The following is a 71,722-nucleotide window of genomic DNA, read 5'->3' on the forward strand; positions in this document are numbered from 1 at the left end:
CATCTGTAGGGGATGAGGATTATGATGAGGACGAGGTGGCACAAATCGAGCACTTCAACTCCCAAGCCACAACCATACTCCTCGCCTCTCTAAGTAGGGAGGAGTACAACAAGGTGCAAGGATTGAAGAGCGCCAAGGAAGTTTCGGACGTGCTCAAGACCGCGTGAGGGTGATGAACTCACCAAGATCACCAAGCGGGAAACGATCAAGGGGGAGCTCGGTCGCTTCCGTCTTCGCCAAGGGGAGGAGCCACAAGACATGTACAACTGGCTCAAAACCTTGGTGAATCAAGTGCGCAACCTCGGGAGCAAGAAATGGGATGACCACGAAGTGGTTAAGGTTATTCTAAGATCACTTATTTTCCTTAACCCTACTCAAGTACAATTAATTCGTGGCAATCCTAGATATACACTAATGACTCCCGAGGAAGTAATCGGGAATTTTGTGAGCTTTGAGTTTATGATCAAAGGCTCAAGGAAGATCAACGAGCTTGACGGCCCCTCCACGTCCGTAGCACAACCGGTCGCATTTAAGGCGACGGAGGAGAAGGAGGAGTCTACACCGAGTAGAACACCCATCGACGCCTCCAAGCTCGACAACGAGGAAATGGCGCTTGTCATCAAAAGCTTCCGCCAAATCCTCAAGCAAAGGAGGGGGAAAGATTACAAGCCCCGCTCCAAGAAGGTTTGCTACAAGTGTGGTAAGCCCGGTCACTTTATAGCAAAATGTCCTATTTCTAGTGACAGTGACAGGGACGACGACAAGAAGGGGAGAAGAAAGGAGAATAAGAAGTACTACAAGAAGAAGGGCGGCGATGCCCATGTTTGTCGCGAGTGGGACTCCGACGAAAGCTCTAGCGACTCCTCTGACGACGAGGACGCCGCCAACATCGCCGTCACCAAGGGACTTCTCTTCCCCAACGTCAGCCACAAGTGCCTCATGGCAAAGGACGACAAAAAGAAGAAGGTTAAATCCAAATCCTCCACTAGATATGAGTCTTCTAGCGATGATATTGCTAGTGATGAGGAAGATAATTTGCGTACTCTTTTTGCTAACCTCAACATGCAACAAAAAGAGAAATTAAATGAATTGATTAGTGCTATCCATGAAAAGGATGATCTCTTGGACTCTCAAGAGGACTTTCTTATTAAAGAAAACAAGAAGCATGTTAAGGTTAAAAATGCTTATGCTCTAGAAGTTGAAAAGTGCGAAAAATTATCTAGTGAGCTAAGCACTTGCCATGAGACCATTGACAACCTTAGAAATGAAAATGTTAAATTGTTAGCTAAGGTTGATTCAAATGTTTGTAATGTTTCAATTCCAAATGATAATGTTGAGTTGCTTGCTAAAATAGAAGAATTGAACATTTCTCTTGCTAGCCTTAGAGATGAAAATGAAAAATTGCTTGCTAAGGCTAAAGATTTTGATGTTTGCAATGCTACCATTTCCGACCTTAGAAGTAAAAATGATATATTGCATGCTAAGGTTGTAGAATTAAAATCTTGCAAACCATCTACATCTACCGTTGAGCATACTACTATTTGCATTAGATGTAGAGATGTTAACATTGATGCTATTCATGATCACATGGCTTTAATTAAACAACAAAATGATCATATAGCAAAATTAGATGCTAAAATTGCCGAGCATGACTTAGAAAACGAAAAGTTTAAATTTGCTAGAAGCATGCTTTATAGAGAGAGACGCCGTGGCATTAAGGATGGCATTGGCTTCCAAAAGGGGGACAATGTCAAACTTAATGCCCCTCCTAAGAAATTGTCTAATTTTGTCAAGGGCAAGGCTCCCATGCCTCAAGATAACGAGGGTTACATTTTGTACCCTATCGGTTATCCTGAGAGCAAAATTAGGAGAATTCATTCTAGGAAGTCTCACTCTGGCCCTAACCATGCTTTTATGTATAAGGGTGAGACATCTAGTTCTAGGCAACCAACCCGTGCTAAGTTGCCTAAGAAGAAAACTCCTAGTGCATCAAATGATTATAACATTTCATTTAAAACTTTTGATGCATCCTATGTTTTAACTAACAAATCCGGCAAGGTAGTTGCCAAGTATGTTGGGGGCAAACACAAGGGATCAAAGACTTGTGTTTGGGTACCCAAAGTTCTTGTATCTAATGCCAAAGGACCCAAAACCATTTGGGTACCTAAAGTCAAGAACTAAACATGTTTTGTAGGTTTATGCATCCGGGGGCTCAAGTTGGATCATCGACAGCGGGTGCACAAACCACATGACAGGGGAGAAGAAAATGTTCTCCTCCTATGAGAAAAACCAAGATCCCCAACGAGCCATCACATTCGGGGATGGAAACCAAGGTTTGGTCAAAGGATTGGGTAAAATTGCTATATCTCCTGACCATTCCTTTTCAAATGTTTTTCTTGTAGATTCTTTAGGTTACAATTTGCTTTCTGTTTCTCAATTATGTCAAATGGGCTACAACTGTCTATTTACTGATGTAGGTGTCACTGTCTTTAGAAGTGATGATTCAGTAGCATTTAAGGGAGTGTTAGAGGGTCAGCTATACTTGGTAGATTTTGATAGAGCTGAACTCGACACTTGCTTAATTGCTAAGACTAACATGGGCTGGCTCTGGCACCGCCGACTAGCACATGTTGGGATGAAGAATCTTCATAAGCTTCTAAAGGGAGAGCACATTTTAGGATTAACAAATGTTCATTTTGAGAAAGACAGGATTTGTAGCGCATGCCAAGCGGGGAAGCAAGTTGGTGCTCACCATCCACACAAGAACATCATGACGACCGACAGGCCACTGGAGCTCCTACATATGGATCTATTCGGCCCGATCACTTACATAAGCATCGGCGGGAGTAAGTACTGTCTAGTTATTGTGGATGATTATTCTCGCTTCACTTGGGTATTCTTTTTGTAGGAAAAATCTCATACCAAAGAGACATTAAAGGGATTCTTGAGACGGGCTCAAAATGAGTTCGGCTTAAGGATAAAAAAGATTAGAAGCGACAACGGGACGGAGTTCAAGAACTCTCAAATTGAAGGCTTCCTTGAGGAGGAGGGTATCAAGCATGAGTTCTCTTCTCCCTACACGCCACAACAAAATGGTGTAGTAGAGAGGAAGAATAGAACTCTATTGGACATGGCAAGAACCATGCTTGATGAGTACAAGACTTCGGATCGGTTTTGGGCCGAGGCGGTCAACACCGCCTGCTACGCCATCAACCGGTTGTATCTACACCGAATCCTCAAGAAGACATCTTATGAACTCCTAACCGGTAAAAAGCCAAATATTTCTTATTTTAGAGTCTTTGGTAGCAAATGCTTTATACTTGTTAAAAGAGGTAGAAAATCTAAATTTGCTTCTAAGACTGTAGAAGGCTTTTTACTAGGATATGATTCAAACACAAGGGCATATAGAGTCTTTAACAAGTCCTCTGGACAAGTTGAAGTTTCTTGTGACGTTGTGTTTGATGAGACTAACGGCTCTCAAGTAGAGCAAGTTGATCTTGATGAGATAGGTGATGAAGAGGCTCCATGCATCGCGCTAAGGAACATGTCCATTGGGGATGTGTGTCCTAAGGAATCCGAAGAGCCTCCAAATGCACAAGATCAACCATCCTCCTCCACGCAAGCATCTCCACCAACTCAAAATGAGGATGAGGCTCAAGTTGATGAAGGAGAAGATCAAGCAAATGAGCCACCTCAAGATGATGACAATGATCAAGGGGGAGATGCAAATGATCAAGATAAGGAGGATGATGAACCAAGACCGCCACACCCAAGAGTCCACCAAGCAATCCAACGAGATCACCCCGTCGACACTATTCTTGGCGACATTCATAAGGGGGTAACTACTAGATCTCGTGTTGCACATTTTTGTGAGCATTACTCTTTTGTTTCCTCTATTGAGCCACATAGGGTGGAGGAAGCACTTCAAGATTCGGATTGGGTGGTGGCGATGCAGGAGGAGCTCAACAACTTCACTAGGAACGAGGTATGGCATTTGGTTCCACGTCCTAATCAAAATGTTGTAGGAACCAAATGGGTTTTCCGCAACAAGCAAGACGAGCATGGTGTGGTGACAAGGAACAAAGCACGACTTGTGGCCAAAGGATACTCCCAAGTCGAAGGTTTGGATTTCGGTGAAACCTATGCACCCGTAGCTAGGTTTGAGTCAATTCGTATATTATTGGCCTATGCTACTTACCATGACTTCAAGCTTTATCAAATGGACGTGAAGAGCGCCTTCCTCAATGGACCAATCAAGGAAGAAGTCTATGTTGAGCAACCTCCCGGCTTTGAAGATAGTGAGTACCCTAACCATGTTTATAAACTCTCTAAGGCGCTTTATGGGCTCAAACAAGCCCCAAGAGCATGGTATGAATGCCTTAGAGATTTTCTTATCACTAATGGCTTCAAAGTCGGAAAGGCCGATCCTACACTCTTTACCAAAACACTTGAAAATGATTTGTTCGTATGCCAAATTTATGTTGATGATATTATATTTGGGTCTACTAACGAATCTACATGTGAAGAGTTTAGTAGGATCATGACACAAAAATTCGAGATGTCTATGATGGGGGAGTTGAAGTATTTCTTAGGATTTCAAGTGAAACAACTCCAAGAGGGCACCTTCCTAAGCCAAACAAAGTATACTCAGGATATCCTAAGCAAGTTTGGGATGAAGGATGCCAAACCCATCAAGACACCCATGGGAACCAATGGGCATCTCGACCTCGACACGGAAGGAAAGTCCGTGGATCAAAAGTCACAGGTATATTGAAAGGGAATTGGAGTCTTCGGCGAAGACAAAGGCTTCCACTTCGTAACTCATCCTTCGTCGTCGCTCCGCGCAACTCTCCATCTTTAGGGGAGAGAGCATCTCTCCTACTTTGGTATAATCTTCACTCACATTTTATTTTACCAAAGGGGAGAAAGTTACTTCGAGGGCTCTAATGACTCCGTTTTTGGCGATTCATGCCAAAGGGGGAGAGAGTATTAGCCCAAAGCAAAAGGACCGCACCACCACCTAATTTTAAAAATGATTTTTCAATTGGAAATTTCAAATTGGTATCTTATTATGTTCAAAAGGGGGAGAAAGTAGTATTTCAAAATTGATATATCAAAACCCTCTTGAACACTAAGAGGAGGATTTCATTTAGGGGGAGTTTTGTTTAGTCAAAAGAAAAGCATTTGAAACGGGGGCAGAAAATTTCAAATCGTGACAATGCTTCGAAATTTTTTAACCATTTACCTTTGACTATTTGCAAAAGAACTTTGAAAAGGATTTACAAAAGAATTTGCAAAAACAAAACATGTGGTGCAAGCGTGGTCCAAAATGTCAAAAATTGAAGAAACAATCCATGCATATCTTATAAGTATTTATATTGGCTCAATTCAAAGCAACCTTTGCACTTACATTATGCAAGCTAGTTCAATTATGCACTTCCATATTTGCTTTGGTTTGTGTTGGCATCAATCACCAAAAAGGGGGAGATTGAAAGGGAATTAGGCTTACACCTATTTCCTAATTGATTTTGGTGGTTGAATTGCCAACACAAATAATTGGACTAACTAGTTTGCTCTAGTGTATAAGTTATACAGGTGTCAAAAGGTTCACACTTAGCCAATAAAAAGACTAAGAATTGGGTTCAACAAAGAGAGCAAGGGATAACCGAAGTGTGCCCTGGTCTGGCGCACCGGACAGTGTCCGGTGCACCAGGGGACTTCACGCTGAACTCTTCACCTTCGGGAAAATCCAGAGGCGCTCCACTATAATTCACCAGACTGTCCGGTGTACACCGGACAGTGTCCGGTGCTCCAGGAATGAAGCGTCTCTGGAACTCACCAGCTTCGGGAATTTGCTCCGCTATAATTCACCGGACGTGTCCGGTGTACACCGGACTGTCCGGTGAGCCAGCGGAGCAACGACTACTTCGCGCCAACGATCACCTGCAGAAGCATTAAATGCGCGCCAGAGCACGCAGAAGTCAGGCACGCGTGAAGTGGCGCACCGGACACTCTACAGTGCATGTCCGGTGTGCCACCGGACATCCAGGCGGGCCCAGCAGTCAGAGCTCCAACGGTCGGAACCCAATGGCCTGGTGACGTGGCTGGCGCACCGGACACTGTCCGGTGTGCACCGGACTGTCCGGTGCACCATGCGACAGACAGCCTCCACCAAACGGCTAGTTTGGTGGTTGGGGTTATAAATACCCCCAACCACCCCACATTCAAGACATCCAAGTTTTCCTACTTCAACTACTTACAAGAGCTCTAGCATTCAATTTTAGACACACCCAAGTGATCAAATCCTCTCCAAATTCCACACAACGCCTTAGTAATTAGTGAGAGAGATTTGCTTGTGTTCTTTCGAGCTCTTACGCTTGGATTTCTATCTTCTTTGATTCTTTCTTGCGATCAACTCAATTGTAACCAAGGCAAGAGGCACCAATTGTGTGGTGGCCCTTGCGGGGAATTTTTGTTCCCGTTTGATTGAGAAGAAGAAGCTCACTCGGTCCGAGGGACCGTTTGAGAGAGGGAAAGGGTTGAAAGAGACCCGGTCTGTGTGACCACCTCAACGGGGAGTAGGTTTGCAAGAACCGAACCTCGGTGAAACAAATCCACGTGTCACACTCCTTATTCGCTTGCGATTTGTTGTGCACCCTCTTTCTCGGACTTGATTGTATTTCTAATGCTAACCCGGCTTGTAGTTGTGATTAACTTTATAAATTTCAGTTTCGACCTATTCACCCCCCCTCTAGGCGACTTTCAGCTCTAATTATGATGATCATGATTATATACTCTGATATTTCCTCTAAGAGGACATGTCCTCTGGGATAATAACTTGGGATTTATGATACAACTTGTCTTATATTAATGACTAAAACTTGATGAAGTAAAATCAACATGTTTTTTCTAACTCCGCATAAAGCTAGTCCACTTCATTAAAACGAGGCACCTGCATAGTACGTTGATGTGTACTCACCCTTGCTTTCACAAAAAACACCAGGTATTCCCCACTACAACCAATGCTCAAGAGAAGACGATGGCAATGAGGCGGATTTCTAGGAGTTTTAGGACTTCGAGGAGTTCTAGAGTTAGATTAGCATAATTCCCCAGCCAGTTGCCTGTGGAAGGTCTTTATCATAGCGACGTTTCGTTTTAGCGCTTTGATATTTGTGAAGTCAATGACTATGTCGATGTCTTCGACATCTATTTGTAATAAGTTTAATACTATTTATGCTATTATTCAAGCACTACACTATGATGTTTCATTTATGTGATCGTTGTGTATGTGCATTCTGGTCCTGGCACATACAAAGTTCACATTCGGTTTGCCTTCTGAAACCGGGTGTGACATAAGTGTTATCTCAGTCATGCTGACTGTAGGACTACTGGCCTAAAGTAGCATGGGTCGTTTTAAGGACTTATTGACTATTACTTCACCTCAACCTTGATGTTGCTTAAAAAATTAGCCGTCTCGACTAATTCTATGTTATGCTTCTATGTATATCACCTTGCTAAAATATTTTATTGTTTATGCTCTACATATTCCATTAGAACTGCTCTCACCCTTGTGCTTGTTACATCTTTGTAGATGTCCCCTAGCCATAACCTTCCTGCCTTTTGGGATTCTTAACCTCTTCCATCATTGAATTTCCATCCTTGAGAAATTTATATACCCTTGGTCTAGATATGCATGTATCCTTGGATTCTCTTGTACTCTTATACCCTCTTTCATATATTTACCTCTGGATCTCTACTGCCTATTTAAACATCTCAGTTTACATGTCCTTGACCACCCTTGCCTTTCTATAATCCATATGTGATTATTTTATTTCATACATCCTTGATGCTTCTTGGTTCTTTATATTCCCGAGGATAACAGATTGTTACTTCACTTGTTTTGTCAGAGGCCTTACCTATCTTACCCTTGACTATTTCATCTACTTCGCCACTTTATGAGTCTTGTCTTAACTCCATCCTTGTGCTAAGCTTTTGTTTGTTATTATCTTTACCTTTGTCATCTCTGGATCTTACCTGGATACTTATCTTATGACTTCTCTTTAAAATCTCCCCTCTCCTATCTTAGTTTGAGAGAGGTGTTTTACTCATCCCCCTTCGATATATTATCTTCTTTACCGTGTGCAAGTCTTGTTTTAACTCCATTCTTTGTTGTACTCATACCCATGATTCGTATGCACCTTTACCTCTTCTCTCACACCCTTGTTTATTATCACCTTTAACCATTGTAACATTGTTTATCTTTACACTAATGCTTATTTTGAACCTACCCTTTGAAGCCTCCACTTTTCCATCCCAGTTCAAGAACGGTACTTTACCTCTCTCGCCATTGATTGTTCCCCCTTCTTTGTTGCCTTGCAACTTTTATCTTAACTCCATCCTTTGTTGTGTGTTTGTCTGTTATCACCTTTAACCCTTGTCATCTCTCAATCTTTACCTTGATGTTTATCTTATACCTGCATTTTAAAGCCTCCTCTCTCCCATTTCAGTTCGAGAGTGTTTTTACCTATCCCATCCTTGGTTGTTTCCCCTCCTTTGTCGCTTTGCAAGTCTTGCTTCAGCTCCATCATTTGTCGTGCTCAACTACTAATGCTCCTGTCTCATATGTCTTGTTCTTCCCATCGTCTTTCGATGGCTTTAGAGAGTAGTTTTTCCCTTTTCAAGAAATACCACCATTTAGTTAAAAGGAACATGTAGCAACAAGATGCTTGTTGTTGTGTGCTTGTGTTGTTTGTCTTTGCGTTATGGCTGATTTGCTTCTTTGTGATGAGTGTTGATGTGTTTTTGGCCTTTGGCCCACAACGACATCACTTTGATCGGTGAGTGTCATAAAGTTAGTTAGTTAGTTGGGTTCTCTCCCTTCTCTCTCTCATCCCTCTATTCTTACCTTTTCCCTCTATTCATTCTTTTTGCAATCGATTAGTTGGCAACCTCTAGAACGGATCTTGTAGTTAGTGTCTCAAGTCGTGATGAACCCAACACAACCTTTAGCTCCTTTTAATAAATCAAAACCCAAGTCAGCAAAATCTTCATCAAGCGCATGGTAACAATAGTCCTGTTAAGGGGTTAGCTATGGACCCCAATGATGACAATGCAATCAACTTCAATAGACAAGATCAAAGTGATGTAGCGGAAGCGTGGTGGGCCCTAACCCACAGGTCCCATGGTCCTCAAGAACTCAACTCAGCATCCCCAATTACCTTGGCACAAGCAGGCCGTGTTGAGCCTTGCGGCTCGCACTCCTCCTGATGGGGACCGAGCTGGAAGTCGCCGAGACCTCTAGCAATGTTGGGTAGGTCACTTGTCGAAGGGGCCTATCGGGGAATGACCCCTAGTCCCTGGGACCCACCAGTTAGAGAGTGCGCTTACAAAAGGAGCCCCTGATCGCTGGGGCCCTTTAGTCTGTTGGGAGAGCCAGATACGTCAACCCTGAAAGGACTCGCCCCCGGTCGAACCCCGCGACACCGAGCCAGGGTTGGGTGTGGTGGAACCTGACAAGGGAGGTCGGGCGTGTCAGAAGGGAACCACACGAGTGGATCCCACGCTCGGCCCAGATTGACTCGTCATAAGTAGCTGACCACACTTAACCACGCATGGCACCGAGCCAAAGCGTGGTGAAACAGTGAAACTCGCCCAGAGGGGGTGAATAGGCGAAACCTAAAAATTATAAACTTTAAACACGCACTTCACCTGGGGTTAGGGTAAGAAATAAATATCACAAAGAAACAAAATGAGGTATTATCACTGTTAAGTTGAGTATTTGCACCTGGATCTCTAATTCTTGTGTTGCATATTTTTAAGTTGTGAGGGGAATTAATGTTAGTGTGATGCATTCCCCTGCTTCGTACCATGTTGTCCCATGACAACATCATATGTTCTTGTTTAAAATGTGGTTTTGGTGGTTGATGTCAAAGGGGGAGAATTTGTGCATTAAAGATTACCTCGACCTGAGAGGGAAGCTTATCTTATGGGTGAAGGCATTTTGTGTGCTAAAGGGCTCAAAGCTCAACCTTGTGATGAAGATGAGCGCACCTTGGTTAAGGTGGGGTTTCATTGAGTTCCTTTTAATCTTGAGGGGGAGAATGCATTAGGTGTTAATAATTCTTATCATGTTCTTTTTGTTGTTGATTATATGGTGATAATGCGATATTACTATTTTTGTCGCTATTCGATACTTAATCTTTCATTTGATAGGATCTTGGTGTAGCATCGCCTTTAGCTGTTATTGTATGTGTTGTAGATCAATTGGTATCTATAGTGTTTTTTGCTCACCTTGTTGAAAGATATTCGTGTGTTGATATGGTGCTTTAATTGGTACCTTTATGGTGTATAGTGATAGGTAGATGCCATGGTGTTATATCTTATTGTTGATGTATATATGGTGCCTAACTCTAATTGTGTGCGTTTGTGTGATATACGCATCACAGTTTGATTCCTGACACAATACACCCACAAATTCCAAGACATAATAATGCTTCGCACTTAGCCTAAGTATGTGTAAATTTGAAATTTAAGGCCAAAGTTGAGAATATTCATGTAAACACATATTTAGGGGGAGCATTCTATAGCTTAGAATTCAAAATTGTGCTTTAATTTTATATCTTGTGTAAGCTTTAATTGTGTTGCCATCAATCACTAAAAAGTGGAGGTTAAAAGCTCCATTGTGGGTTTTGGTGGTTTGGATGACATCCTAATTAAAGGTATGATATGTGTGGCTAAGTTTGAACAGGTGCTTAATGCAAAGTTTAAAGGGTTCAACACAAGTGATCAAGTGTGATGGTCCAAAGGATGAGATGAAATTGGTAGTGAACATCACAGACTAAGTGAAAGATGGACATTGCTTATGTGGAACTCATTGTGCATAACTTAGAGACAACTGGTCAATCCAAGGATGGAGGCAATAAGAGCTTCGATGTACCAAGTGCACAGGAGAAGGTCAAGGAGGCTGAGGTACACAAAGCCAGGGGTGAAGAAGAAGACTTGTAAATTCAGGGTTGATCGAGATGATAAGAGCTATGGTGCATTGAGGATCACGACTTAAGGACATGATTTACAACCAATGAGGTAACACCTATGGTTATGTGGTGTAAGTCATAAGGCTCAACATCAATCTCAACTCAAGAAGTGAACAAGGTAAATAGAAGGAGTAGTGTCAAAACCAGAACTTGGAAGTAACCCAAAAAGAGCTAAGTTCACTTTGACCTTTAGTTTCAGTTGTTCCTGTGTTTGGATATGTACTATGTGATCTTTGCAGGGTGTTGGAGATGATAGATAACAATCTAGATCAAGTCAAGTCGACTTGATGGTTTGGAGTCCAACATTAACCTCAAATAGGCCAAAATGGGTAAAACAGTGAAAAAGGTTAGATATGCAAGGTTTGAGTGTTCAAATATGTTGCACACAACTTTTATTACACATTTGGAACTTTGGTTTGTTCTCTAACTCAGTTTTGTAGAGAAAGTGCCATTCCAGACTCTGTTTGAGGAGAAACAAAAAACTGAGGGACTATGAGAAAGAGGCAACTTTCTAGGACTTAGTCAATTGGATTATGCTCTAATCATATGTTTCTAAGTCATAAGGAAGTCTTCTAAAGAGTTGAGATTGTTTGGAGAAGAAATGGAGAAAATAACTAAAGTTGGTCTGGGCTGGGGTGCACCGGACCGGGTCCGTGTGACCCAGTCTGTGGATTTTTTCTTTAAAATTCACCAGACCATGAACAATACATGATCATGTGTGCACCGGAGCACCTCTCCAATGGTCTTCGAGAGCCAACGGCTAGCTGACGTCACTAGATGGTCCGGTTGCGCATCGTACCGGTCCGGTGCCACTCAGCTAAGGAAAGGCGACAATCAGAAGATCTACTGATCGTTACTGTGGACGGTCCGGTGCGCCACCGGATGATCCAGTGCACCCACAGATAGGGAGGTTTTCCAGCTTCCATTCGGAGGAGGCAACGTCTTCTAGGCCCCTTGGGGCTATAAAAGGGCCCCATATGCGTCTTCCTTCAGATGTCCAAGGCTCCCAAGTGCAGCAATAATTTGTAGACACATTGCAAATCTATTCCGTCTCCCTCTATTGTGTATTTCTCTCTAGTTTGTGTGTTGGCGCATTTATAAGCCAAGAGAGAGTAGAGGAGTGTTGCTGCAAGTTAGAGTGAGCAAGATCTTGAGCAAGTGAGCAGTGTTACTCCGCTGGAGTGCTATGAAGACTTGTAAACAGTTGCGGCTCTGCTATAACCAATCTCGACATAGAGGAAGCCTGAATCTGCCACCTAGTGGTAGATCTGAGCAAACAGAGGAAGGAGTTGAAATAGACTTCAAGCCAGGTTGGCTAATTTCAACACGGACTAGGAACACATTTCAGGCTTGGTTGAACCACATGATAAATCCATGTGTATCGTGTGCTCTGTGTTGTGTTGTTCTTTGTCTCTCTCTCTTTGATTGCTTTACTCTTTGCACTTCTAAACTTATCTTTGGCAGAAGTTATTTTTGAAGTGCAGGCTATCTTGAGACAAGGACTCTGATTCCGTTGTGGTCCAGTCTTTGAGTACAATAATATTTCTAAGTTTTCAGTGATATTTTTATTCGCCTATTCACCCCCCCTCTAGGCGACATTCAGATATTGTTCCCGGGCAAAGGGAACTTTTATATAGAACTTGTGGAGGTATTTCAATAGGAGAGCCTGATTGTGCAATTCAATATTAGTGATCCCTAGGCCACCTTTGATTTTAGGAGAAACAACCTTATCCCATGAAATCGTCAGCCTGCAATTTGAATCAACATCACTTCCTTTCCACAAACAGCCTCTTATTGCGCGGTCAATAGAGTTAACAATTGTAGCATATAGTTTGAACATACTAATTATATTATGTTATATTATATTGATGGGATGTCTAGATCGTGTTTTTCTTATGTTTCTTCACAAGGGCAAGCGATTGAGTTTGTATAGTGAGTGGCGAATTGATCAAAGCATGTGAAAATAGGTGTTAAAACTTGATTTGAGTGGAGAAAGAGAGATACTGACAACTATCTTGGTATTGTTTCAAGATGGAGTGATTTAGGTGTGGTACTAGAGATGACAATGGGTACCTGTTACCCAAAACCCGATGAATTTTAACTCTATTAGGTACTGGTATGGGTCAATTTGCTTACCCATGGGTTCATTTATGGGAAGAAAGTGGTGCTCGTCAGGTTTGCAGGTACGAGTACATTCTTATGCTACCCAAACCCGCAAACCCGTGGGTAAAGTATACCTAACTCAGTTGTAGTGTGTGCCTCTTAAATCCTAATATGTTAGTATATGATTAGACAATAAACTTGTGATTGTGATATTCTAGTGAACTATGGAGTTTGAAATTCAAGTTACTTGCATTGTGGTCATACATAATCTGTTTTCTATTGTATATTCCAAGTTTAATCTAATAAATAATTAGAATTCTATGTGTCTAGTCATAAAGAATCTATTGAATTGTCGGGCACAGGTATGGGCATGATTTTGACTGGATTGCGGGTATGGGGTTTTGTTGGGCGTGAGTTTTACTCATGGGTACGGGTATGTGATGGCAATACCCGTCAGGTATGTACGTGAAAGTCTCCTAGAGGGGGGTGGATAGGCGGAAACTGAATTTTACAACTTTAAACACACTACAAGCCAGGGTTAGCGTTAGAATAAAATCCGAGCTGGGAGAGAGGGGAAAACAAATCAACCAAGAAAATAAAGCGGATGACACGGTGATTTGTTTTACCGAGGTTTGGTTCTAAAGAACCTAGTCCCCGTTGAGGTGGTCACAAAGACCAAGTCTCTTTCAACCCTTTCCATCTCTCAAACGGTCACTTAGACCGAGTGAGGCTTCTTCTTTAATCTCACGGGTCACTTAGACCCTGCAAGGATCACCACACAATTGGTGTCTCTTGCCTCGCTTATAAAGCACTTGAGAGTAAGAAGTGAGAAAGAAAAGAAAGCCAAGCCAAGCAAACAAGAGCAACAAGAAACACAAGTGATCCTCTCAAAAGTCGTAATGCGCTAGAATTTAATTGGGGACTTTGATCGGATCAGTGGCTTTGATTTGTGTCTTGGAGTGTTGCACTTTGCTCCTGTATTGAATGAGGAGTAGTGAATGCTTGAATGGTTGGAGTGGAGGTGGTTGGAGGGTATTTATAGCCCCCAACCACCAAAATAACCGTTGGGGGTGGCTGCTGTCGATGGGTGCACCGGACAGTCTGGTGCGCCATAGGACACTGTCCGGTGCGCCAGCCATGTCACCCAACCGTTAGGGTTCTGACGCAGTCGACCGCTGGAACGCTGACTTCTGGTGGCACCGGACAGGCACTATTCATTGTCCGGTGCGCCTCTAACCTCTGCTCTGACTTCTGCCACGAACTGTAGCGCTGTCAGGGGCACTGTGCAGTCGACCGTTGCGCCGAAGAGCCGTTGCTCCACTGTCACACCGGACAGTCCGGTGAATTATGCAGAGCGACGCCTAAGAAACCCGAAGGTGAAGAGTTTGGACTTGTACGGTCCTGGTGCATCGGACACTGTCCAGCGGCACACCGGACAGTCCGGTGCGCCAGACCAGGGTACTCTTCGGTTTCTTTTGCTCCTTTCTTTTGAACCCTAACTTTGATCTTTTATTAGTTTGTGTTGAACCTTTATGCACCTGTAGAATATAATATAGAGCAAACTAGTTAGTCCAATTATTTGTGTTGAGCATTCAACCACCAAAATCATTTATAGGAAAAGATTAAACCCTATTTCCCTTTCATTACGGTACTTGTTGCCATCTCTAAGTGGTACATCTTGGACCCCTATTCTTAGTAGGGGTGTTGCTTAGATCCACCTCTTTAAAGTGGTATAGATTAAAGTCTCCCGGTTGAGAACAAATATTCCAAGTTGTAATGCCATCGTGCTTTAGTGTAGATGATGTTCTCATTGACGGCGATTTGCCTGTTGCAACTTCATCATTATTAAGGATTCGGTAGCTCAGTCTTCAAAGGTGTTTATAATGCTAGAGTTTATGTATGTGTGTACATAGGGACGAGGGTGTTTATATTAAGTTTTAATGCTTTATCATGTATTTTTTTTAAAAAAACTAATAGTTCCAAGAACAACCAGCCTGTTTGGTTTGTGGCACGGGTGGGCACCGGAATCACCCGAACCTAAAGAGATGTTTGGTTTGAGTCGCCTAATGAGGTTACGCCGCATTGACTCATCCCGCACAATAATAATGCAAAGCCAATATACGAGCTAACTCATTCTGCAAGAAAACGTCGGACGAACCTATCCATCTTGTCGTGAAACCAGGCCATGCCGCATAGAGGCAACACGTGAAACCAAATATGTTCTACATATCTGTTTTTTCAAGCCAACATTGACTGACAGATCAAGTGATATACTATAATAAAATACATTATTTTCATTAAAAGAAGAAGAAAAAAGAAGATGATACTCCTCCGTTCTTTTTTATTTATCGCCGATTAGTTTAAAAATGAACTAGCCTGCGAACAAAACGAACGGTGAATCTGCTCGTTTAATTTTTACCCTTAGTGACCACATGTATGGACATGCTATAACACGTTTCCTTAAATTGAAAATAATATTCATGAGATATGATGGTTGACTTCTCTTTCGAGTTTTATAATGATGCAAACCAGAATAGCTAGAACATAGCAAGTTCAACCCACAAATCACACGAAGGTGATGTGCTTCCACTTTATTTATAAGAATGTGCTGCCACTTGACTAAATAAAAGCACCGGTAGTGATATAGTGATACTCCTTCCGTTTTAAGTTATGACACATTTAATTTTTTATATTTGTATCCTTTAATTCGTATCTAAATATATATTGTGTCTAAATACAAGTAAAACTATAGATTTAAGAATACCAAAACATCTTATAATTCAGGATTTAGGATGTTTTATGAAAAGGGTACAACACACACACATATATATATATATATATATATATATATATATATATATATATATATATATATATATATATATATATATATATATATATATATGGATTATGCCATGCTTTAGAGCATCTTCAAGAGATTTGCGAAATTTAGTGATTTAGCTAATCTCGAAAATAAATTTGATAAGAAAATACTAGAGTACTCTAATAGACTCTGTAGAACCCCGAGGGCGGATGACTAGAGAAGTAGACTATCTAAAAGTAGAGAGTGAATAAGATGGAATTGAGAGTTACTAAATTTAGAGAGTCATTTATAAAATCTGTTGGAGATGTTTATCTTTAGATAATAGCTAGATTCAGCTTTACAAAATAGTTTAGATAGTCTATTAGAGATGCTCAAACTTGATACATCAATAATCAACTCTACAAACCCTGATATGAGATTCGACATTATTTTCTTTTAGTAAGAATACGATGCAAACCTAATAACCACGAAAAAGCAGCCAACTTTGAGTACCCTACTTGACTACTACTTTTTTTTTATTCTAAACTTAGAACGTTTATGGTAGAGCTCCAATATTTCAGTTTTGACGTGGAATTAATGGTAAAATGCACCCTTTTGAATAGTGGATTTGATTCGAACTGTAGTCTTTAGAAAGAGAGCATCCGCCTCTAACCACTGCAGATCATGTTGGTTTGTGCTGTACAAACAAACTGCAGATCATATACAGAAACCGTAGCGGGCAACTAACTAGTCAATTTTAAATTACAAGTCATGATTCTCTAGAACATACTTTTACCATATATTTTGATATAATATATCTAAGATGCACTGTAAAAACCAAAAGGACATATAATTCGAAATATAGTATAATAGTTAGAGCAACTCCAGTAGTTCTCTAAAAGATTTGCTAAATCAATAATTTAGGTAGTTAACATGAAAACTATTCTCCAACAGTTCTCTAAATAAACTTTCTAAATTTAACAACTTATCATCTAACCTCATTTTCTCTCTACATTTGGCAACCATTTAACAACTCCCTAAACAAAAATGTTGACTGTATTATATAGTTTTTGTGACTTTTTTTATGTGGATAAATACAAAACAAAATTACAACCTATATTTAGAGAACTATTGGAGAACTCACATTTTTTTACTCCAAAAGTTATTTAGCAACTTCTTAAATCTGTGATTTAGAAAGCTAAAATGTACATAACTATTGGAGTTGCTCTTAGTTTCCACTACAATGGTACCATCCACCTTATGTTGTATATATCTATATAGCTTTTATATGTTGAGGGTTTAAGTTAAAAGTCTTGCCTAGGTAGAATCCTAACTATCCACATTTAGAATCAGAGAGGATAACTCACAATCCTTTTCCAATTTTTTTTGAATTACAGAACTTGAATGCATTGTGGTTGGGTAAATTTCTGAGTTTTTTTTAGAAAAAACCAGGACGCTTAACACTGGAAAATTTATAATGTTCAAAAAAATATAACAGATAAATCGACTTGCAACTTCAACCAGAACTAAACAAAAGTACTTGAGCATTATTCAGGATGAGTTAATTACGTACCATGCTAAATGTGACTATCATGATGCAATAGTACAATTAGAGGCTTGCTCAGCTGGACAACCGCGCAATTTTGGGGCTTTGGAGCTCCCATGTGGGCGCTTAGCATTTTTGGTCAGGTATCTGGAATCTACAGGGCTCGGCCATCGCGAGGAAGACCACGTGTAGAAGAAACTCTCCCCCAGAAAGCACCTACCTTCCCCAGACACGTGGGGCCCGCGGAGGCCCCCTGCCCGCTTTTTGAATCCGGGTGCGTGCGCGGCTTCCTAGGCCTGCCCCTCTGGCTCTGAGCTTGGGGCAGTGACGGAGTAGGCCACTAGCGTCGGATAAAAACAAGCGGTTTCGAATTCGGGCGTTTAATTAATCAAAATCCATGCACTGTACAGATAGTGTTAAATAAATAAATAAAATAAAATAAGCACACAAGATAAGGGCGGCAAACAAGGGGCGTGGTGATCTCCAAAGCGGCTGTGGCTCTCCGCATCGACGGCGGCGCGACGGCCGGACCGCAGCCGTCGGATCCTGGGCCCCACATACATCGGGCGGCTGCTGTTTTTGCTAACAACAGTATGCTAGGCAGCGACTGTGGACAGCACGAGTCCCCGTCGTGTCTGATCTGGCCGTGGGCCCGCACTGCCGCTAAATGCAGACGGAAGAGTGCAAAATTGTAACCGTCTCCTGATTTTATATTTCAGGCCAAAAAGATTCTTTCGAAGGCATTTCACCTCCCGTACTCCCTCCCTCTACTATACTCCCTTTGTTTCCGACGTTCGTCAATTTTGGCTTCTAGTGTCCATAGTTTCTTATATTATTTGTCTAATCCGAAAGATTGCATGGTAGTTTTTTTTATTAACCCTAGTGATTTATATACTTGAATAAAGATCGATCTTCATGTCCCTTGTTTTTTTGTGTAGAAGTGTATTGGTTTCACATAACAAACCCCACTTCTTGAAACAGGTTTTAAAAATGTCCCGTGCGTGTAAATAAATTTTTTTAATTGTTTATCAGTTTGTTCAAGTGAAACACATCACAAGAATGCAAGAACATATCTAATGTTCCTATACTATTTGCTTCTCCGATGGTCTGTCTCATGTTTGCAAATATAAAAAAATGCGTGAAATATTTCAAAAAAATATAGATGTACCTCTCAGTTATCTATGCCAATGCAAAAGATGAGCTTAAGTAGGAATTAGTGCAATGAGAAGAAAAAAGGGAATTAACCTATGAATTAGGCGGCGGTGCAATTGCTCACCTCGTGTAAGCGGGGATTTTTGTCGTGTCATCGCCTTCCCTTCACGCATAAGATGCGTATCACTAGAGGATACATGCCGTCCACGTCACACTCACGCGTGATTTGTGCAATAAGATAGAATGCGATGTTGTATCCTCCTTTCCTCAATAGTGCCAACTAAGAGGTGATAAGTTTGGGATCCTCTTATTGCTCTTCCTCTAACCTTTTTCTAGGATGCCTCTTCTTTTTTGGTTCTCGTGTTCATTGTGAGAGAGGCGACATGTTTTGCCAAATCAAAAGGGACCACAAGTGAGGAAACTTCAATAGTGTACATAATGTATATAGGGTATAGAGGGGGAAAGTTGCGAAATGAAGAGACCTTGAACTTTACTCAAACTAAAAAATATCTAACTATTTGCATGGATGCATACACATCACCTTACACATTGACACTGAGATTTCATTGACACGAAGTAGTTATTTCAAGTATGGTTCATTTGTACGAGTTCTTGCAACTAGTTGATAGACAAAGAATTAGTTGGATATATAATATTGACCGGCAAATAAATCGCTAAGCAAGAACACCATTCACTAAATTAATTATTAAAATCGTATGCAGAATATGTCACAGTAAATGTGTTCCGCCGGAAAGATATTCAGACAAATGCTATCTATTTAGTATGATTTGCTAACACGTTTCCATTTTTGTACACCAAAAAAGCACCATACAGGCAAGGGGTACAACGGAATCCTGTTTCTTGTAGGGACCCATACGAAATATGGCTGAGATAGCCTCACCTAACAACAACAAAACTCTTAAAATAACCAAATAAACAGAGAAAACCAAAAAAAGGGAAACAAAATTTGTGAGAAGATTGGGGGCGAAAATATAATCAGTGGGGCCGTATGCGTGCGTGGGGACGCCACGCGAGACGAGGAGAGCGGGGTTGGCAGCTAGGCGCGGTGAGGGCGAGCTCACCGCCACCCTCCCTCGCTCCTCCCCTCTATAAATGCAGAGGCGCCGAATGCTCCCCAACGCCCTGTACAATCCGGGGGAGAGGTCAAGGAAGGCGAGCGACGCTCGGCAGGCAGGGCATCCCGCGAGGCCGCGACAGAGGCGGCACTCCGCTCCCACCAACCCACAACACCGATCCCCTCCTCGCCGAGCCGCCGCCGGGGATAAGCGTGGGGAAGTGAGCAGCCAAAATCTAAGACACCGATCCCCGGGCGTGAGTCGCGAAGGTAGCGGCGGAGAAAAGGGCGGAGCCACAACGCGGTCGTGAGCCCGCAGCCACCGGTTCCGTGCGGCTAGACGGAGAGAGAGGTATCCGCTCGCTGCACCCTCTTGCCGTGACCCGCGAGACGCTAAAAAAAGCCGACGGGATTTGGCAACTTGGCGGTTTGGTTCGGCTGTAGCGTGCGTGCGTGGTTGGTGGCATACGCGGCCGTCTCGTTGCTTTTATTTATTTCGATCCGTTGATGTTTGATTCTGCGTCCGTCCGTGCGCTGCTTCGTGAATCTGCTGTGTCGCGGCGGCGGCGGAGGAATCCGCACCGCCGTGCGTGGGGTTGGTAGATCTGTTCATCCCTGCGTGTGTTTCCGCCGCTGAGGCGTTTTCTTCGTAATTCTTTTCGGGAGTGCTCTGTTACGCTGCGGAGTGGGTCGCACGCTCTTTTCTGGATGCCTATGGTGTTGACATGTGGGCGTAGGGAAGGGCCGAAGCCCGAAGGGGACAGCCTTGAGCTTTCTGCTTGTTTTTTCGGGTGCTTTTTAAATATGTTTTTTCACGCATTTCTGGTTCCCTTTTCCCCCGCGTGGTGTTGTAGATCGATGAACAGCTAAGCGAACACCATCTGATGTTCGTCGTTGTTTGACTGTTGCATGACAGGTTGCGAGGCTTGCTGTTCAGCCATGTCGACGGCGCAAGGGACAGCGTTGAGGTCGGCGCCGCTGGGCGCAGGTCGTTGGGCCCGACGCGGCCGCCCCGTGGCGGCGCCGTACCGTTCGGGCTGGCAAGCCTACGGTGGCGTTTCCCTCGAGGGCAGCGGATTCCTTGGCCGCGTGCACCGCACCGAGGAGCGCGTCGCTCCGCGGGCGCCCCACGCGGCGGCACGCGACGCCGAGGTGGTGAGGCCGCTCTCAAAGCTCCCGAACAGCAGCATTGGGCTCTACGATTCCTCATTCGAGCGTGACGCTTGCGGCGTTGGGTTTGTCGCTGAGCTATCTGGCGATTACAAACGCGAGACTGTGAGTTACATCGATTCCTTCAAAGTTCAAAGAGGCGATGCCACATGCATTGTAGCTACACTATTTTGATGTATCATGTTCGGGATGCCGATTTTGCTCTCCTTTTTACCCCAGGTTAATGATGCTATTGAGATGCTTGAGAGAATGGCTCACCGTGGTGCCTGCGGCTGCGAGAAGAATACAGGAGATGGTGCCGGCATCATGGTCGCTCTACCACATGACTTCTTCAAAGAGGTGAGTTTCTTTGCAACAAAAAAAAATAGAAGAACAGATTTGTTCTTTTCAACAGTTATTCAATTGTTTTTGTGTTCTTGTAGGTCGCAAAGGATGCTGGGTTTGAGCTACCCCCACCAGGCGAGTATGCTGTTGGAATGTTTTTTATGCCAACAGATGAAAAGCGTCGTGAGAAAGGCAAAGCTGAGTTTATGAAGGTTGGTGTAACACTGTTAATAAATTTGATAGCCTATGATGCAGGATTTTCATGTTAAGCTCATTTCTCTGATTAATAATCTTGTCCTTGCAGGTTGCAGAATCACTGGGACATGTAATACTCGGGTGGCGTCTGGTTCCGACTGACAACTCAGACTTGGGTGAATCTGCACTCGAGACTGAGCCAGTCATTGAGCAGGTTTTCGTTACCAAGAGCTCAAGATCAGAGGCTGAGTTTGAGCAACAGGTAATTCCATACCACTAGATGTAAGTGCATATCAGCACATTTGATGGATTTGGCTTTAACATTTTTTCATGAATTGTTGCAGCTATATATCCTTAGGAGACTCTCAATCATCTCTGTTCGAGCCTCTCTGAACATTAAGCGTGGTGGAGAGAGGGATTTCTACATGTGCTCTCTATCTTCTAGGTGCTTCCCTTTTCTCACTTCAAAAGTTTTTGTTCATGCTTTGATTTCATTAGGTTTCAGGGCTGAAAAGGATCAGAGAGTCTCCACTTAGCACAATTTTCAGAATGGAATTTTGGCAATATTTTTGTTTTTCTATAGGGGGATAGCAAAAAATTGCCTTAGATTTGCTCTTAAAAATTGTAAATATGTAGCCAAATGACATTCTGGTTGGCTTATGTTTGTATGAATAATTCTTATTCAAAGTTGTATATCTTTATATTACAGGACTATTGTTTACAAGGGCCAGCTTAAACCGTCCCAGCTTAAGGGGTACTACTATGCAGACCTAGGTCATGAAAACTTCATGAGTTATATGGCTCTGGTAAATACAAAACTTTGGCACTTACACAAAAATTGTCATGATCATAGTCAACGGATGGGAACCAATAATAGCAAGGCTGTTGTAAGAAGATACACTCCTATGCAGGCATCGAACTTTGAACTGTCCTACCATCACTGCTCTACTCATATGCTATTTCAGTCCTGGTTCTTGATGCCTTAAAGTGAAGTATTAGAAATCTCTATTAGTTGATACCCGATAACCATGTTGCAGAGTCCAGCTGCAGTTCTGCTATGGCCGACTGCTATGCCCGACTCATCAGGATGTGACCTCCGATTAGGTGGTGGGAAGGAAATGTGTTTGGTTTGAGGTAGCTTAGGGCTCCCAACTGTTTTGCATGAAATTCTGTGCAACTGACATTTTCTTTTTGGTAGTGCTAGTGCTTCATTCTGATGTTCTATTCAGCATCTTAAAGCTGCAAACTATGGCAGTAATATGATTTCTAAAATCCATATATTAAAACAGGTTCACTCAAGGTTCTCCACAAACACCTTTCCCAGCTGGGACCGTGCACAACCAATGCGTGTTTTAGGTCATAATGGAGAGATCAATACTCTTAGAGGAAACAAGAATTGGTAATCTCGCTAAACCTTGTGCATCTGCTGTAACAATAGTTTCATAGTTTGGTGTGGATACAGTCATCTCCACCTTCTTATGCTGTTTGGAATTTATGGGCCTTAGAATTGTCTTTAAGTAATCTGGATTTATGACAGGATGACAGCACGTGAGGGTCTCTTAGAGGCTGAGAAGCTTGGATTATCAAAGGAGCAGCTCTCAAGAATTCTGCCAATTGTTGATGCTACCTCTTCCGATTCTGGTATGAAGCACAATGTTTCAGTGTTGTATGATGCACAGTTACACCTGGCAAATGAAAATTGCCTATCTATCTTTCAGAAACTTATTACTTGGAAAAAATGTTAAACTGTAGGCGCATTTGATAATGTTCTTGAGCTTCTTGTCCGAGGTGGGCGAAGCCTGCCAGAAGCTGTGATGATGATGATCCCTGAGGCATGGCAGAATGATGTAAACATGGATCCTGAGAAGAAAGCTCTCTACGAGTTTCTGTCAGCACTTATGGAGCCTTGGGATGGACCTGCTCTAATATCGTGTAAATATATTCTATTCACTTTCCTTGTCTGACCATTCTTCTGACTGGTTACTTGATCTACTCAATCCTAACTTGTCTGTCACCTACAGTTACTGATGGTCGTTACCTTGGAGCTACCCTGGACCGTAATGGTTTGAGGCCTGGTCGGTTTTATGTGACGCACAGTGGGCGTGTGATCATGGGTAGTGAGGTCGGTGTTGTTGATGTTCCTCCTGAAGACGTGCTGAGAAAAGGCAGGCTAAACCCTGGAATGATGTTATTGGTTGATTTTGAGAATCACACTGTAGTGGATGATGAAGCTCTGAAAGCACAATATTCTAAAGCTCACCCGTATGGAGAATGGCTCAAGAGACAAAAAATATACCTCAAGGATATTGTAGAATCAGTACCAGAAACCGATAGAGTCGCTCCAAGCATTTCTAGCTCACTTTCAGTAAGTCATTACCATGCACCAACATTACTGGTGGTAACTTGGCAAAACATAAGTAATGTAACACTTATGACTCTTATAATTTGGTGCAGCAAAAGAATGAGAACATAGATCATGTTGGTATCAGTGGGATTTTGACTCAACTGAAGGCCTTCGGGTAAGCAAGAGATTTATTCTATTCTGCTGGCATTTCAAGTTTTGCTGATGGTTAACTGATGTACTCCAGGTACACGGTGGAAGCCCTCGAGATGTTGCTACTGCCAATGGCTAAGGATGGAGTGGAAGCTCTTGGTTCCATGGGAAACGATACACCACTTGCGGTGATGTCAAACAGGGAGAAGTTGACTTTTGAGTACTTCAAGCAGATGTTTGCACAAGTTACAAACCCTCCGATTGACCCTATTAGAGAGAAAATTGTTACATCTATGGAGTGTATGATTGGCCCAGAAGGTGACTTGTTGGAAACAACTGAAAAACAATGCAACCGCCTTGCACTTAAAGGTCCCTTGGTTTCTATTGATGAAATGGAGGCTATTAAAAAGATGAATTATCGAGGTTGGCGAAGCAAAGTGCTTGACATAACTTATCCAAAAAAGTCTGGAAGGAAGGGCTTGGAAGAGACTTTGAACAGAATTTGTGCTGAAGCTCGTAAAGCCATACGCGAGGGATACACTATTTTGGTTCTCTCAGATAGAGGTTATAATTTATTTATGCTAGTCTATTCTCTATTTTTATTCCACACCTTATATACCATATATGATTATACCAATCACCCAATAGTCAATTAAACTTCCCCACATATGAGTTAAATGCATTGTACAAATTTGTTATAGCTCACAGACATCTTCCAGTATACTATCTGTTGCTATTTTCATTTGCACAATGTACCATAACTTGTTTGTTCCTTTTCATTTAGCTTGAGAATAGCTCCTACTTTACACAATTCAATTCTTATGACAGTCCATCAAAGTTTAGCACCATGGAGATCTCACTTTGTTTGTTTGCTGAACTTTGTTATGCAGGATTTTCCTCAGACCGTGTTGCTGCCAGTTCTCTCTTAGCAGTGGGAGCAGTGCATCAGCACCTTGTTGCAAATCTTGAGAGGACACGCATAGGATTGTTGGTTGAGTCAGCTGAACCTCGTGAAGTGCACCATTTCTGCACCCTGGTTGGATTTGGCGCTGATGCTATATGCCCTTATTTGGCTATTGAAGCAATTTGGTGCTTACAGAATGACGGGAAGATTACTCCTAATGGAGATGGACAACCTTACTCAAAGGAAGAGCTGGTGGCGAAGTATTTCTATGCTTCTAACTATGGAATGATGAAAGTTCTTGCAAAGATGGGAATATCCACCCTTGCATCCTACAAAGGTGCACAAATTTTTGAAGCTCTTGGTCTTTCTTCTGAAGTGGTTGGCAAGTGTTTCGAAGGCACACCTAGCAGAATTGAGGGTGCAACATTTGAAATGCTTGCACGAGATGCTCTCCGTCTTCATGAGTTAGCTTTCCCATCAAGAGCCCTTCCAGCTGGCAGTGCAGATGCAAAGGCACTTCCTAACCCAGGGGATTACCACTGGAGAAAAAATGGTGAAATTCATCTCAACGACCCACTTGCAATGGGAAAGTTACAGGAAGCAGCTAGAGTCAACAGCCGGGCAGCATACAAGGAATATTCGAAACGAATTCAGGAGCTCAATAAGGCGTGCAATCTACGTGGCATGCTGAAATTTAAACATGTTTCTGACAAGATATCTTTGGATGAGGTTGAACCTGCAAGTGAGATAGTGAAACGCTTTTGTACTGGAGCGATGAGTTATGGTTCTATTTCATTAGAAGCACATACTGCCCTTGCTATTGCCATGAACAAACTTGGAGGAAAATCTAATACAGGTATGTTTCTCATCCATACGTGGCATTTCTCCGTTATAAATGTGGAGGAATTATTGTTTTTTGGGCATATTAGCTCCATGAAAAACCATCTGAAATATGTAATATGTATGGACCAATTTGTAGTTTTTGTAAGAGTGATGTGCTATTCTTTTCCTGAAACATGAATCACATCAGCCTGTCCTCTGTAGTCTGTACTCAACATTTTAGACACAATCACGTTTAAAACTATAGTAAAGTGTTTGCTATCAAATTAAACTAAATTATTCATTGCACATCTCCTCTTTCTAGGTAAACCTATCCCCTCTGGTAACCCATCTTCTTGTTTATGTTGAATACTAGCTTTTGAAAACATATCATACTGATTTGCTGTTATAATTTATTGCAGGGTAAGTTTTTTCTTTTATATAATACGATAGTGCATAACTGATGAGGACAACTGCTATAAATCTGGGGTTTAATAGAAGTACTTGAATAGTTATTTTTCATCCTGCAGCCTGCTGCATGCAATGTTCCTTTTCGATTATAAACCCCTTTAATTTGTGTCTTAGTTCAGGAACATGAGTATTATTCTTTTTTTACGACAACAGCATGGGGAGGCTAGTTCTAGATCTTAATATTAAATACACTTATTCCCAAATGCGCTCGCTTTTATATATCTGTGAAGGTGAGGGAGGGGAACAGCCCTCTCGGATGGAACCACTTCCTGATGGCTCAATGAATCCAAGACGAAGTGCAATCAAGCAAGTTGCCAGTGGACGGTTTGGAGTTTCCAGCTATTACCTGACTAATGCAGATGAGCTGCAGATAAAAATGGCTCAGGTACTATGCACTATGCAGCCATTAAAATGAATTACATCCTGTTGAAAGAACATGGGTCTTCCATATTTCATTTTGGATTTACTGTATTTTTCACCTTAAATTTCTATAGGGTGCCAAGCCTGGTGAAGGTGGTGAACTTCCAGGCCACAAGGTTATTGGTGACATTGCTGTCACAAGACACTCCACAGCTGGTGTAGGACTGATCAGTCCACCTCCGCATCATGATATTTATTCGATTGAGGATCTTGCGCAGCTTATACATGACCTTAAGGTATAAATTGTAAATAGAGTAATGCTGTTTTCTGTACCCACAAGATCCATGGCTCGCTGATTGTTGCTGCTGTCTCAATTTAATTTTTTACACTCCTTATCAACCTCCGAAGTCCTCTTATTGGTCTTAATATAATACTCCCTCCGTTGATCCGTTCTTTTTTATTTGTCGCGTTTTAGTTCAAAAATGAACTAGCGGGCGACAAATATTCGAGAACGGAGATAGTAATATTCATGGATCACCTGCTGTGATGTCAACTCTTGCTACCTTTTACTGCTGAACTTGCATGTATGTTTATGAATCTCCAACTTCTAAATGCTGTTCAGTGACAGTGATATTCTTGCCTGTGCAGAATTCAAATCCTGGAGCCCGCATCAGTGTCAAACTAGTTTCTGAGGCTGGTGTGGGAGTTGTTGCTAGTGGTGTTGTAAAAGGACATGCAGACCATGTTCTTATATCTGGCCATGATGGTGGCACTGGAGCTTCAAGATGGACCGGTATCAAGAATGCTGGACTTCCATGGGAACTTGGGTTGGCTGAGACACATCAAACTCTAGTAGCAAATGGGCTTCGTGGTCGAGCTGTCCTGCAAACAGATGGACAGTTGAAGACTGGTAGAGATGTTGCTGTTGCTTGCTTGCTTGGGGCAGAGGAATTTGGTTTCAGCACTGCCCCACTGATTACACTTGGCTGTATTATGATGCGAAAATGCCACATGAACACTTGTCCTGTTGGTATAGCTACTCAAGACCCAGTGCTTCGAGAAAAGTTTGCTGGAGAACCAGAGCATGTCATCAACTTTTTCTTCATGCTTGCTGAGGAGCTAAGAGAAATCATGGCAAACCTTGGGTTCCGCACCATTACTGAAATGGTTGGACGTTCTGATATGCTTGAGGTTGATCCAGAAGTAGTGAAGAGTAATGAGAAACTTGAGAACATTGATCTCTCACTAATCTTGAAACCAGCTTCAGAGATTCGTCCAGGTGTTGCTCAGTACTGTGTTGAGAAGCAAGACCATGGCCTAGACATGGCATTAGATAACAAACTAATAGATCTGTCAAGAACTGCTATTGAAAAGCAAGTTCGTGTTTTCATTGAGACTCCAATCCAGAACACGAATCGAGCAGTTGGAACTATGCTCAGTCATCAAGTCACAAAACGTTATCACATGAATGGATTGCCTGCTGGTACAATTCATGTGAAGTTTACTGGAAGTGCTGGTCAAAGTTTTGGCGCTTTTCTTTGTCCTGGAATCACTCTTGAACTGGAAGGAGACAGCAATGATTATGTTGGTAAAGGATTATCTGGTGGAAAAATTGTTGTGTACCCACCAAGGAACAGTTCTTTTAGTCCAGAGGACAATATTGTCATTGGTAATGTGGCTCTGTATGGTGCTACCATGGGAGAGGCATATTTCAATGGTATGGCAGCAGAAAGATTTTGTGTTCGCAACTCAGGTGCTCAAGCAGTGGTTGAAGGAATTGGAGATCACGGGTGTGAGTACATGACTGGAGGCACTGTTGTTATCCTCGGAAAAACAGGGCGGAACTTTGCTGCTGGCATGAGTGGAGGCATTGCCTATGTTTATGATGTTGATGGGAAATTCAGTGCTCGCTGCAACAATGAGTTAGTTGATCTATATCATGTGGAGGAAGAGGATGACATCATCACATTGAAAATGATGATTGAGCAACATCGTCGCAACACTGAGAGTGTTTTGGCTAGAGATATACTCTCCGATTTTGATAACCTTCTTCCAAAATTTGTAAAAGTATATCCAAGGGACTATAAGAGGGTTCTAGAAAGCATGAAGGTGGAAAAGGCTGTTGCTAAGCATGCAAAGGAGCCTAAGATGGCAAATGGAATTTCTGTGACAACTAAGGTGAGGCACATTTTCAAGTGGCAACTTTGTTTCACTTTTCATCACGAATTCTTACTTAGCTATTGTAAACTATTAATTCATCATACCTAAACATTTCTAGTTTAGTTATGATTTCGTATTCATTTAATAGAGAACTAGTTGCACAAACTTTTATCCATCAGAAACAGCTAATAATATAATTTCAGTTCTTGGAAGCTTTCATTGACTACTTGTATCAACTTTCATGTACAGAAAGTACAACCTGATCAGTCAGCAAGCCGACCAACACATGTTGCCAATGCCAAAAAGTACAGGGGCTTTATTACATATGAGCGAGAGAGTATTTCATACAGAGATCCAAAAGAGCGTGTTAGAGATTGGAAGGAAGTTGCAATCGAATCTACACCTGGTCCACTATTAAATACACAATCTGCTCGTTGCATGGACTGTGGCACTCCTTTCTGTCATCAGGTGATATTTCTATTTTTTCTGTTTATTATCATATTTATTCAAATTAAATTATCTTTTTCCATCATGGTTAAGAAGGGCGGGCCTGGTGCAGCGGTAGAGCCTACCGTCTGTAACCGGAAGGTCCCGGGTTCGAGCCTCAGCCTCTGCATATTATGTGGGTAAGGCTTGACGTTTAAAGATACCATTCCCTAGACCCCGCACAGTGCGGGAAGCCTAAGATGGATACATTTTCTTGATGCTAAATTGAAGTTGTTGTTTCCCTACAGTACTTCTTTGAACTGTGATGCAACTTGTTTGTTCCTTTTCTTATCTGCTGATGATAAGATTTTGGAACTCTTTTTTCAACATTTTTGTTTTACTTTCACAGGAAAGCTCAGGTGCTGGTTGTCCTCTTGGAAATAAGATCCCAGAATTCAATGAATTAGTTCACCAGAACAGATGGCGCGAAGCATTGGATCGACTACTTGAGACAAACAACTTCCCTGAATTCACTGGACGAGTTTGCCCTGCTCCTTGTGAGGGGTCATGTGTTCTTGGGATTATTGAGAATCCGGTGTCTATCAAAAGTATAGAATGTGCAATCATAGACAAAGGTTTTGAAGAGGGATGGATGATTCCACGACCTCCACTTCAAAGAACAGGGTATGTACTTTAAAGTTTTTAAACTATTCATTTATTTTTATCCGTGTTTGCATTTTAATTTCATTACTAGGTAGTACCTCGGTTATGCTCATTAACAATGAAATGATCTTATTACAGAAGGAAGGTGGCCATTGTTGGCAGTGGACCATCTGGTTTGGCTGCTGCAGATCAACTAAATAAAATGGGCCACTTCGTAACTGTGTTCGAACGTGCAGATCGAATTGGAGGTTTAATGATGTATGGTGTGCCAAACATGAAGACAGACAAGATTGGCGTTGTCCAGCGCCGTGTTAATTTAATGGCTGAAGAGGGTGTCACATTTGTGGTGAATGCCAATGTTGGTAGTGATCCTTTGTACTCGATTGAACGTCTACGTTCTGAAAATGATGCGGTTATTTTGGCTTGTGGAGCAACAAAACCGAGGTAACAGACTAAAGGCACCAGATAAATTTTGGTTGATACTACCTGTGTATTTGTTTGTTAAGACACAGATGGTATATCATTTGTAACTACAAAAGACACGATTTAACATATACTTCAAATAGTTGTGCTGTATTTTGACCTATGGGGATGTCTTTAACAGAGATCTCACCATCCCTGGACGCGAGCTATCTGGAGTTCATTTTGCAATGGAATTTCTCCATGCAAATACGAAAAGTTTACTCGACAGCAACCTGGAGGATGGTAAATATATCTCCGCCCGTGGGAAAAAGGTGGTGGTTATTGGTGGAGGTGATACAGGCACAGATTGCATTGGCACATCTATTAGGCATGGTTGCACCAGCCTTGTAAATCTTGAACTCCTGTCAAAACCACCAAGCACTAGAGCTGCTGACAACCCATGGCCCCAGGTATGTGTCTCCCTTTGCAGTTATCACACTTTTTAGAGTACTGCATTTATCCTTATTTCCAGCTTGGCCTTTTGCTTTTAGTGGCCAAGAATTTTCCGTGTTGACTATGGGCATCAAGAAGCTGCTACCAAGTTTGGGAAGGATCCAAGAACTTACGGAGTCTTGACAAAGCGTTTTATTGGCGATGGAAATGGCAAGGTGAAGGCCCTTGAGGTAGTGCGTGTGAAGTGGGAGAAAGTAGATGGAAGATTTCAACTCAAGGAGATGGAAGGATCAGAAGAGATTATTGAGGCTGATCTCGTCCTCCTAGCTATGGGATTCTTGGGTCCTGAAGCGGTTAGTACCCCTCAAGGCTATTCTAGTTCCTAAGTACCCTTGTTCTAGTGCCTAAAGTAGTAGAGTCCGTCTTTTCTTCCCTGCAGACAATAGCTGAGAAATTGGGTTTGGAGAAGGACAACAGATCAAACTTCAAAGCGCAGTTTGGAGACTTCGCTACCAGTGTCGATGGTGTGTTTGCCGCCGGGGACTGCAGACGTGGACAATCACTGGTGGTTTGGGCCATCACGGAGGGGCGGCAGGCTGCTGCAGCGGTAGACAAGTACTTGTCAAGGTATGATCAGAATGCTGCTGCTACAGGCGACAGCACTCCCTCCGGGACAGGGCTCGTTCAGCCGGTTGCGGCATAGTAGCATAAACTGGAGCAAGTTTTACGTTTGTCAGTGTATCCTGTGGTTCCACACAGCAAACACCGTTCTTGTAGTTGTCTAAAAGAAACAGAGAAATCCGGGCTCATTAAGGAATGAAAGCCCTTCTATATTTTTTTTGACGATAGATAAACAGTTGAAAGTTTTGGTGGCTATTGTCTCTTTTTTCTGCTGCATGTGGTTTTGTAGTCCAAACAATGTACAGTTTCCCCTTTCTTAAATAGATGTAAATTTGTCGTGTGATATGTCGGTTATTTTCTATGTGTTTGCAAGCGCGACTGAGCCACCAGTCTGTATGAGGCCGAGTCTCGGTTTCGGTCGACTTATACCGTTATACGAATACGTTATACTAGGTGTGTTAGATTTTGGATAGTTGGGCGGCCTGTTAATCGTGCTGTCACATCCGGTTTTAAAGAATAAAGTCGGGTGCATCTCATACATGCATCAAAGAAGATAACATATATAATAATAGATTGTATAGAGATAAATGTGACAATAATCAAAGTATTTATTACATAGTGGAAGTCTTACAAAAAATATATATATAATAGGATCTAAAATACATTCTTAGCGCCAGAAAGTCAACTGAGACACGCCACCTAGATCGAATCGAACTCCTCATTAAGCGGCTCCTCTTAAAACACTTGTACTTCTCCTGTGTGGGTGTGAGACAGCAAAGGTGAGCTCACACATGTTCATCGCTCAACAAGTTGTGGGGAATAATGTGGATGAACTCACCAAAGGTGTGAGTTCATGTAAAGTGTAAGACTAGTCAACAACAAGGGTTAAAGCTGAGCATTGTTTTTAATCAGTTGGTCAAAATTTTATTAGCAGTTACTAAATGTAAGTAAATATCAAACTATAATAAACATAATAGAACAAAATTAATAATGTCGGTGACCATAATTAGGGTACCCCCAAGACTCCTAATCTCAGCTGGTAACCCCATCAGCACAAAGCTGCAAAGGCCTGATGGACGCAATTCCGGTCAAGGCTCTGTCCACTCAAGGGACACGACCTCGCCTCACCCGAGCCCAGCCTCGAGCAAAGACTGCCGACTCAGGAGGATTCACGTCTTGCCCGAGGGTCCCCTCAAGCAACAGGCACACCTTCGACTCGCCCGAGGCCCGGCTCGGGCAGGCTTCACGGAGAAGCAACCTTGGCCGGATCGCCACGCCAACCGACTGTATCGCAGGAGCATTCAATGCAAGGATCGCCTGACACCTTATCTTGACGCACGCTCCTCGGTCGACAAAGCCGAAGTGACCGCAATCACTTTGCCCCTCCACTGGCAGACCTGACAGGAAAACAGCGTCGCCTGCGCTGCTCCGACTGCTGTGCCACTCGCCAGAGTGAGGCCGACAGCAGCTAAGTCCAGCCTCGGGCGCCATAGGAAACTCCGCCTCGCCCGACCCCAGGGCTCGGACTCAACCTCGACACCGGAAGACGGTCTCCGCCTCGCCCAACCCCAGGGCTCGGACTCCACCTCGATTTCGGAAGACGGTCTCCGCCTCGCCCGACCCCAGGGCTCGGACTCAACCTCGACACGGAAGACGGTCTCCGCCTCGCCCGACCCCAGGGCTCGGACTCAACCTCGACTTCGGAAGACGGTCTCCGCCTCGCCCGACCCCAGGGCTCGGACTTAGCCATGACCTCGGACGACGGTCTCCGCCTCGCCCGACCCCAGGGCTCGGACTCAGCCTCGACCTCGGAGGAGCCACCGCCTCGCCCGACCTCGGGCTCGGACCGACCACGCTACAGGGGGGGCATCATTACCCTACCCCTAGCTAGCTCAGGCTACGAGGAACAAGACCGGCGTCCCATCTGGCTCGCCTCGGCAAAACAGGTAATGATGGCACCCCGCGTGCTCCATGACGACGACGGTTCTCAGCCCCTTACGGAAGCAAGGAGACGTTAGCAAGGATCCGACAGCCCCGACAGTTGTGCTTCCACAAGGCTCAAGTACTCCTCCGACGGCCACGACATCACATGAACAGGGCGCCAAAACCTCTCCGACAGCCACGACAGCATGTACATAGGACTCTCGCTTCCCTCTGCTAGACAAGTTAGCACATTGCTACACCCCCATTGTACACCTAGGCCCTCTCCTTACATCTATAAAAAGGAAGGTCCAGGGCTCTCGTACGAGAAGGCAGCCGCGCGGGAGGACGGGCTGACGCACAGGCTCACGCTCTCTCTCTCTCTCTCTCCCACGCGAACGCTTGTAACCCCCTACTGCAAGCGCATCCGCCCTGGGCGCAGGACAACACGAGGCCGTGGTTTCCCCTTACTGTTTCCCCACTTGTGTTCCGTCTCGCGCCGACCCATCTGGGCTGGGACACGCAGCGACAATTTACTCGTCAGTCCAGGGACCCCCGGAGTCGAAACGCCGACAGTTGGCGCGCCAGGTAGGGGAACTGCTGCGTGTTGACGAACAGCTTTCCGTCAAGCTCCAGATGGGTAGTCTCCAACAACCTCTCCAACCCGGGACGATGCTCCGTTTCGGGAGTCTTGAGTTCATGTCCCTCGACGGCAGCTACGACATGATACTCCTTCCTCCGCCGCGCGACAACGACAATGGCGGCCGTCAGCCCGCCCGCCGGCGGCGGAATCGACGACGTCTTCCCCACGTGGCGGAAGAGCAACATCCATGTCTGTCCCGTCACCTTCCCCGCCGACGGAGGAGGAGGCGGGGCAACCATGGCCAAGCAGGAGGCGTCACCTCGTCGGCTGTCGAGCGAGTCGACGGCGCCGGCGCCCCAGCGGGGGACACGTCGGGCGTTGACCTCGCGTCTGAGACGAAGACGAGCGTTGTTTCCCCGCAACACGCCAACCCCAAGCAGACGGACGACGCCAGCACGCTCGCGAAGGACTTGCTGGGCGTTAGCCTCGTACCTAAGATGACGGTGCAGTCCATCCCTGACGCGACTTTGTCACCATCCGTCGATCAAGAGGTACCGTCCGTTTCCCATCCTGTTCCTTTTAGATTCAGCTTCGACCCACCAAGCGACCCTGCTTCGGTGGATGCTTTCATAAAGGCATATCTGAACCTTCCGGGGTATCATATGCGGTCAACCTGGGACCGACTGACGGCCGTCTCAACCTACGGGCCCCTGGGTTCCGAGGAAGATGACGAGCCCGACTCTGGTTGGGATTTCTCCGGGCTCGATAACCCTAGTGCCATGCGGGACTTCATGACCGCATGTGACTACTGCCTCTCCGATTGCTCCGATAGTAGCCACAGCCTCGGCGACAAAGACTGTGGCTCAAGTCGCGAATGTTTCCACGTCGATCTAGGGGGTCTCGATGAAGGCAACCACCTTTGTATGCCGGAGGACGGCGATCCCCCTAGGCCTGCGCCTCGCGTTGACATCCTTTGGGAGCTAGCTGTGGTCCCAGTCCCTGCGGGGAGTCAGGACGCACAGCTCGAGCAAATCCGCGAGATGCAGGCCAGGCTCGACGAGGAAGCAGGACCACTTGTGCAGCTTCGGCAAAATATCGGGCAGGAGTGGGCAGGACGAGCACCGGCCGGAGAAGCGTGTCATCTGGCCCAGGATGTCCAGCACCGCATCGCCAACGATGCCAGGGCAAGGCTGCCCCTGGCTTCCAGTGGGGTCGGCCAGAACCTGGCTGCAGCAGCAATACTACTCCGAGCGATGTCGGAACCATCCACCACCGAGGGGCGGTGTATCTAGGGAGAGCTCAAAATCTCCTGGAGGATGCCGTGGTCCGACGGGCCGAAAGCTCTGCCTCCCGAAGGCAAGGGTACCCCCGGAGCATCGCGCCGCGACTTCCCAATTCATGCGGGAAGCCTCGGTCCACACCGGGCGCACGCGGGACACAGTGCCTGTGGCCCCGGGTCGCCTCGACAACGAGCACCATCACCGCGACCGTCGAGCCCACCTCGACGATAAGGTGCGCCGAGGCTACCACCCCAGGCGTGGGGGACGCTACGACAGCGGGGAGGATCAGAGTCCCTCGCCCGAACCGCCCGGTCCGCAAGCTTTCAGCCGGGCCATACGACGGGCGTCGTTCTCGACCCGGTTCCGAACCCCGACTATCACCACGAAGTACTCGGGGGAGACAAGGCCAGAATTGTGGCTCGCGGACTACCGGCTGGCCTGCCAGCTAGGTGGAACAGACGATGACAACCTCATCATCCGCAACCTTCCCCTGTTCCTCTCCGACGCTGCCCGAGCCTAGCTGCAGCATCTGCCCCCTGCGCAGATCTCCAACTGGGACGACCTGGTCAAAGCCTTCGTCAGCAACTTCCAGGGCACATACGTGCGCCCTGGGAACTCCTGGGATCTCCGAAGCTGTCGCTAGCTGCCGGGAGAGTCCCTTCGAGACTACATCCGGCGATTTTCGAAGCAGCGCACCGAGCTGCCCAACATCACCGACTCGGATGTCATCGGCGCGTTCCTCGCCGGCACCACTTGTTGCGACCTGGTGAGCAAGCTGGGTCGCAAGACTCCCACCAGGGCGAGCGAGCCGATGGACATCACCACCAAGTTCGCCTCTGGTCAGGAGGCGGTCGAGGCCATCTTCCGGAAGGACAAGCAGCCTCAGGGGCGCCAGCCGGAAGACGTTCCCGAGGCGTCCGCTCAGCGCGGCACCAAGAAGAAGGGCAAGAAGAAGTCGCGAGCGAAACGCGACGCCGCCGACGCGGACCTTGTCGCCGCCGCCGAGCACAGGAACCCTCAGAAGCCTCCTGGAGGCACCAACCTGTTTGACAAGATGCTCAAGGAGTCATGCCCCTATCATCAGGGTCCCGTCAAGCACACCCTTGAGGAGTGCGTTATGCTTCGGCGCTACTTCCACAAGGACGGGCCACCGGCGGAAGGTGGCAGAGCCCACAACAACGACAAGAAGGAGGATCAGAAGGCAGAGGAGTTCCCCGAGGTCCACGACTGCTTCATGATCTACGGTGGGCAAGTGGCGAACGCCTCAGCTCGGCACCGCAAGCAAGAGCGCTAGGAGGTCTGCTCGGTGAAGGTGGCGGCGCCAGTCTACCTAGACTGGTCTGACAAGCCCATCACCTTCGACCAAGGCGACCATCCCGATCGCGTGCCAAGCCCGGGGAAGTACCCGCTCGTTATCGATCCCGTCATCGGCAACGTCTGGCTTACCAAAGTCCTCATGGACGGAGGAAGCAGCCTCAACATCATCTACGCTGAAACCCTCAGGCTCCTGCAGATCGATCTGTCCTCGACCCGGGCCGGTGCGGCGCCCTGTCACGGGATCATCCCCGAGAAGCGCGTCCAACCCCTTGGGCAACTCGATCTGCCCGTCTGCTTCGGGACTCCCTCCAACTTCCGAAAGGAAACCCTCACGTTCGAGGTGGTCGGGTTCCGAGGAACCTACCACGCAGTGCTGGGGATACCATGCTACGCCAAGTTCATGGCCGTCCCCAACTACACATACCTCAAGCTCAAGATGTCGGGCCCCAACGGGGTCATCACCGTCGGCTCCACGTACCGACACGCGTACGAATGCGACGTGGAGTGCGTGGAGTACACCGAGGCCCTCGCCGAATCCGAGGCCCTCATCGCCGACCTAGAAAGCCTCTCCAAGGAGGCGCCAGATGCGAAGCGCCACGCCGGCAACTTCGAGCCAGCTGAGACGGTTAAGTCTGTCCCTCTCGACCCCAGCAACGACACCTCCAAGCAAGTCCGGATCAGCTCCGAGCTCGACCCCAAATAGGAAGCAGTGCTCGTCGACTTCCTCCGCGCGAATGCCAAGGTTTTTGCTTGGAGTCCCTCGGACATGCCTAGCATACCGAGGGATGTCGCCGAGCACTCGCTGGATATCCGAGCTGGAGCCCGACCCGTCAAGCAGCCTCTGCGCCGATTCGATGAAGAAAAGCGCAGAGCCATAGGCGAGGAGATCCACAAGCTGATGGCTGCAGGGTTCATCAAAGAGGTATTCCATCCCGAATGGCTAGCCAACCCTGTGCTTGTGAAAAAGAAAGGTGGGAAATGGCGGATGTGTGTAGACTATACTGGTCTAAACAAAGCATGTCCAAAGGTTCCCTACCCTCTGTCTCGCATCAATCAAATCGTGGATTCCACTGCTGGATGCGAAACCCTGTTGTTCCTCGATGCCTATTCAGGGTATCACCAAATCAGGATGAAAGAGTCCGACCAGCTCGTGACTTCTTTCATCACACCTTTTGGCATGTACTGCTACGTTACTATGCCATTTGGTTTGAGGAACGCGGGTGTGACATACCAAAGGTGCATGAACCACGTGTTCGGGGAGCACATTGGTCGAACGGTTGAGGCTTACGTCGATGACATCATAGTCAAGACGAGGAAAGCCTCCGACCTCCTCTCCGACCTTGAAACGACATTCAAGTGTCTCAAAACGAAAGGCGTAAAACTCAATCCCGAGAAGTGTGTCTTCGGAGTCCCTCGAGGCATGCTCTTGGGGTTCATCGTCTCCGAGTGGGGCATCGAGGCCAACCCGGAGAAAATCGCGGCCATCACCAACATGGGCCCCGTCAAGGACTTGAAAGGCGTATAGAGGGTCATGGGATGCCTTGCGGCTTTGAGCCGTTTCATCTCGCGCCTCGGCGAAAGAGGCCTACCTTTGTACTTCCTCTTAAGGAAGGCTGAGCACTTCACTTGGACCCCCGAGACCGAGGAAGCCCTCGGGAACCTAAAGGCGCTCCTTACAAGCACGCCCATCTTGGTGCCCCCGCTGCCGGAGAAGCCCTCTTGATCTACGTCGCCGCTACCACTCAGGTGGTCAGCGCCGCGATCGTGGTCGAGAGATGAGAAGAGGGGCACACATTGCCCATCCAGAGGCCGGTCTACTTCATCAGTGAGGTATTGTCCGAGACCAAAATCCGCTACCCGCAAATTCAGAAGCTACTGTACGTGGTAATTCTGACGCGGCGAAAGTTGTGACACTACTTCGAGTCTCATCCGGTGACTGTGGTGTCATCCTTCCCCCTGGGAGAGATCATCCAGTGCCGAGAGGCCTCGGGTAGGATTGCAAAGTGGGCGGTGGAGATCATGGGCGAGACGATCTCGTTCGCTCCTCGGAAGGCCATCAAGTCCCAAGTCTTGGCAGACTTTCTGGCTGAATGGGTCGACACCCAGCTTCCAGCAGCTCCGATCCAACCGGAACTCTGGACCATGTTTTTCGACGGGTCGCTGATGAAAACAGGAGCGGGCGCGGGCCTGCTCTTCATCTCACCCCTCGGGAAGCACCTCCGCTACGTGCTGCGCCTTCATTTCCCGGCGTCCAACAACGTGGTCGAGTATGAGGCTTTGGTTAACGGGTTGCGCATCGCCATCGAGCTAGGGGTCCAGCGCCTCGACGCTCGGGGTGACTCGCAGCTTGTCATCGACCAAGTCATGAAGAACTCCCATTGCCGCGACCCAAAGATGGAAGCCTACTGCGATGAGGTTCGGCGCCTGGAGGACAAGTTCTACGGGCTCGAGCTCAACCACATCGCCCGACGATACAACGAGACTGCGTACGAGCTGGCTAAGATAGCCTCGGGACGAACAACGGTTCATCCGGACGTCTTCTCCCGAGACCTACATCAACCCTCAGTCAAGACCGACGACACGCCCGAGCCCGAGAAGGTCTCGACCCTGCCCGAGGCGCCCTCAGCTCAGCTCGAGGCACCCTCGGCTCAGCCCGAGCCACCCTCGGCCCCCGAGGGTGAGGCACTGCGCGTCGAGGAAGAGCGGAATGGGGTCACGCCTAATCAAAACTGGCAGACCCCATACCTGCAATATCTCCGCCGAGGCGAGCTACCCCTCGACAGAGCCGAAGCTCGGCGACTAGCGCGACGCGCCAAGTCGTTCGTCTTGCTGGGTGACGGTAAGGAGCTCTACCACCGCAGCCCCTCAGGCATCCTCCAGCGATGCATATCCATCGCCGAAGGTCAGGAGCTCTTGCAAGAAATACACTCGGGGGCTTGCGATCACCACGCAGCACCTCGGGCCCTCGTTGGAAACGCCTTCCGACACGGTTTCACTGGCCAACCGCGGTGGCCGACGCCACTAGAATTGTACGCACCTGCCAAGGGTGTCAATTCTATGCAAGGCAGACGCACCTGCCCGCTCAGGCTTTGCAAACAATACCCATCACCTGGTCGTTTGCTGTATGGGGTCTGGACCTCGTCGGCCCCTTGCAGAAGGAACCCGGGGGCTACATGCACCTGCTGATCGCTATCGACAAATTCTCCAAGTGGATTGAGGTCCGACCCCTAAACAGCATTAGGTCCGAACAGGCGGTGGCGTTCTTCACCAACATCATCCATCGCTTCGGGGTCACGAACTCCATCATCACCGACAACGGCACCCAGTTCACTGGCAGAAAGTTCCTGGACTTCTGCGAGGACCACCACATCCGGGTGGACTGGGCCGCCGTAGCTCACCCCATGATGAATGGGCAGGTAGAGCGTGCCAACGGCATGATTCTGCAAGGACTCAAGCCAAGGATCTACAACGACCTCAACAAGTTCGGTAGGCGATGGATGAAGGAACTCCCCTCGGTGGTCTAGAGTCTGAGGACGACGCCAAGCCGAGCCACGGGCTTCACGCCGTTCTTTCTAGTCTATGGGGCCGAGGCTATCTTGCCCACAGACTTAGAATACGGTTCCCCGAGGACGAGAGTGTACGACGACCGAAGCAATCGGACCAACCGAGAAGACTCACTGGACCAGCTGGAAGAGGCTCAGGACATGGCCTTACTACACTCGGCAAGGTATCAGCAGTCTCTACGACGCTACCACGCCCGAGGGGTTTGGTCCCGAGACCTCCAGGTGGGTGACTTGGTGCTTCGGCTACGACAAGACGCCTGAGGGCACCACAAGCTCACGCCTCCCTAGGAAGGGTCGTTCATCATCGCCAAGATTTTGAAGCCCAGAACATACAAGCTGGCCAACAGTCAAGGCGAGGTCTACAACAACGCTTGGAACATCCGACAGCTACGTCGCTTCTACCCTTAAGATGTTTTCAAGTCGTTCATACACCTCGTTTACATACGCAAATAAAGTCTAACCATCAAGGAAGGGTCAGCCTTGCCTCGGCAAATCCCGACCCTCCCTCGGGGGCTAGAAGGGGGGAACCCCCTCTGTGTCAAAATTTTCCTCGGAAAAAGTCTTTCTGCCAGAACATCTTTCGTGCTTTTCGACTACTTCGATAGTGGGATCCTGAAAACGACGGAGTACATGTAAGCAGCAAGGCCGACCGAGCCGAGGGACTCCTACGCCTCCGGGATACGGATACCTCACTCATCACCCTCTGCGATAAGTAACTCACGCTCGGATAAGCGATTCCACCGACCGAACAAGTCTTAACGCTCGAAAACTCTTCTGCCAAAACGATTTTTCGTGCCATCTCGACTATATCGATAACAGAATCCTATGGACGAGTAAGAGTACACGTAAGCGGCAAGGCCGACCGAGCCGAGGAACTCCTACGCCTCCGGGATACGGATACCTCACTCATCACCTTCCGTGAAAAGTAACTCTCGCTCGGATAAACGATTCTGTTACCGACGAACAAGTCCTGATACTCGAAACAAGGGGAAAAGAAACGCAGATTTACAACACGACGACGGTATGTTTGGGCCTCGGCGGCCGCAAAAAACATACGCATACTCCAGACAAACTGATCCTGCAGGTTCAAACATCAGTGGGGGGAGCAGCAGCACCCTCGGCATCGACTCCACCTTCGGCGGAATCCGACCCGGCCTCGGACGGCAACACGGTCGGAGGATCTCCACCTCGAAGGAAGATGTCAGCACAGCGCCTGGGCCATCGCCGCCGGGGTCTCCTCCAGGAACCCGGCCCGAGCAGACGGCTCGACCGGCCACTCTCTAGCCTCAGCCAGCTGTCCCCCGAGGACATCAGCCCGGCTCATGGCCTCGGCAACCCGACTCCGACGTTGGTCCCGCCAGTGGACGACCTGGCCAGGCTCCGGCCGCCGCTGCTACACCTCCTCGGCCTAGGAAGTCACCTGCTCCTGGGCCGACGAAGTTTTCTTTTCGAGCCGACTCCGCCTCTGTCCATGCTGACACCGCTGCCTCCAGCTCTGGCTCATCACAGAGCGGCCGAGGGTTCCTTTAACTAAGCAAGAGAAGCCTCGGGAGGCAAGGCCGACCGAGCCGAGGGACTCCTACGCCTCCGGGATACGGATACCTCACTTGTCACCTTCCGCATAGGGCGACTCACACTTGGTTAAGTGGTTCAGCTAGCCGACAGGCGAGTCCTAGTGCTCGAGATGAGGAAAAACACGGTTTTACGCCCAAATACATCGATGTTCAAGCCCCGACAGCCACAATGAACAGACACCGGCACTCAAGGTGCCATTACGAACGGAACTCCGGTTCCACTCCCGCAGGTACAAACAACCCCCCACATCGGAGGGCCTGCGGGACGACAACCTCCAGGTGGCTCGCCGCCGCCCACTCCGGCAGCAGTGACAACGACCTCCGCTCCGGGCGACCAAACAGCAGCAAGACGAAAGCAACGCGGGCGCTCCCCATCCGGGGGCTCGGAAGGTGGAAGGGCGCAATGCATGAGGGGAGTGCGAAGGCATGGCTGCCATCCAAGGGGGTCGCCCCCTTTTTTAAAGGCGACTCTCCCCACTTGCGTCCTCAGCCGTCGCGGACTGAGTCTTCACCAACACGCTCCAAGGTCCTCCCCTGCGACACGGGGGCTGGGTCCCACGCGTCATGCAAGCTGGCCCAGGACAGAAGAAGCCAAACCGCCACGCGCGGAGCGCGTAACTGCCCAGCAGTTACGAGCACTCCTCCATCTTCACCTAAACCAGCGGGTGAAAGGGCAGACCGCCAAGCAGGCGGCATGCAACTGCACCAAGGGGACGCACCCCTTCGACTTCGACGCGTCCAGCATGGAGGCCTAGGCCCACACGTCATGTAACCGGCGCGCCGGTTACTACGTGCGAAAAACTGCACCGCCACTTGCGCCAGTACCGCGCCTTCTCGACTGCGGAACCGGTGCCGCGACTCGAGGCAACCCTGCGCATGGCCCAACAGTGCCAACCGAGCACATCGATCATGGGTCAGTCCGCCGCGGGAGAAGGCGCGACGGTCGATATGGCCAAAAGTGGGCCGACAGTAATGGCGGCGGCAGGCGGGCGGAAGCAGCAGTCAAATCATCTGCAGGCTCACGTCCCCTCCTGGGACAGTGAGAGAGCCCTCTCCCATGGCGTGAAGACGACGCGCCCGTGTTCCGTTCCTCGAACGGCTCGCGCAACGGCTGCCCCGCGAACCACTCGTCCCGTCGCATTAACTCTGCGGCAGGGCAGGCGACACCTTTGGTAGGCGAAGCGGGCGACACTTCACCTCCGCCATAATGACCGCGTAAAAAAAGGTGCGCCACGACGTTCAATTTCATATCATTTTCCTCTTCCCCTTTCTCTCTCTTGCTACAGGGACCGGGAAAGGGGATACTCCGAAAGGGATCCTTTTCCGCGAAGGGAGCGGGCCCCGAGCCCTCTTACTGATCAGAGGTTCGAAGGTTGGCCCCTCGGAAGGGTTCGACAGCCGCCTCAGAGCACTCGGGCTCTGCGCCCACTACTGGTCAGGGGTTCGAAGGCTGACCCCTCGAAAGGGTTCGACAGCCGCCTCAGGCCACTCGGGCTCCGCGCCCAATACTGATCAGGGGTTCGAAGGCTGGCCCCGAAGGGTTCGACAGCCGCCTTAGAGCACGCAGAGCGAGGGATGACTCTGGGTACGTCCGATACATGGCAGAGGCTCGGGCTACGCTCCCGAGGTACCCTAAGACATTTCCGAGACCGGTAGGAGCGATTTTGTAACGGAATCCCATCAGAGGGAGGCATCGAGCCCTCGGACCCTATCAAACGGGACCGGGTCCGGCAAATCACCTGCTGGTACTTTTGGAGCGCGCCTCTGGGCCATTAGCCAACCCTTATCGAACGGGGCACGGGCGTCCACTCGGATCACCCGTTAGCAACTCACTGGAGACACCATGTTCGGCGCCCTCCGAGGGCAACATGGCGCTTTCCCCCCTCCTCCTTGCGAAAAGGCGACGAAGGGGCGTATGATAAAAGCCGAGTCAGTCCTTGACCGTCCTCTCGCTCTGTGCGGAGGCTCGGGGGCTGCCCTCGCAAACCCAGCTCCGGCCAAACCGTTGACAGCGTCAACATACTAGCCCGAGAACTTGGAACCTGACTATGCACCCGGGCAACGACCAGTTCGCATGAGGGAACAACCAGACCGGCCGAGGCATCACGAAACGCGCTAAGACCTCGGAGGAGTCAAACCACTCCTCCGAGGCCTCGGGGGCTACACCCGGCGGGTGCGCTCGCGTGCACCCACCGGAACAAAATGCAACCGAGAAAGGCCGGGCCCCTTGCAAAAAAGTGCGACAAAAGCCTCCAAGCGAGTACTAACACTCCCTTCGAGGCTCAGGGGCTACTGTCGGGGACCATAATTAGGGGTACCCCCAAGACTCCTAATCTCAGCTGGTAACCCCCATCAGCATAAAGCTGCAAAGGCCTGATGGGCGCAATTTCGGTCAAGGCTCCGTCCACTCAAGGGACACGACCTCGCCTCACCCGAGCCCAGCCTCGGGCAAAGACTGCCGACCCAGGAGGATTCACGTCTCGCCCGAGGGTCCCCTCAAGCAACAGGCACACCTTCGACTCGCCCGAGGCCTGGCTCGGGTAGGCTTCACGGAGAAGCAACCTTGACCGGATCGCCACGCCAACCGACCGTATCGCAGGAGCATTCAATGCAAGGATCGCTTGACACCTTATCCTGACGCACGCTCCTCAGTCGACAAAGCCGAAGTGACCGCAGTCACTTCGCCCCTCCACTAGCAGACCTGACAGGAAAACAGCGCCACCTGCGCTGCTCCGACTGTTGTGCCACTCGCCAGAGTGAGGCCGATAGCAGCTAAGTCCAGCCTCGGGCGCCATAGGAAACTCCGCCTCACCCGGCCCCAGGGCTCGGACTCAACCTCGACACCGGAAGACGGTCTCCGCCTCGCCCAACCCCAGGGCTCGGACTCCACCTCGATTTCGGAAGACGGTCTCCGCCTCGCCCGACCCCAGGGCTCGGACTCAACCTCGACACCGGAAGACGGTCTCCGCCTCGCCCGACCCCAGGGCTCGGACTCAACCTCGACTTCGGAAGACGGTCTCCGCCTCACCCGACCCCAGGGCTCGGACGCAACCTCGACCTCGGACGACGGTCTCCGCCTCGCCCGACCCCAGGGCTCGAACTCAGCCTCGACCTCGGAGGAGCCACCGCCTCGCCCGACCTCGGGCTCGGACCGACCATGCTACAGAAGGGGCCATGATTACCCTACCCCTAGCTAGCTCAGGCTACGGGGAACAAGACCGGCGTCCCATCTGGCTCGCCCCGGCAAAACAGGTAATGATGGCACCCCGCATGCTCCATGACGACGGCGGTTCTCAGCCCCTTACGGAAGCAAGGAGACGTCAGCAAGGATCCGACAGCCCCGACAACTGTGCTTCCACAAGGCTCAAGTACTCCTCCGATGACCACGACATCACATGAACAGGGCGCCAAAACCTCTCCGACAGCCACGACGGCATGTACATAGGACTCTGGCTTCCCTCTGCTAGACACGTTAGCACATTGCTACACCCCCCATTGTACACCTGGGCCCTCTCCTTACATCTATAAAAGGAAGGTCCAGGGCTCTCGTACGAGAAGGCGACCGCGCGGGAGGACGGGCTGACGCACATGCTCACGCTCTCTCTCTCTCCCACGCGAACGCTTGTAACCCCCTACTGCAAGCGCATCTGCCCTGGGCGCTGGACAACACGAGGCCGCGGTTTCCCCTTACTCTTTTTCCCCCATGTTGTGACAGAACCTCCCAAGTAATTAGGCCCACCTAGAGTTGTCCTTGTCTAACAGACCTCAGACACCCTGTAGATGTTCCTAAGTCACTTGACAAGTTCGGTATCTTTCCTTACTTTACCAGGAACGTTTCACCCGTCTTGCAGACATTACAGAACATCGGAGATCAAGAAATGCGGAAGCAAATTACATAACTTACATTTATTTCAAAAGCATGCTTGAGTTATTTTTATTACAGACCAGAGCTAAAAGTGAGTGCAGAGTAGTAATATTATACAAACCAAGGGAGGCACAGACTCCTCCCGATAAGTTGTAAGCAAAAGATCTTAAGTGGAGGACCGAGTCCTCCCGCACTTCAGTCTTGTTTTTCCTCATTTGGTACCACCTTGGAGCAAAAGCAACAAAAATTTGTCGCTTCCTCACCTAAAAACAACAAAGGGATAAACCCTGAGTATGGAATACTCAGCAAGTCTTACCCGACTAAGGAAAAGACTCTCAAGGGTATGCTGGATAAATAGGAGTCAAGGAGAGGCTTTAGCAAAAATCAACTTATATTTTTGCAGAAGTAGCTTACTAAAGTGAGTCCTTACTTTCAATCTTTTAACGCCATATTAAGTATTAATAGACTCTATTTGCATCTAGTCTAATTTCACATCACATCAAGACAACATCGTTTTTATCCATAGTGTTCACATCCTGACTTTAGGTTGCAGGGAAGTGACCAAGTCTTCATAACCACGAAGGTACGGCGATCCGAATCGATTATACTCAGCTGAGGATCTCCAATCACACGACATATGTAGCACTTAACCCTTGCATATGTCAACCCGCCACCGGGGTTCTTAAGACCGGATCAGGTTCACGCAAACCGAGAGCACAGATACACCACCGTCCAGCCTCTTGCCACGGAGGGTACACGCTACTCTCGCCACCGCTCCACGCCCATTTCGTGTTATCTTATTCCGGCCTTAGTCTGCCCGAGGCAAGGCTTACCCATGACGAGGCATGTGACCAGTTAAAGGGTCCTCGGTCAGCACGCCTACATACGCGTTAATCCTTAACCAACCTGGGTAGAACATCACCTGTTCCTAACCCAAGTCTTAATTTAAGTGTTTCCATCCTTAGGATTGTGTCTGTTCCTTAGGATGAAAGAGCATCACAGGGAACTTTGCAGTAAGATCCCACCATTGCTCCAAATGAAAATATTCTTGCAGGTAGAAGCCATCCTTTCTCGAGTTAAATTAAGGACAACCTCTATCCACAAGATCTAAGCAAGGCTAAGCATTTTTGTAAATCATATTTTGATACTTCACAGAAGTATCTATAACAGGTATGGATATCAAGGAAGGCAATGCAGCAAAGGTTTTCAAGCAACTCCTATAAACCTAATGCACATTTCACTAGACTTAAAGTGTGCGAAAAGTATTTAAAAACACAAGGAAAGGGGTTGCATGCACCGAGGCTTGCCTTTGTTCACAGGTGAATCAGGCTCAGATCCACAGATGTCAAAGTAGAAATGATTCCCGGCCTGAGACTCCGAAGGTGGTGGGGTCTTCTCTTGAGTCACCTCACTCTCTTCTTCGTTTTCTAAATATAACCATATAGGTATATATATATAAGAATGGATGCCATGTAATGTGCATGAGGATGCAAAGATAATATAAACTCATTATCTATGTCTTGAATACAACTTTCCTTCACGGAACTCCGAGAACTTAGGGTTTCCGGAGTCGGTAAAGGAGTTCATAGGGCAGGGGGTGTTTTGGGGTTTGGTGATCAAACAAGGTCCAAATCAATTCAAACTCTACCCAAGGCTTCTAAATATTATGAGGAACTCATATAAAAATTTTGAGCATTTTTGGAATTACCATTTATTTTCTAAAAATCCATAACCAATATTTTTAACCACTTTAAATACCCTAAAATTTCTTACTTCCACTAAAAATCACAAACTTATTTTTATTAAATTCTAGGGAAAATAAGGAGCCTAGGAAAATTGGTTTCACATTTTTAGGATTTTTCTGTAATTTTCTACATATTTCTAAAGCTCCACTGAAAAAGAAAAAGGAAAAAGTGTAACAGTATTGGGCCAAGACTAGCTCAAACGGCCCATAACCCAGGGAAATCGGGCGCGCCCACGCCCGCGGTGGGAACTTCACAGGAAGGCCCTCGGAGTTTTATCTAACTGGAGATGGGTTCGGTTACTATTCTTAGGAGTCTCCGACGATTTGCAGATAGGTCCTCAATCTTCTATTTCTTCACCTTGACTGATCCCCGACGGCGAACCGCGCGGGAGCCATGCTCCGACGAGTTGGACGGGGCGGAGCACGCAAGGATTGGTGCTCACCGACGACTGACTCCAGATTCCGACCTAACCCGAGGTTTCCCCTCACTCAATTTTTGAATTGGAGCTCTGAAACAACTGGTTCATGGTGACAGGCGGATGGTTATAGGAACGAACGTGTTCCGGCCAAACGGCGGCGGGGACGACCAAATTGAGGCTGAGGAAGGATTCACGGGTTCACCAGGAGTTATGCACACTCTTGGGTTTGGGCAGAATACGAGCCGAAGAGCAGGTCGACGGTGAGGGTGGGTTACGGCGGACACCGAGCTTGGGAGCATACGTTCCCGCCAAACCATGGTCGACTAGAGCAACCGGACGCCACCATGAGCTTCGCAAGTATGCAAGGGCACTAGAACAACACAAGGATCGGATAGTGACTTACCAGAGCAAGCTGGCCACGAGCGGTCTGTTTTGGGTGGCGTGGCGAACTGTTTTGGGGAAAATTGGCAATTCTTCGGCCAGGGCGGCTATTTGAGGTCAGGAAGGGTTGCTACTGCTTCGCGGTTTGGAGACGAAGGTCAGGGCTTGGTTGATTTGAGAAGGGAGGGCGAGGTCGGGGTGAATTTATAGCCGCGGAGAGTCACAATCGCGGTCACGGTGATAACTATTGCCAGCCCGAGCTGGCGATCAGCGATGGCACCGAACACGGCATTCCCCCAGAGCTTGCCACGTTCAACCATGGCCGGAAGACCGTCAAATCCGTGATGGCGTGGCCGAACAGAGGAGAGCGGCGCCGGTGATCGGACACGGCCGGAAGGAGGAATGACCGCGTGGCAGCCGGAGTTAGTGCCTTCCACCGCGGCGGTCCTATCCGGAGGAAAAAGATCTTCGGGGGAAGATGCTCGCCGCCCGAACATCTCAACTCCGGCACCAATCGTGGCGCGGATAGGTCGTCGGCGGTGAGATTTTTCCACCGCGGTGATCGGACCCATATCTGCTTTCCCTGAAGCACTGTACCATGGCCAACTCCATCAGACAGCCTGACAGAGCGTTTTGGAGCTTCATTTTCTCTTAAACTCCTATGACAACATAAGTTCAACTCTGCAGCAAAAGTGTAGATCAATGCTCCATCTACAACTTTGTAATATTAGGATGCCACAAAAACCCATTGGATCATACTTGAATTTGAGCTTGAAGTTGATGGCATCAATCTGTTAGTCTGATTTTCAGACTGAACCAGCCTGACAGTCCAACTTTGGGCTGAATTATCTACAAACTTCTCATAAGACCATGGCTTGAATCCTTAAACAAAGTTGTTTTCCTATAATTGGGCTACAAACTTGTTGTGGTCACTTTGGTCAAAAACCCTATATTTCAAAAGATACAGGGCTCCAAAGTTGAACCAACTAAACTGAATTTCAGACTTAGGATGAAACCTAAGTGAGGTCCATTTTGCATTTAAGTCCAAAACTTAGGGTTTGGCTTGTAAATCTTCCCAAATGTAAATCATGTGACTTAAGATACTTATTTGGTTTGGTTTTTGCACTTTAGTCCAAAAGTGGACCAATTTTGCACATAAGCCCCTAGGGTTTAGTTTCAGGGTTCCAATTAGGTTTTCTGGTATCCCAGGGGTATAAATGTGATTCAACTTTATTTTTGGGGTCATTTTATGACTTTTACCCTAAAGCTTTTAGGTTTTCTCAACTTGGGTTAGTTTTTACCCCATTAATCCCTATTTAGGGTTAAATTCCCTATCCAGGGTCCTATTTGCAAAACACTTAAACAATACAACTTGTTTGAAATTTTTGCCTAGTGAATGCATTCTAGGTGTATCAAACATATGCAATGCCAATGCTTATGATGCCATGCTCAAGTTTTAGTTATAGTAACACCAGGGGTGTTACATCCTTCCCCCCATAAAAGAATCTCGTCCCGAGATTAAAAGTCCTAGGGTAAGTAATGGAAAAGGAAACGCGGAATACTTTTATTTCCTTATTTCTGGTACAAGGCAGGGGTGATGTGGGGGTCACTTCTTTATTACACAGCTATACAGGCTTTACAATTTACAAGAGGCTAAAAAGCCTGGGAAATTCTTATTCAAGAAGTCTTGGGTTTCCCATGTAGCCTCGTCTTCAGAATGCTGGTTCCACTGTATCCTATTAAACTTGAGAGTTTTTCTTCGGGTAACCCTGTCCTTTTTATCCAGAACTCGGATAGGGTGCTCAAAGTATGTCAAGTCTGGTTCAAGGACAACATCTGTCACTTCAACGGTTCGATCAGGAACCCGAAGACACTTCTTCAATTGTGACACGTGGAACACATTATGCACAGCGGACAATGTTTCGGGTAGTTGGAGTCGGTATGCCACTGGTCCACATTGCTCAAGCACCAGGAATGGACCAATGTACCTGGGTGCAAGCTTCCCTTTAACCCCGAAACGCGATACACCCTTCATTGGTGAAACTTTCAAGTAGACATAATCGCCTACCAGAAAACATAAGGGTGGTCGTCGTCGGTCTGCATAACTCTTTTGCCGAGTCTGAGCTTTCTTCATATTATGAACAATTTTCTGAACCTTTTCTTCGACCTCTTTTACCATATCTGGCCTAAAGAAGTACCTTTCTCCAGGTTCAGATCAATTTAGCGGAGTACGACATCGTCGTCCATATAAAGCTTCGAAGGGTGTCATCTTGATGCTTCCTTGATAGCTATTATTATATGAAAACTCCGCTAAGGGCAAACATTCATCCCATTTTTCTGTGAGAAGTCCAGAACACATGCCCGTAGCATATCTTCCAGTATTTGATTGACCCTCTCAGTCTGCCCACTGGTTTGAGGATGATAAGCCGAACTGTGGAGTAATTTAGTACCCAAGGATTTGTGAAGTTCTTCCCAAAATTTGGATACGAATTGCGATCCACGATCCGACACTATGGTCTTCGGAACACCGTGCAGACTAAGAATACGAGCAATGTACAATTGGGCATAGTCAATAACTGGGGGATTGGTCTTGACTGGCAGAAAATGAGAAATTTTCGTAAGCCGATCAACAATAACTCAGATAGAGTCATACCCTTTTGTAGTCCTGGTTAATCCCACAATAAAGTCCATACTAATGTCTTCCCCTTTCCATGTTGGGATTGGTAGAGACTGTAATGGACCAGCAGTCTTCATATGTGTGGCCTTGACACGTTTACAAGTGTCACACCGTGCAATTTCAGTTTGCATCGTTGTCCACTAATAAGGATGACGTCAGCCAGAAGAACACACAAGGTTCCATGTGTGCAATTTGCTTTTTCTGATGACACTGTACTATCTGAGTCTGTTGGGTGGCAATTATGCAACTTTACCCAAATAGAATCAGATGCACCATCTTGGGTAAAACACAAAAGAGGTTTACCAACAAGTGGTTACAGTAAGTTCGTAGCACACGAGACGGTGTGAATGTCGAATACTGTCATGTGGCTAACCCGAGAATTCAAGTCCACAAAAGATGGTATAGTTTCGTGGGAATCACCAGCGGAGAGGTCTGGACTTTACGACCAGTCCATTTTGTCCAGCACTACCATGGCTCGACTTGATCGCACATGCTGGAAAAGCACACGCGAGGCGATCGAGACATGACTAGAGTAATGACTAGGTGGTTTCTGGCCGGCTTAACCTTGAGTCTTCAAAGTACCAAAGTGAGTTTAGATAACTTGATAAATCAATCTCTAAACTCAACCTTCGTTCATTGGGCAGTTACAAGTTAGTCAAATCCAACTTGTTGAACTACTTTTGACATTGAGCAAGTTCTCTCAGTACCATCGGTAAGCCAACGGTCAAGAGTTCACTCATGTTAACAGTTGAGCATGTAGTTGGGTAGAAATCTATTTGATCAAGTTGTTCATCTGTTTCCTCAAGCGAGATGAATTATCCACTTGGTTAGGGAATACATGAATTAAATAAAAGAGCGAATGAACAAACTCCTGCATTTCAGCAGTAGGGAAAACAGATCCCCATTTTGGGAGCTAATCAGTTGTTGTCCAATACTAACAAGCTCCTAGGCTTCACCTTTACACAAAGGATGTAAAGGGAACTTATATGAGTAGTCACTACCAAGATCAAAAGAAATAAGACCACATATGAAAGTGGTATGCCCTTTTGATCCAACGGAAATGACAGATGTTGCTTGATCTTTTTCACAAACAACATAGAAATTGTTTCAAGGAAAGGTCAATGGAAGATAACACATCAGTGTAATTCCATAATGGATCATGACTAGAGACCTCGATACCGACATGCGCCAAGCAGCAAAATCCTGTGTGCACCCACCGGAGGTCCTCGGTTTCAGCGCGGTGTCACCGATTTTAGTCATAACACCATTACCAGACATAACCAATAAGAAATCTCACACAACACTAAGGGATTAGGTAAGGGTGACAATATACAAAAGGATACTCTACCAGTAAAAATGGTTACAAGTAGAGAGCCAAATAGATCATGGCCCGAGGAAGTGAACAAGGCATGGCCATAACCTAAACTGGATGAAAAAAAATACGATGGGAGACTGTTAATTCAGCCCAAGCATATTTCTATGCCCATTGCAGAGATCACAAGGTCAAGACTTAAGTTGGTATGCCTTTGATAGATATGAAGAAGCCAAAGGCATCAACTTCAAGGAAAATGGTCGGACATGTCTTTTCTAAGTTGGGTTAATAAAGCAACATGGTGATCCGCAAGGAGAGGCCAAATGTACTAAAGACTGCAACATGTATCTACTGAACAAGAGAATGGTTCTAAAAGGAGGCATGACTTGAGATCCTTGCTTGAAGTCTGGGTACACTTTAGGTTCAACAAGGAAATTATCTAGGCATTTACTTGTTTGGTCATGATGTGATAACGGAAAATTCGACTTTGGGTCGGGTCATGGTTCACTAAATACGAATATAGCCTAATTCTTGGGTTTAGGCAATCAAGTCATCAACTCTCTATTGGTCATAACTCAACCTGATGGTTTTCAGATCAGGATTGAGAATTGCTTTTTGCTGGACTAACCAGTTCATGCCCAAAATGACATCTATGTCTTGACTTTTCAGAACAACCATATTGGTAGGAAAGTCCCGTCTGGCCAATGTTAAGGGCACCTGGTAAGCCATTTTTTACTGTTGGTAGCTTTACTGTTGGGCATAGAAGACCATTCGTCAACCAACTTCATAGAGGGAGGGGGCCTGAAAAGGTCTAGTGCTCCATCAAGTGCTTGTCCCGCTACATGAGAAGGTCCGGCTTCCATCCCGACAGAATTCGCAGGGACGTTCAAGTGTAGTTGTGAATACAACACATGAACTTCTTCATGTAGTGCATTATAATAGTCCTGCAAGTTATCCATGGCTAAGCTAAGCTCCTCCACATGGGCTCGAGCTTTGACTTCCTTAGCCCAGGCGAGTAAACGAGAGTTAACCACCCAATCGAGTGCTAAATCTCGTTTCGCGAGTTGGTCTTGCAAGTAGCGGATGGCTACATCCGCGATCCATAGATCATTCTTGTGACAGAGTTCTGACTGAAGCAGTTCGACTTGCGCTTCCAGATTCCTGATAGGATCGTTGCTACCACTACTACTTTCTTCATGTCTTGGGGTAAGTTAATGGCAGATACGCCAATGGGTCTAGTAGATTTGCGCGCGGTCTTTCTGATGCGCGACAACATTTCTCTAAGGGGGAAATTTTATTCATATAGTGCTTAGCATGATGCATGTATAATTACAGAATCAACCTTAGTCGATTCAACCTTCTATACATTGCACTCTTCCTATCTGGTCTTTAAGATAGACTCTTTAGAATACTTAGGTAAGAAGAGAAAAGAGTTTTTAGGTAAGACTTTTAAAAATCCTTTTTGAAGATGCCTCATAATATCTGCAAAGAAGGGCTACGCTCCGATACCAGCTGTGACGGAACCTCCCAAGTAATTAGGCCCACCTACAGTTGTCCTTGTCTAACAGACCTCAGACACCCTGTAGATGTTCCTAAGTCACTTGACAAGTTCGGTATCTTTCCTTACTTTACCAGGAACGTTTCACCCGTCTTGCAGACATTACAGAACATCGGAGATCAAGAAATGCGGAAGCAAATTACATAACTTACATTTATTTCAAAAGCATGCTTGAGTTATTTTTATTACAGACCAGAGCTAAAAGTGAGTGCAGAGTAGTAATATTATACAAACCAAGGGAGGCACAGACTCCTCCCGATAAGTTATAAGCAAAAGATCTTAAGTGGAGGACCGAGTCCTCCCGCACTTCAGTCTTGTTTTTCCTCATTTGGTACCACCTTGGAGCAAAAGCAACAAAAATTTGTCGCTTCCTCACCTAAAAACAACAAAGGGATAAACCCTGAGTATGGAATACTCAGCAAGTCTTACCCGACTAAGGAAAAGACTCTCAAGGGTATGCTGGATAAATAGGAGTCAAGGAGAGGCTTTAGCAAAAATCAACTTATATTTTTGCAGAAGTAGCTTACTAAAGTGAGTCCTTACTTTCAATCTTTTAACGCCATATTAAGTATTAATAGACTCTATTTGCATCTAGTCTAATTTCACATCACATCAAGACAACATCGTTTTTATCCATAGTGTTCACATCCTGACTTTAGGTTGCAGGGAAGTGACCAAGTCTTCATAACCGCGAAGGTACGGCGATCCGAATCGATTATACTCAGCTGAGGATCTCCAATCACACGACATATGTAGCACTTAACCCTTGCATATGTCAACCCGCCACCGGGGTTCTTAAGACCGGATCAGGTTCACGCAAACCGAGAGCACAGATACACCACCGTCCAGCCTCTTGCCACGGAGGGTACACGCTACTCTCGCCACCGCTCCACGCCCATTTCGTGTTATCTTATTCCGGCCTTAGTCTGCCCGAGGCAAGGCTTACCCATGACGAGGCATGTGACCAGTTAAAGGGTCCTCGGTCAGCACGCCTACATACGCGTTAATCCTTAACCAACCTGGGTAGAACATCACCTGTTCCTAACCCAAGTCTCAATTTAAGTGTTTCCATCCTTAGGATTGTGTCTGTTCCTTAGGATGAAAGAGCATCACAGGGAACGTTGCAGTAAGATCCCAGCATTGCTCCAAATGAAAATATTCTTGCAGGTAGAAGCCATCCTTTCTCGAATTAAATTAAGGACAACCTCTATCCACAAGATCTAAGCAAGGCTAAGCATTTTTGTAAATCATATTTTGATACTTCACAGAAGTATCTATAACAGGTATGGATATCAAGGAAGGCAATGCAGCAAAGGTTTTCAAGCAACTCCTATAAACCTAATGCACATTTCACTAGACTTAAAGTGTGCGAAAAGTATTTAAAAACACAAGGAAAGGGGTTGCATGCACCGGGGCTTGCCTTCGTTCACAGGTGAATCAGGCTCAGATCCACAGATGTCAAAGTAGAAATGATTCCCGGCCTGAGACTCCGAAGGTGGTGGGGTCTTCTCTTGAGTCACCTCACTCTCTTCTTCGTTTTCTAAATATAACCATATAGGTATATATATATAAGAATGGATGCCATGTAATGTGCATGAGGATGCAAAGATAATATAAACTCATTATCTATGTCTTGAATACAACTTTCCTTCACGGAACTCCGAGAACTTAGGGTTTCCGGAGTCGGTAAAGGAGTTCATAGGGCAGGGGGTGTTTTGGGGTTTGGTGATCAAACAAGGTCCAAATCAATTCAAACTCTACCCAAGGCTTCTAAATATTATGAGGAACTCATATAAAAATTTTGAGCATTTTTGGAATTACCATTTATTTTCTAAAAATCCATAACCAATATTTTTAACCACTTTAAATACCCTAAAATTTCTTACTTCCACTAAAAATCACAAACTTATTTTTATTAAATTCTAGGGAAAATAAGGAGCCTAGGAAAATTGGTTTCACATTTTTAGGATTTTTCTGTAATTTTCTACATATTTCTAAAGCTCCACTGAAAAAGAAAAAGGAAAAAGTGTAACAGTATTGGGCCAAGACTAGCTCAAACGGCCCATAACCCAGGGAAATCGGGCGCGCCCACGCCCGCGGTGGGAACTTCACAGGAAGGCCCTCGGAGTTTTATCTAACTGGAGATGGGTTCGGTTACTATTCTTAGGAGTCTCCGATGATTTGCAGATAGGTCCTCAATCTTCTATTTCTTCACCTTGACTGATCCCCGACGGCGAACCGCGCGGGAGCCATGCTCCGACGAGTTGGACGGGGCGGAGCACGCAAGGATTGGTGCTCACCGACGACTGACTCCAGATTCCGACCTAACCCGAGGTTTCCCCTCACTCAATTTTTGAATTGGAGCTCTGAAACAACTGGTTCATGGTGACAGGCGGATGGTTATAGGAACGAACGTGTTCCGGCCAAACGACGGCGGGGACAACCAAATTGAGGCTGAGGAAGGATTCACGGGTTCAACAGGAGTTATGCACACTCTTGGGTTTGGGCAGAATACGAGCCGAAGAGCAGGTCGACGGTGAGGGTGGGTTACGGCGGACACCGAGCTTGGGAGCATACGTTCCCGCCAAACCATGGTCGACTAGAGCAACCGGACGCCACCATGAGCTTCGCAAGTATGCAAGGGCACTAGAACAACACAAGGATCGGATAGTGACTTACCAGAGCAAGCTGGCCACGAGCGAGCTGTTTTGGGTGGCGTGGCGAACTGTTTTGGGGAAAATTGGCAATTCTTCGGCCAGGGCGGCTATTTGAGGTCAGGAAGGGTTGCTACTGCTTCGCGATTTGGAGACGAAGGTCAGGGCTTGGTTGATTTGAGAAGGGAGGGCGAGGTCGGGGTGAATTTATAGCCGCGGAGAGTCACAATCGCGGTCACGGTGATAACTATTGCCAGCCCGAGCTGGCGATCAGCGATGGCACCGAACACGGCATTCCCCCAGAGCTTGCCACGTTCAACCATGGCCGGAAGACCGTCAAATCCGTGATGGCGTGGCCGAACAGAGGAGAGCGGCGCCGGTGATCGGACACGGCCGGAAGGAGGAATGACCGCGTGGCAGCCGGAGTTAGTGCCTTCCACCGCGGCGGTCCTATCCGGAGGAAAAAGATCTTCGGGGGAAGATGCTCGCCGCCCGAACATCTCAACTCCGGCACCAATCGTGGCGCGAATAGGTCATCGGCGGTGAGATTTTTCCACCGCGGCGATCGGACCCATATCTGCTTTCCCTGAAGCACTGTACCATGGCCAACTCCATCAGACAGCCTGACAGAGCGTTTTGGAGCTTCATTTTCTCTTAAACTCCTATGACAACATAAGTTCAACTCTGCAGCAAAAGTGTAGATCAATGCTCCATCTACAACTTTGTAATATTAGGATGCCACAAAAACCCATTGGATCATACTTGAATTTGAGCTTGAAGTTGATGGCATCAATCTGTTAGTCTGATTTTCAGACTGAACCAGCCTGACAGTCCAACTTTGGGCTGAATTATCTACAAACTTCTCATAAGACCATGGCTTGAATCCTTAAACAAAGTTGTTTTCCTATAATTGGGCTACAAACTTGTTGTGGTCACTTTGGTCAAAAACCCTATATTTCAAAAGATACAGGGCTCCAAAGTTGAACCAACTAAACTGAATTTCAGACTTAGGATGAAACCTAAGTGAGGTCCATTTTGCATTTAAGTCCAAAACTTAGGGTTTGGCTTGTAAATCTTCCCAAATGTAAATCATGTGACTTAAGATACTTATTTGGTTTGGTTTTTGCACTTTAGTCCAAAAGTGGACCAATTTTGCACATAAGCCCCTAGGGTTTAGTTTCAGGGTTCCAATTAGGTTTTCTGGTATCCCAGGGGTATAAATGTGATTCAACTTTATTTTTGGGGTCATTTTATGACTTTTACCCTAAAGCTTTTAGGTTTTCTCAACATGGGTTAGTTTTTACCCCATTAATCCCTATTTAGGGTTAAATTCCCTATCCAGGGTCCTATTTGCAAAACACTTAAACAATACAACTTGTTTGAAATTTTTGCCTAGTGAATGCATTCTAGGTGTATCAAACATATGCAATGCCAATGCTTATGATGCCATGCTCAAGTTTTAGTTATAGTAACACCAGGGGTGTTACATCCTTCCCCCCATAAAAGAATCTCGTCCCGAGATTAAAAGTCCTAGGGTAAGTAATGGAAAAGGAAACGCGGAATACTTTTATTTCCTTATTTCTGGTACAAGGCAGGGGTGATGTGGGGGTCACTTCTTTATTACACAGCTATACAGGTTTTACAATTTACAAGAGGCTAAAAAGCCTGGGAAATTCTTATTCAAGAAGTCTTGGGTTTCCCATGTAGCCTCGTCTTCAGAATGCTGGTTCCACTATATCCTATTAAACTTGAGAGTTTTTCTTCGGGTAACCCTGTCCTTTTTATCCAGAACTCGAATAGGGTGCTCAGAGTATGTCAAGTCTGGTTCAAGGACAACATCTGTCACTTCAACGGTTCGATCAGGAACCCGAATACACTTCTTCAATTGTGACACGTGGAACACATTATGCACAGCGGACAATGTTTCGGGTAGTTGGAGTCGGTATGCCACTGGTCCACATTGCTCAAGCACCAGGAATGGACCAATGTACCTGGGTGCAAGCTTCCCTTTAACCCCGAAACGCGATACACCCTTCATTGGCGAAACGCGAAACAACGACAAATAATAAACCCATGCAAATGCAAAATGACAAATTGAATTTAAGTTCCATAAATTAATCATGCGAGAGTCTTGAGCTGCTCATGACCATGAGCTCGGCTAGTATACCAGTTTTACACTCTGTAGAGGTTGAACCCTGTACCCACAAGTCGTGTATCCTATGTCACCAGGGTTTGCAAAGCCCTTAGACACTACCGAGGTGAATGGCTAGGGATCCACTACGAGGCCTTTACAAAGTTCCACTAGCTTCCGAAAACCCGCTACAGTTTATGGGAAGAGCACTTGCAAGAATCCCTCGTATGACCGCCATCGCAGCAAAATCAACCCGAGAACCTCCTTACATGCAACTCCCCTACTACCCTTGCCCCTTTCGGGTAAGGTAGTCTTCCACTGGCTTTCCTAGTTAGTTAGCCAAGGGCGTACCATTAAACCCTTGTGGTGGCATGTGTTTCTCAAGTTAAGCTCCATGTTCCAATTGACATTTAAAGATCTTGACATGAACATAAGTAAAATAACAGAATAATTGGAACATGAATATAATGAAATATTAACCCAAAACCATATAAAGCAATAGCAGAACTACCCAAGTGATTCAGGGGTAAACAAGGTAAAATGATAAACAGAATAGGGTGACCTATTGGGTCCCATCAAAATTAAGCCTATGCATTGAATAGTGATAATAAAGAACATTATTGGGTAACAAAAGCGGATCAAGGGCACAACTTTCCTAGCACTTGAGATTCCAGTTACCAGGGTGATTCTTCGGATCCTCGTGACCGCACTGCTAGTCGTAGCAATACAAGAAGATATGGTATAGACAAAATTAACATTACACCAAACATAATTACAAACTGAATAATAATAATCTACGTGTCACTACGAGGTCGCGGGCTCGAGAACTACTACGATCGGAGTTACGATTAAGGATGACAATTTTATAGAAGATCTGTGTGATTAAAATATTAAAGTATATTATAAATTGTGTAATATAAATCATATGAGAGGTTATTCTTATACATAATTATCTCAACTTTAATTTAAGATATAAATTGATCATAGATCATATTCTAGTAGATAATGATGAGCACATTAACAAGACTAACCAACATAAGTTAAATAAAGACCTAATTATAAAAGAATGAGACATGGTCTAATCAATATTGTTACTTTGTAGTAAATATTTTTACGAGACTAACGCAACTTGAACGGATCAAATCGGAGTTAAAACAGAAGAGTTATGAATTTCCTAAGGTTTTATGTATTTGAAATAAGATTAACTAGGATATAAATTTTAATGTGACTTTCATGTGAAAACAGTGGTACTAGATGATAAATCATAATATTACAAAATTATAGGAACTGGAATGGACTAAAAAGGAGTTAAAATACATTTTCTAGGAATTAATTAAGTTCCTATAATTATTTTCACACCAAAAATGTATTTCCTAAATGAATTCTTTTGATTTTCTGTTCTCTGGACTTTGCGCACAAAAACAGAGAAGCTCGAGGTTTCAACAATAAAATTCCCCAGACACATGCACAACCGAGGGGTACCGCGGGTTGATTCATAAGTACTACGGGGGCTCTTTAGCATAATTGCCAAGGCGAAGGGGTATGGTGAAATCTGAGTCATCCGATCAAAATCGAGTGGATTAGATTACATCTGTTATAGGCTGAACCGCTACGCATCCATAGCCATGAGATTTGCGACGAACGACAGGTATACACGTGATAACCTAAGCCGCAGATTGGACGATCAACGACCAGATTTTCATGCTACGAAGAGGTATCACTATCCTATGATCCGAGCCGCAGTTTTGAAATCTAACGGCACCTGAGTGCTTCTTCCTCTTCGCGATACTCCTACCTCTCTCTCTCTCTCATCTACCCATACAACCAAGCGGAGCGGCGCCAATAGCTCCCCCCAATACCAACGCTACACGTTGAGAAGGAAAAAGACAAACTACATGGATGCGCTATCACCTGAGTTGACAACGCAGAAGCACGTGAGCTCGCTGAGGAGTGGATCAATGGCGGCGTGTGGTGAAGCCCAACCGGAATATCCCCTGCGCGGTACAGAAAGCCGCCAAGCTCTGCCTCGTGGCCCTGCCCGCGCACACCTCCGCTCTATTGTCTGCTCCGGACTTCTGCGCCCTCTCCCTTTCTTCTCTCTCCGTCCCTTTTCTTTCTCGCTGAGCTTAGCTCCGATGGGGTGGTGACGTACTCCCTCGCCCCGGCCTTCGCGCGATTCACAACGGTGCTAGCCCAGACGGATGGGGAAGGTGTGGCTGGGGTTTTTATGGGGCACGCAGGGAGGACGACCGAGCCCCAAGCCAGCGCCATCCGTGCAATCGGCGCCTAGGAATACAGAGTCTGTTGCGCGGTTAGTTACGGCGAGGAAGACCGACCCGACAGCGTGGTCCCACGAACCAGAGAGGCGTGGGTGTGAGGAAGGGCAAGCTGTCAAGCGGGGCCCACCCGTCAGCGAGTGGAGGCTAGGGTGATGCGCGCGGCTGCCGCGCCCTAGGATGAGTTGGGCTGGCTGCGCGAGGGGATGGGAGAAGTGGGCCAAAATGTGAGGGTGCGGCCCATCAGTGGGTTTTCTTCTTTTTCTTTTCTATTCCCATTTATTTTCTGTTTTCTTTTCTATATAAATTCCTATTTTGAATTCAAGTCTAAGTTGAGGTTCAAATCTTTAATTTACGCAAACAAGGATTCAACATGATGCAAGTTTATTCATTCTTTATCTCTAAGCTAAACAAAACTAATGCTTTTAAATATGAAATGCACACTCACATGATTCCATTTAAGAAAAGGTTATTATGATTGGGTAGCTAAATCAGAGATATGTATATATAGATATTTGTCGGCGTTTCGAGACCGGGGGGTCCCTGGGCCGACGAGTGAATGTCGCCGCGTGCCCCAGCCCAGATGGGTCGAGCGCGAGGGCGAGCGCGAAGGGGGGAGAGCGAGGCGGCCGGAGACCGGCGTGAGAGAGGTGGGAATCCCGCGGCCTTCGTGTTCGTCCCGCGCCCAGGTCGGGTGCGCTTGCAGTAGGGGGTTACAAGCGTCCACGCGGGAGAGGGAGCGAGCGGCCCCAAGCGAGCGCCTGTCTCGTCCTCGTCCCCGCGCGGCCAACCCTCTCTAAGAGGGCCCTGGTCCTTCCTTTTATAGGCGCAAGGAGAGGATCCAGGTGTACAATGGGGGGTGTAGCAGAGTGCTACGTGTCTAGCGGAGGAGAGCTAGCGCCCTAAGTACATGCCGTTGTGGCAGCCGGAGAGATTTTGGCACCCAGCTGGTGTGATGTCGTGGCCGTCTGAGGAGCGATGGAGCCTGGCGGAGGGACAGCTGTCGGAGCGGTTGAGTCCTTGCTGACGTCCTCTTGCTTCCGTAAGGGGGCTGAGAGCCGCCGCCGTCACAGGGTACGCGGGGCGCCATCATTGCCTATCCAGCGGAGCTAGCCAGATGGGACGCCGGTCTCGTTCCCTGCGGCCCGAGTCAGCTCGGGGTAGGGTGATGATGGCGCCTCCTGTTGACGTGGCTGGTCTACGCCCTAGGTTGGGCGATGTGGAAGCTCCTCCGAGGCCGAGGTCGAGTCTGTCTTCCGTGGTCGAGGTCGAGTCCGAGCCCCTGGGTCGGGCGAGGCGGAGTTCGTCGTCTTCTAGGGCTGAGCCCAAGTCCAAGCCCTGGGTCGGGCGGAGCGGAGTTCATCGTCTTCCGGGGCTGAGCCCGAGTCCGAGCCCTAGGTCGGGCGGAGCAGAGTTCGTCGTCTTCCGGGACTTAGCCCGAGTCCGAGCCCTGGGTCGGGCGGAGCGGAGTTCGTCGTCTTCCGGGACTTAGCCCGTGTCCGAGCCCTGGGTCGGGCGGAGCGGAGTTCGCCGTCTTCCGGGACTTAGCCCGATTCCGAGCCCTGGGTCGGGCGGAGCGGAGTTCGCCGTCTTCCGGGACTTAGCCCGAGTCTGAGCCCTGGGTCAGGCGGAGCGGAGTTCACTGTCTTCCGGGACTTAGCCCGAGTCCGAGCCCTGGGTCGGGCGGAGCGGAGCTTCCTATGATGCCTTCGGCAGGGCCTGACTGCCTGTCAGTCTCACTCTGTCAAGTGGCACCGCAGTGGGAGTGGCGCAGGCGGCGCTGTCCTCCTGCCAGATCGGTCAGTGGAGCGGCGAAGTGACGGCGGTCACTTCGGCTCTGCCGGCTGGGGGGCGCGCGTCAGGATAAAGGTGTCAGGCCACCTTTGCATTAAATGCTCGATTTGGTCGGTTGGTGCGGCGATTTGGTCAGGGTTGCTTCTTAGCGAAGGTAGGGCCTCGGGCGAGCCGGAAATATGTTCGCCGTTGGAGGGGGGCCTCGGGCGAGATGGAAATCCTCCGGGGTCGGCTGCCCTTGTCCGAGGCTAGGCTCGGGCGAGGCGTGATCGAGTCCCTCGAATGGACTGATCCCTGACTTAATTGCGCCCATCAGGCCTTTGCAGCTTCATGCTGATGGGGGTTACCAGCTGAGAATTAGGAGCCTTGAGGGTACCCCTAATTATGGTCCCCGACAGTACCCCCGAGCCTCGAAGGGAGTGTTAGCACTCGCTTGGAGGCTTTCGTCGCACTTTTTTGCAAGGGGACCAGCCTTTCTCGGTTGCGTTTTGTTCCGGTGGGTGCGCGCGAGCGCACCCGCCGGGTGTAGCCCCCGAGGCCTCGGAGGAGTGGTTTCACTCCTTCGAGGTCTTAATGCCTTGCGTAATGCTTCGGCTGGTCTGGTTGTTCCCTCATGCGAGCTGGCCGTAGCCCGGGTGTACGGTCTGGTCCCAAGTTCTCGGGCTGGGATGTTGACGCTGTCAACGGTTCGGCCAGAGCCGGGTTTGCGAGAGCAGCCCCCGAGCCTCTGCACAGGGCGAGAGGGCGATTAGGGACAGACTCGGCTTTTTTACATACGCCCCTGCGTCGCCTTTCCGCAAGGAGAAGGGGGGAAAGCACCATGTTGCCCTCGATGGGCGCCGAACATGGTGTCTCCGGTGAGCTGCAAGCGGGTAATCCGAGTGGACGTTCGTGCCCCGTTCGTTAGGGGTCGGCTAGGGGCCCAGAGGCACGCCCAAAAGTACCTGCGGGTGATCTGCCGGACCTGGTCCCCTAGCGACGGGGTCCGAGGGCTCGATGCCTCCCTCTGATGGGATTCCGTTACAAGATCGTTCCCGCTGGTCTCGGAAATGTCCTAGGGTACCTCGGGAGCGCAGCCCGAGCCTTGGTTATGTATCGAACGTACCCATGGTCATCCCTCGCTCGGCGTCTGAGGCGGCTGTGAACCCTTCGGAGGCCAGCCTTCGAACCCCTGATCAGTAATGGGCGCGGGGCCCGAGTAGCCTGAGGCGGCCGTGGAACCCTTCCGAGGGGCCGACCTTCGAACCTCTGACCAGTAGTGGGTGTTGGGCCCACACGATCTGAGGTGGCTGTCGAACCCTTCTGGGGGGCCAGCCTTCGAACCTCTGATCAGTAGGGAGGCTCGGAGTCTGGTTCCTTCACAGGGAAGGATCCTTTTCGGGGTATCCCCCTTTCCCGGTCCCTGTTGCAAGAGAGAGAAAGAGGAAAAAGGAAAAGGATACGAAATCGAACGACGCGGCGTACCTTTACTGACGCGGTCATTATGGCGAAGGCAAAGCGTCGCCCGCTTCTCCTGCCAGAGGCGCCGCCTGTCCCGCCGCGAAGTTAATGCGACGGGGCGAGTGGTTGGTGGGGTGGCCGTTGCGCATGCGCGAGCCGTTCGAGGACGGAACACGGGCACGTTGTCTTCACGCCGTGAGAGAGGGTTCTCTCGCTGCCCCCGGATGGGACGTGAGCTTGGCTGATGACGTGGCTGCTGCTCCTGCCCACCTGCCACCGTCATTGCTGCCGGCCCATTTTTGGCCGCGCTGACCGCCACGCCAGGCTGGCGCTGCTGGGTCATGCGCTGGGTCGCCTCGAGTCGCAGTATTGGTTCTGTAGTTGAGGAGGCGCGGTGGTGGCGCAAGTGGCGGTGCAGTTGCATGCACGAAGCATTCGGCGCGCCGGTTGCATGACGCGTGGGCCTGGGCCTCCATGCTGGGCGTGTTGGGAGTCGGAGAAGCGCGCCCACTTGGCGCGGTTGCATGCCGCCTGCATGGCTGCCCGCCCCTTTCGCCTGTTGGTCTGGGCAAAAGTGGAGGGTCACTTGTAACCGCTGGGCGGTCGTGCGCACCGCGCACGGCGGTTTGGCTTCTTCTGCTCTGAGCCGGTTTGCATGACGTGTGGGACCCAGCCCCCGCGCCGCAGGGGAGGACCTTGGAGTGTGTTGGAGAAGACTCAGCCCGCGACGGTTGGGGGCGCAAGTAGGGAGAGTCGCCTTTAAAAGGAGGGTGACCCCCTTTGGAAGGCGACCATGTCTTCGCGCTCCCTTATGCATCGTGTCTTTCCACCTTCCAAGCCCCCGAATGGGGGATACCCGCCGTCTTTCCGCCTCATCGTTGGAGGAATGCAACTCCGTGGGAGTTGGTACCTTTCAGCCATCGTTCGGCTTCAAGGATTTTCATCACACAGCCCGGTTGCACCCCTCCGCTGGTGGTCACCCAAGACGGTGACCTCCAGCCCCCGGATGGGGAGAGGCGAGCCGGGCTGTGATCTCGGTCCCGCCCTCAGCGTCGAGGGTGTTCGTCATTCTCGCTGGGGCGGGGAGCGAGGCGAGCCGGGGCTCTACTTCCCGCGCGGGCCGGAGGGCCACCCCTTCTTCCAGCTTCTGGTGGTGGCAAACATCCTCCAGCTCTGCGGAGGAGACGTCCTCCAGCCATGCCGGGGAAGGCGAACTGTTGCTGCCCAGCTAGGATGCAACATTCCGCCCTCTTCCTCGCTTTCGCGGCGAGGGCGGCAGCGAGGACCTGCCGGTGCGCTTTGGAGCGGCCCGCTCTTTGGCTTTAATAGCTGGTTCGCGTCCCTTGAGCGGCAACGCGAACGAGAGCCCTCCGGCAGCCGCGTCCGTCCTGGGACCATGGCTGCTACTGCAGAGGTCGCTGGCGGGTCCCCCGGCGTTCGTCGCCCCGCAGGCTCCCCTGTGTGGAGGTTGTTCATACCCGCGGGGACGGAACCAGAGTTCCGTTTTGTAATGGCACTTTGAATGCCAGTGTTTTTTGTTCGTTGTGGCTGTCGAGGCCTGAACATGTATGTAATTTTGGCACGGAGCCGTGTTTTTTCCTCATTTTCGAGCACTAAGACTCGCCTGTTGGTTGTCCGAACCGCTTCACCAAGCGTGAGTCGGCCCGTGTAAAGGTGACGAGTGAGGTATCCGTATCCTGGAGGCGTAGGAGTCCCTCGGCTCAGTCGGCCTTGTTGTCCGAGGCTTCTCTAGCTTAGTTAAAGGGACCCCTTGGCCGCTCTTCGATGAGCCGAGGCCAGGGGTAGCGATATCAGCATGAATAGGGGCAGAGTTGGCTCGAAAAGGAAACCTGGTTGGCCGGAGCCCAGCCGGGTCGTCCGTTAGCGGGACCGACGCCGGAGTTGACCAGCCGAGGCCTCGGGTCGGGCTGACGTCCTTGGAGGACGGTTGGCCGAGGCCCCAGGGTGACCGGCCGAGCCGCCTGCTCGGGCCGAATTCCTGGAGAAGACCCTGGCAGCGATTGCCCGGGCGTGGCGACGACGTCGTCCTTTACAGTGGAGGACCTCGGATCGCGTCGCTGTCCGAGGCTAGGTCGGACCTCGCCGAAGGTGTTGTTGATGCCGAGGGTGTTGCTGCCCCCTTCCAGCGTCAAGACCTGAGCCTGCAGGATCGGATCGTCTTGTAGCGTGTGTTTCCTGTGGCCGCCGAGGCCAAAACACACCCTCGCTGTATTGTAAAGCTGCGTCTCTTTTCCTCTTGTTTCGAGTATCCGGACTTTTTTGTCGGTAACAGGGATGTTTGTGCGAGCGAGAGTTGCTTCTCGCGGAAGGTGACGAGTGAGGTATCCGTATCCCGGAGGCGTAGGAGTCCCTCGGCTCGGTCGGCCTTGCCGCTTACGCGCACTCTTACCCGTCCATTGGGCTCTGTCACCGACGTAGTCGAGAAGGCTCGAAGGATCGCTTCGGCAGAAGAGCTTCCGAATGTGAAGACTTGTTCGGTCCGCGGAATCACTTATCCGAACGTGAGTTACTTATCGCAGAAGGTGATGAGTGAGGTATCCGTATCCCGGAGGCATAGGAGTTCCTCGGCTCGGTCAGCCTTGGCTGCTCGTGTACTCCGTCGTTTTCACGATCCATTTTTCGAAGTAGTCAAAAAGCACGAAAGATATTCTGGCAGAAAAGATCTTTCTTCGAGGAAAATTTCGACGCAGAGGGGGTTCCCCCCCTTTTAGCCCCCGAGGGAGGGTCGGGCTTTGCCGGGGCGAGGCCGACCCTTCCTTGATGACTAAACTTTGCGTGGGTGCGAGGTGTATGAACGACTTGAAAACATCTTAAGGGTAGAAGCGACGTAGCTGTTGGATGTTCCAAGCGTTGCCGTAGACCTCGCCTTGACTGTTGGCCAGCTTGTACGTTTCGGGCTTCAGAACTTTGGCGATGACGAAGGGCCCCTCCCAGGGGGGCGTGAGCTTGTGCCGCCCTCGGGCGTCTTGTCGCAGCCGAAGCACCAGGTCACCCACCTGGAGGTCTCGGGACCGGACCCCTCGGGCGTGGTAGCGTCGCAGGGACTGCTGGTACCGCGCCGAGTGTAGTAAGGCCTTGTCCCGAGCCTCCTCCAGCTGGTCGAGCGAGTCTTCTCGGCTAGCTTGGTTGCTTTGATCGTTGTAGGCCCTCGTCCTCGGGGAGCCGTATTCCAGGTCTGTGGGCAAGACGGCCTCGGCCCCGTAGACTAGGAAGAACGGCGTGAAGCCCGTGGCTCGGCTCGGCGTTGTCCTCAGGCTCCAGACCACCGAGGGGAGTTCCTTCATCCATCGCTTGCCGAACTTGTTGAGGTCATTGTAGATCCGAGGCTTGAGCCCTTGTAGAATCATGCCGTTGGCACGCTCTACTTGCCCATTTGACATGGGATGAGCCACGGCGGCCCAGTCCACCCGAATGTGGTGATCCTCGCAGAAGTCCAAGAACTTTCGGCCGGTGAACTGGGTGCCGTTGTCGGTGATGATGGAGTTCGGGACCCCGAAGCGATGGATGATGTTAGTGAAGAACGCCACCGCCTGCCCAGACCTGATGCTGTTCAGAGGTCGGACCTCGATCCACTTGGAGAATTTGTCTATGGCGACCAGCATGTGCGTGTAGCCCCCGGGTGCCTTCTGCAAGGGGCCAACGAGATCCAGACCCCACACAGCGAAAGGCCAGGTGATGGGTATCGTCTGCAGAGCCTGAGCGGGCAGGTGGGTCTGCCACGCGTAGAATTGACACCCTTCGCAGTTGCGAACAATTCTAGTGGCGTCGGCCACCGCCGTCGGCCAGTAGAAGCCTTGTCGAAAAGCATTCCCGACAAGGGCTCGAGGCGCTGCGTGATGGCCGCAAGCCCCCGAGTGTATCTCTCGCAGGAGTTCCTGACCTTCGGTGGCGGAGATGCATCGCTGGAGGATGCCAGAGGGGCTGCGGTGGTAGAGCTCCTTCTCATCGCCCAGCAAGACGAACGACTTGGCGCGCCGCGCCACCCGCCGAGCCTCGGCTCGGTCGAGGGGTAGCTCTCCTTGGTGGAGATATTGCAGGTACGGGGTCTGCCAGTTTCGATCAGGCGTGGCCCCGCTTCGCTCCTCCTCGACGCGCAGCGCCTCACCCTCGGGGGCCGAGGGTACCTCGGGCTGAACCGAGGGCGCCTCGGGCCGAGCTGTGGTTGCCTCGGGCTGTGCCGAGGGTACCTCGGGCTGGGCCGAGGGTACCTCGGACTGGGCCGAGGGCGCCTCAGGCTCGGGCGTGTCGTCGATCTTGACGGAGGGTTGATGCAGATCCCGGGAGAAGACGTCCGGGGGAACCGTTGTTCGCCCCGAGGCTATTTTAGCCCGCTCGTCCGCAGTCTCGTTGTAGCGCCGAGCAATGTGGTTGAGCTCGAGCCCGTAGAACTTGTCCTCCAAGCGCCGAACCTCATCGCAGTAGGCCTCCATCTTCGGGTCGCGGCAGTGGGAGTTCTTCATGACTTGGTCGATGACAAGCTGCGAGTCACCGCGAGCGTCGAGGCGCCGGACCCCTAGCTCGATGGCGATTTGCAACCCGTTGACCAGAGCCTCGTACTCAGCCACATTGTTGGACGCCGAGAAATGGAGGCGTAGCGCATAGCGTAGGTGTTTCCCGAGGGGCGAGATGAAGAGCAGGCCTGCGCCGGCCCCCGTCTTCATCAACGACCCGTCGAAAAACATGGTCCAGAGCTCCGGTTGGATTGGAGCCGTCGGTAATTGGGTGTCGACCCATTCGGCCACGAAGTCCGCCAAAACCTGGGAATTGATGGCCTTCCGAGGGGCGAACGAGATTGTCTCGCCCATGATTTCCACTGCCCACTTTGCAATCCTACCCGAGGCATCTTGGCACTGGATGATCTCCCCCAGGGGGAAGGATGACACCACAGTTACCGGATGAGACTCGAAGTAGTGTCGCAACTTCCGCCGTGTCAGGATCACTGCATACAGCAGCTTCTGAACTTGTGGGTAGCGGATCTTGGTTTCGGACAGTACCTCGCTGACGAAGTAAACTGGCCTCTGAACGGGCAATGCATGCCCCTCTTCTTGCCTCTCGACCACAATCGCGGCGCTAACCACCTGAGTGGTCGCGGCGACGTAGACCAAGAGGGCTTCTCCGGCAGCTGGAGGCACCAAGATAGGCGCCTTTGTGAGGAGCGCCTTCAGGTTCCCGAGAGCTTCCTCGGCCTCAAGGGTCCAAGTGAAGCACTCGGCCTTCCTTAAGAGACGGTACAGTGGTAGACCTCTTTCGCCGAGGCGTGAGATGAAGCGGCTCAGAGCCGCGAGACATCCCATAACCCTCTGTACGCCTTTCAAGTCCTTGATGGGCCCCATGCTGGTGACGACGGTGATCTTCTCCGGGTTGGCTTCAATGCCCCGCTCGAAGACGATGAACCCCAAGAGCATGCCTCGGGGCACCGCGAAGACACACTTCTCAGGATTGAGCTTGACGCCTTTCGCCTTGAGACATCGGAATGTCACTTCAAGGTCGGAAAGGAGGTCGGAAGCTTTCCTCGTCTTGACTACGATGTCATCGACGTAGGCCTCGACCGTGCGGCCAATGTGTTCGCCGAACACATGGTTCATGCACCGCTAGTACGTCGCGCCCGCATTCCTCAAGCCGAACGGCATGGTGACATAGCAGTACATGCCGAAGGGTGTGATGAAAGAAGTCGCGAGCTGGTCGGACTCTTTCATCCTGATTTGATGATACCCTGAGTGGGCATCGAGGAAAGACAGGATTTCGCACCCAGCAGTGGAATCCACGATTTGATCGATGCGAGGCAGAGGGTAGGGAACCTTCGGACATGCTTTGTTGAGACCTGTGTAGTCTACACACATCCGCCATTTCCCCCCTTTCTTTCTCACAAGCACAGGGTTAGCAAGCCATTCGGGATGGAATACCTCTTTGATGAACCCTGCCGCCATTAGCTTGTGGATCTCCTCGCCTATCGCTCTGCGCTTCTCCTCATCGAATCGGCGCAGAGGCTACTTGACGGGTCGGGCTCCGGCTCGAATATCCAGCGAGTGCTCGGCGACATCCCTCGGTGTGCCGGGCATGTCCGAGGGACTCCACGCGAAGACGTCGGCGTTCGCGCGGAGAAAGTCGACGAGCACTGCTTCCTATTTGGGATCGAGCCCGGAGCCGGTCCGGATCTGCTTGGAGGCGTCGCCACTGGGGTCGAGGGGGACGGCCTTAACCGTCTCCACTGGCTCGAAGTTGCCGGCATGACGTTTCACGTCTGGCACCTCCTTAGAGAGGCTTTCCAGGTCGGCGATGAGGGCCTCGGACTCGGCGAGGGCCTCGGCGTACTCCACGCACTCCACGTCGCATTCGAACGCGTGTTTGTACGTGGGGCCGACGGTGATGACCCCGTTGGGGCCCGGCATCTTGAGCTTCAGGTAGGTGTAGTTGGGGACGGCCATGAACTTCGCGTAGCATGGTCTTCCTAGTACCGCGTGGTAGGTCCCTCGGAACCCGACCACCTCGAACGTCAGGGTCTCCCTTCGGAAGTTGGAGGGTGTTCCGAAGCAGACGGGAAGGTCGAGTTGTCCGAGGGGCTGGACGCGCTTCCCGGGAATGATCCCATGGAAGGGCGCAGCGCCTGCTCGGACGGAGGACAGATCGACACGCAGGAGCCCGAGGGTCTCGGCGTAGATGATGTTGAGGCTGCTACCTCCGTCCATGAGGACCTTGGTGAGCCTGACGTCGCCGATGACGGGGTCGACGACGAGCGGGTATTTCCCCGGGCTCGGCACGTGGTCGGGGTGGTCGGCTTGGTCGAAGGTGATGGGCTTGTCGGACCAGTCTAGGTAGACTGGCGCCGCCACCTCCACCGCGCAGACCTCCCGGCGCTCTTGCTTGCGGTGTCGAGCCGAGGCATTCGCCGCTTGCCCACCGTAGATCATGAAGCAGTCGCGGACCTCGGGGAACTCTCCTGCTTGGTGATCTTCCTTCTTGTCGTCGTCGCGGTCCCTGCCACCCTCCGCGGGTGGCCCGGCCCTGTGGAAGTGGCGCCGAAGCATGACGCACTCCTCAAGGGTGTGCTTGACGAGCCCCTGGTGATAGGGGCACGGCTCCTTGAGCATCTTGTCGTAGAGGTTGGCACCTCCGGGGGGTTTTCGAGGGTTCTTGTACTCGGCGGCGGCGACAAGGTCCGCGTCGGCGGCGTCGCATTTCGCTTGCGACTTCTTCTTGCCTTTCTTCTTGGCGCCGCGCTGGGTCGACGCCTCGGGGGCATCTTCCGATGGGCGGCCCTGAGGCTGCTTGTCCTTTCGGAAGATAGCCTCGACCGCTTCCTAGCCGGAGGCGAACTTGGTGGCGATGTCCATCAGCTCGCTCGCCCTGGTGGGGGTCTTGCGACCCAACTTGCTCACCAGGTCGCGGCAGGTGGTGCCGGCGAGGAACGCGCCGATGACATCCGAGTCGGTGATGTTGGGCAGCTCGGTGCGCTGCTTCGAGAATCGCCGGATGTAGTCCCGGAGAGACTCTCCCGGCTACTGCCGGCAGCTTCGGAGGTCCCAGGAATTCCCGGGGCGCACGTACGTGCCCTGGAAATTGCCAGCGAAAGCTTGGACTAGGTCGTCCCAGTTGGAGATCTGCCCCGGAGGCAGGTGCTCCAACCAGGCGCGAGCGGTGTCGGAGAGGAACAGGGGGAGGTTGTGGATGATGAGGTTGTCATCGTCCGTTCCACCCAGTTGGCAGGCCAGACAGTAGTCCGTGAGCCACAGTTCCGGTCTCGTCTCCCCCGAGTACTTTGTGATAGTAGTCGGGGGTCGGAACCGGGTCGGGAACGGTGCCCGTCGGATGGCCCGGCTGAAGGCCTGCGGACCGGGTGGTTCGGGCGAGGGACTCCGATCCTCCCCGCTGTCGTAGCGTCCCCCACGCCTGGGGTGGTAGCCTCGGCGCACCCTCTCGTCGAGGTGGGCCCGACGGTCGCGGCGATGGTGTTCGTTGCTGAGGCGGCCCGGGGCCGCAGGCGCGGTGTTGCGCGTGCGCCCGGTGTAGACCGAGGCTTCCCGCATGAATCGGGAAGTCGC

General features: G+C 48.8%; 1 protein-coding gene across 2 annotated transcripts; it reads left to right on the forward strand.

Moving 5' to 3' along the window:
• The first annotated feature begins 19,430 nt into the window (after positions 1 to 19,430).
• Positions 19,431 to 31,519, forward strand: LOC103651348 (glutamate synthase 1 [NADH], chloroplastic). 2 transcript variants are annotated; one of them, XM_020550511.2, is made up of 24 exons: positions 19,775 to 20,064; positions 20,629 to 20,987; positions 21,102 to 21,221; positions 21,305 to 21,418; positions 21,511 to 21,663; positions 21,746 to 21,846; positions 22,111 to 22,207; positions 22,439 to 22,535; positions 22,691 to 22,800; positions 22,939 to 23,042; positions 23,154 to 23,333; positions 23,423 to 23,766; positions 23,856 to 23,920; positions 23,990 to 24,459; positions 24,786 to 25,655; positions 26,320 to 26,474; positions 26,584 to 26,745; positions 27,098 to 28,627; positions 28,859 to 29,077; positions 29,445 to 29,719; positions 29,837 to 30,142; positions 30,303 to 30,570; positions 30,652 to 30,906; positions 30,993 to 31,519. In XM_020550511.2, the coding sequence occupies exons 9-24, from the start codon at positions 22,745 to 22,747 to the stop codon at positions 31,254 to 31,256; spliced, it is 5,523 nt and encodes a 1,840-aa protein (XP_020406100.1). In that variant the 5' UTR covers positions 19,775 to 20,064; positions 20,629 to 20,987; positions 21,102 to 21,221; positions 21,305 to 21,418; positions 21,511 to 21,663; positions 21,746 to 21,846; positions 22,111 to 22,207; positions 22,439 to 22,535; positions 22,691 to 22,744; the 3' UTR covers positions 31,257 to 31,519. The 2 variants fall into 2 exon arrangements, with proteins under 2 accessions (XP_008675191.1, XP_020406100.1); XM_008676969.3 differs by lacking the exon at positions 22,439 to 22,535 and having other exon boundaries at positions 19,431 to 20,064.
• Positions 31,520 to 71,722: the final 40,203 nt, after the last annotated feature.

This window comes from Zea mays, chromosome 3, assembly GCF_902167145.1.
Source record: "Zea mays cultivar B73 chromosome 3, Zm-B73-REFERENCE-NAM-5.0, whole genome shotgun sequence".
In the NCBI taxonomy this organism is placed as follows: domain Eukaryota; kingdom Viridiplantae; phylum Streptophyta; class Magnoliopsida; order Poales; family Poaceae; genus Zea; species Zea mays.

Bases quoted from the DNA above. Each gene is read 5' to 3' on its own strand.
- LOC103651348 (XM_008676969.3), top strand. From the start codon at position 20,652: ATGTCGACGGCGCAAGGGACAGCGTTGAGGTCGGCGCCGCTGGGCGCA. The intron at 23,921-23,989 runs GTAAGCAAGAGA...GATGTACTCCAG, and splicing joins ACTCAACTGAAGGCCTTCGG to GTACACGGTGGAAGCCCTCG. The intron at 26,475-26,583 runs GTACTATGCACT...AAATTTCTATAG, and splicing joins TGCAGATAAAAATGGCTCAG to GGTGCCAAGCCTGGTGAAGG.